This window comes from Haliotis rubra, unplaced genomic scaffold (assembly GCF_003918875.1).
Source record: "Haliotis rubra isolate DU_JTF1 unplaced genomic scaffold, ASM391887v1 Scf369, whole genome shotgun sequence".
NCBI classification, from domain to species: Eukaryota; Metazoa; Mollusca; class Gastropoda; order Lepetellida; family Haliotidae; genus Haliotis; species Haliotis rubra.
The window spans coordinates 113,797-185,885 of NW_025767045.1; the positions used below are offsets into that span (position 1 = coordinate 113,797).

General features: G+C 38.8%; 3 protein-coding genes and 1 long non-coding RNA gene across 4 annotated transcripts; all 4 read left to right on the forward strand.

Moving 5' to 3' along the window:
* Positions 1–9,743: 9,743 nt before the first annotated feature.
* On the forward strand, positions 9,744–13,603 carry LOC124285779. The gene is made up of 2 exons (XM_046722048.1): positions 9,744–9,991; positions 13,071–13,603. The coding sequence occupies exons 1-2, from the start codon at positions 9,781–9,783 to the stop codon at positions 13,508–13,510; spliced, it is 651 nt and encodes a 216-aa protein (XP_046578004.1). The 5' UTR covers positions 9,744–9,780; the 3' UTR covers positions 13,511–13,603.
* Positions 13,604–35,397: 21,794 nt separating this feature from the next.
* On the forward strand, positions 35,398–46,775 carry LOC124285756 (sushi, von Willebrand factor type A, EGF and pentraxin domain-containing protein 1-like). Its single transcript, XM_046722029.1, has 7 exons — positions 35,398–35,461; positions 35,900–36,088; positions 36,723–36,839; positions 38,466–38,654; positions 39,208–39,333; positions 39,693–39,881; positions 46,567–46,775. Exons 1-7 carry the CDS (start codon positions 35,398–35,400, stop codon positions 46,773–46,775), a joined length of 1,083 nt encoding a protein of 360 aa, XP_046577985.1.
* Positions 46,776–50,728: 3,953 nt separating this feature from the next.
* Positions 50,729–51,271, forward strand: LOC124285757 (putative nuclease HARBI1). Its single transcript, XM_046722030.1, has one exon. The coding sequence runs from the start codon at positions 50,729–50,731 to the stop codon at positions 51,269–51,271; it is 543 nt and encodes a 180-aa protein (XP_046577986.1).
* A 166-nt stretch (positions 51,272–51,437) lies between these two features.
* Positions 51,438–52,507, forward strand: LOC124285792. Its single transcript, XR_006900889.1, has 3 exons — positions 51,438–51,574; positions 51,965–52,073; positions 52,358–52,507. It is a non-coding gene; the product is annotated as an uncharacterized LOC124285792 (long non-coding RNA).
* The last annotated feature ends 19,582 nt before the right edge of the window (positions 52,508–72,089 follow it).

A 72,089-nucleotide genomic window follows, 5' to 3' on the forward strand; every position in this document is an offset into this window, starting at 1 on the left:
CACGTGTGCGACTCCTACAGTATTCACACTATCTGTTAACTATGAGACTCCTACAGTATTCACACTATCTGTTAACTCTGAGACTCCTACAGTATTCACACTATCTGTTAGCTCTGAGACTCCTACAGTATTCACACTATCTGTTAACTCTGAGACTCCTACAGTATTCACACTATCTGTTAACTCTGAGACTCCTACAGTATTCACACCATCTGTTAACTCTGAGACTCCTACAGTATTCACACTATCTGTTAACTCTGAGACTCCTACAGTATTCACACTATCTGTTAACTCTGAGACTCCTACAGTATTCACACCATCTGTTAACTCTGAGACTCCTACAGTATTCACACTATCTGTTAACTCTGAGACTCCTACAGTATCCACACTTTCTGTTAACTCTATTTGTGTCCTCATTTTGCACTGATATGATTTTCGACCCACTTTTCCACATGTAAACACCTTATTTTTAGAACACTGTGACCTCTGTTTGCTGTCTGAACCTTTTCAGTTTCTTCATAAATTCGCAGAACAGTCTTAAAATTAAGGAATGGCATTGCTGTTTCTCTTTGTGGTTGTGAATGTCTTGTAATTTTTTTATAATCCTTTCAGAACCATGGCAATCAATACATTATCACTGATTACATCATCTGCCCTCTTCAATGCATTTGCTGCTGTCTCAGCCCTTATCACATAATCAGTAACACTTTCTTTTGGTTCCATTTTCAACATAGTCAGTTCTGTATACAGTGATATTATCCTGGGCTTTCTTCGACCCAAATAATGTTCTAGCAAGACTTTAAACGCTTTTCTACCATCATATTAGCATTTTTTATGATCAGACTCAAACCTCTATCATCTAATATTGCAGAAGCTCTGCAAACACATTGGCATTCTTGCCAACATCTGGGGGATTTGCATTATCCTCAGGTTCAATCACATTCAACAACTTTCTCAATCTCAAATATACAAGAAATCCCAAAGTTCAAAAGACAAGCGTTACCTGTGCCCATAACCTGTTGACATAATAACTATTTTTGAAACAAATACATGCGTTATTTGTAAAGGGGCGCAACTCTTCTGTAACCAAGTGACGCAGAAACTCAAAGAAGAGGAAATAAAATATTCATAAACATAAATTTAAGTTTACATCCTAGCACATTGCGTGTCTATTGTATGGATATTCAATTTATTGTGCTTTATTAACCAGGAGTGATATATGAAATAATGACCTACTTCACTATGTGGACTTAAAAATGCTTAACATTCATTCTGTCAATCCTCAGTCTGTTCGAAAGTGCCAAAACCTATTTAGACAGTAACAATTACATGTGTCTAACGTCCGATGGCCATTGTTCCTGTTCAAGCGGAACGTTGTCCTAGCAAGCTTCCAACTGTTCAAAATGCCGACGTCAGTAGAGGAAGCAGGAATGTTGGGAGTTCCAGGAAGTACACGTGTCACCGCGGTTACCGTGACAAATCTACTGGTCTAAACATCACCCAAACCAGATGCCTTCAGAGCCTCCGTTGGAGTCTGCCAAATCTCTCCTGTTCAGGTGGGTATTTTGAGAAGTAGAAGCAAGCAGTTGTGTCAAAACCACATTATTGCCGTGTTCCTTTATCTATCTTCAGATCTTCGTCCACGGTGCGATAAAAAGGAATCCGAAATACGAATAGAGGAAGACTTTCCCCTTTTTTTGTTTTCAGTTGGTATATGTTTTGCAATTTTCATTTTGTCCGATTCTAATGAACTTATTCCAGCGGAACGCTGTCCTAGCATTCTCCCAACTATTGTACATGCCGACGTCAGTAGGGGAAGCAGGAATGTTGGGAGTTCCAGGAAGTACACGTGTCACCGTGGTTACCGTGACAAATCTACTGGTAGGAAAATCGGTAAAGCCAGATGCCTCCAGAGCCTCCGTTGGACTCGGCCAAATCTCTCCTGTTCGGGTGAGTATAATGAGAAGTAGCAGCAATTGTGTATAAACCACTTTATTGCAGTGTTCCTATATTTGTCCTCAGATCTTTATCCATGACGTAATATTAAGAAATCCGAAATACGAGTAGAGGAAGACTTTCCCTTTTTTGTTTTCAGTCAGTATATATTTTGCAGTTTTTCACATTGTGTGTAGCAGTATATTGAAACTGATGACCTGGATTACAAAATGATACATGTTGATAAGATATAATTACACATATTTGGCTACCTACTGAAATATAGAAATGATTCTTGAAAGGGGTTTCAACTAAAGAATGGTATGACAGCTACGTATGGACTGATACAGAGCCAAAATAATAACCTCTGAGACCAAGTTTGAAAATCAAGGAAAATTTGGATATTCAAACTCATTGGCAGCAATTGCATGGATACTAAGGTAAACAACCTTACAGTGAATAGGTGTGATTTGAATCAAAAGGCAATCCGTTCCCCTACATTATGAGGGTGAATTACTTGTAGCCATCTTTGCAACAAAGATTTAAATTGTTTTGTTCTTCTTAAAACTGTATCATTATGGAACCTCTTTCGGAATAGATATATATTACATTTACTGTCCTGTGTCTATCTTGTTAAAATCAACTTTTAATATTATTTGTAGCTTAAGACAAACTTAATTCATAATGTCTTAAAAGGAAGATGAATGCACAAATATTTGTTTTAATTACACTACAAACGAAAATCTGTCGACAGAATAATTAACACAGATATTAGATAAGTTAAGCAACAAATGTCAGGTCATGAATGGAGAATGATGGTAGAAATATATAGCTCCGAACAAAAAGAAATGAGACAAATTTGAAAAGTAAATTTTGGGTCGCTACGCGGTGAATTCAAACATGGTTTGGTAATATTTTGCACTTTTGACATCAGTATGACGTTCTCGGCATTATCTCCGCTGTCGGTGTGTCGGGTCATGTGATGACGCTAGTTACTGACGTTTTGTCGAAAACCGAAGCGAAACATCGACTTCTCACTTTATATGAAGCAGGGTGCGAATCTGTTCAGTATCCGGGTTAACGCGGTTACCGTGACACATCTGGTGGTAGGAAAATCGCTTAAACCAGATGCCTTCGGAGCCTCCATTGGAGTCGGCCAAATATCTCCTGTTCGGGTGACTATAATGAGAAGTAGAAGCAATTGTGTATAAACCACTTTATTGCTGTGTTTCATCGATGGCGTGATATAAAGAAATCCAAAATACGAATAGAGGAAGACATTACCTTTTTGGTTTGAGTCGGAATATGTTATATGTATATTGAAACTGATGACCTGGATTACATAATGAGATATGTTGATAGGTGTTACGGGTAATAATTTGCCGTAACAAAAGGTTTAAGAGTCCCCATTGAACCAACAAAATAGAACACAAACAAGTCTAAGATATTCAAAAATATATTGAATAAACAATGAGCAATCTACAATGAATGACAATACAGACTTATAGTAGAATGCAATTGAGTCCCAAATCTAAAATATTGGGTCACGATATAAAATATCAACTCACCAGAGTCTTGACATTCACAGTGAGAACAGATATAATGATTGAAGGTTGTTTACAATGACAGTAGTTGAGTAGACAAGCACGGTCTTGAAATGTGGACAGACTGGACGGTGGCAGGGAGATGTGTATCAGCTTGATGACGGCAGACAGATGTGTATAGCTCCAGTCATGTGATAAGTCTGTGTCGCACAACACAACAACCGGCCTTAATATAGCTCTTACACAGTTCTCAAGCATTGTAGCAAAGCTGAGCTCCATCATTATTCTCTCAGAACATTCACGAAAACCATCGTAAACACAAAACAGGAATTCAAAACAAATACAAAAGATTGCCCCAAGGGAGGCAACCCTAGAGCGCTATCAAAAAGGCCTGCCGCTACAAATAATACTGCCATTTAACACATATGATGCGAGAAGTGAGCCAAAACCCACACTCAAAACTTAAACTATCACTTAATCAATGTGTTATTACAAATTACAAAAAACTCTCTCTCATAACACTCTCCCCGTTAAGGAAAAGAAATGTTCACAGAAACTTTCTGTTACAATCATAGCAAGATAACTAACACAATAAGATGACATGTAATAATATGAATGACATGAGAAAAATCTGGCAGAATTACTATGATATAATGCAGATGCCAACATACAGCAGCGTCAAGTCATAATACATTTACAACCTGGAAAGTGCATCCGCACAAACATTGTCTTTGCCTTTAATATGTCTAATCACAAGATTGACCCCTTGCAAGGTCAAACTCCACCTCATAAGTCTTTGATTCTTGTTCTTCATTTTGTGAAAAAAAATGTCAAGGGATTGGGATCAGTAAACACTTCAATTGGAAAAGTAGTGGCACCTAGGTACACTTCAAAATGCTGCAAAGCTAGCAAAGACCTAATGTCTCCTTCTCAATAGTAGAATATATTCGTTGATGCTTATCGAACTTCATGGAAAAATAACAGACTAGGTGATCAATTCCTGAATTATCCTCTTGAATCAGGACAGCACCTGCACCTACATCACATGCATCAATTTGTAACTTAAATCCTTTCTCAAAATTTGGTGCCTGCAATACTGGAGAATTCATGAGTATGGCTTTGACTTTTTCAAATCCAGTCCAACAACTGCTATCCCACTGGAATTTACGGTTGGCAAGTGGGGATGCAATATCTGGAAAATTTGACAAAACCTTTTATAATAGCCTGCCATACCCAAGAATCGCATGAGTTCTCTCTTAGACTGAGGTACTGGAAAATGTACAATCGCTTCAACCTTAGCATGAACTGGATGTACCTGGCCGTGCCCTACCAACATGCCCAAAAAATTCAACCTCGGCCTTTCCAAATTCACACTTTGCAAGCTTCACAGTCAACTTTGCTTAAGACAGTCTATCAAGGAAAGCACAAGTTCTCTTCAGATGTTCTTCCCACTCCATATTGTAATTGATGACATCATCCATGTAAGTTTCGACACTATCAAGACCAGATGTGACATTGCTGACGAGTCTCTGGAACGTCGCTGGTGTGTTATTCAGACCAAACGGCATCACTTTGTATTGAAACATTCCATCTGGTTTAGCGAAAGCCGATATTTTCTTTGCATGGTCTATGAGTGGAATCTGCCAGAAGCCCTTCAATAAGTCAAACTTACATATATATCTAGCTTGACCAATGCGATCAATGCCATCGTCCACCCTAGGAATTGGATATGAATCAGTTCGTGAGAGTGCATTGACAGCTTTCATGTCAGCACAGCAGCGCCAACCACCTCCACCACTCTTTGGCACAAGAACACATGGTGAATTCCACAGACTGTCACTGGGTTCAATAATGTCATTGTCCAGCATGTATTTCACTTCTTTTCGCAGAATCTCACGTTTCACAGGATTCATATCATATGGATGTTGTTTTACAGGCACAAAATCACCTACATCTATATCATGGCTAACAACATTAGTTCAGCCAGGCACATCAGGAAATAAGTGAGAGAACTCATGAATCAAATCTGACATTTGAACTTTCTGCTCAGCAGATAAATGTGATAGTTTCTCATCAAGGTGAGCTAACACATCAGAAGTTAACTTTGGTGAAGCATTATCATTAAGGTCATCAAACTTCACATTTCTAACACCATCATCAATATTGTAAACATGTTCACCATTTTCTTTAGTACAATCAGTAACTGGGGAGAGTGTGGCAATACTATTGACCTGTTTGCTTTCTAACCTGTCATGGTATTTCTTAATCATTTTTACATGACACAACCTCTTTTGCTTACGACAGCCAGGCATCAGGACAACATAGTCTGTGTTGCTAACCTATCTGTCAACAACATATGGACCTTGATATCTAACTCTCAGCGGTTGACCAGAAATGGGAAGTAAGACTAACGCTTTCTCAACACGAATGAAATTTCTCTCTTTTGACTTTCTGTTATAACTTAACTCAACATCCTCAACCTGCGCACTAATAAGCTGCTCTCTGTGATCACCACCTGACAACTATCAGACTTATCAAGAAGACCTGAGGAGTTACTACTTAGCCTCTGCCTCATGAAAGGAATGATCCATGAAAGTATCTGACAATCATAAATGGTATCATTCGGCAAAGAAGTCTTGGAAGAAATGCCTTGCGACATTGAACGAGTCACTGCCCAAGAAGAAAAAATACCCGGAAAGTCATCCTCCAACCTTTCTCTACTAACTGAACTCTCTGGAGAAACAGTGACAATTGGATCAGCACCAACTTTGGCCGATAATTACCGATCAACAAATCGACACCTGGAACTGGGAGAGAGTCAAGAACACCAACTTTCACCCTACCAGAAATCAGATCTGAAGGCAAATTCACAAAATGGAGAGGGGCAGAAGAATTGCCACCTATACCCTGAAGCAAAACTTCCGAGTTCGCGAAAGATTCATCAGAAAAAGGCAAATTATCCTTCAAAATCAGAGATTGAAGAGCTCCAGTATCCCTCAAGATAACAAAGGGCGAATACTCCTCCGAACTACAGAATCTGGGGACATACTCTCACAAATAAAACGCTCCTCAGAACCACATGGAAAGAAAGGCTTAGGTGCAATAAACACAAGAGCATTTGGGGAACCTGCAGCCTGATCTTTCAACTGGAGTTTGTAGCATGCAGAAATCAAATGACCTGGCTTCTTACAATATGAACAAACAGGATCAGAACCACTGGAAGTCTTAGGCTTAGACTGAAAAAAATATGACTGCTTGTCACAAGAATTTGAACCTGTTCTCACACACCTGAAACCTGCATGTCCTGAAGTCTTACCCGGGGAAAAGCCCTTTTGGCCAGAAAACTTGATACTACCCGGAGACATAAAACAACTCTTGTGAGGCAAACCATAATCATCTGCCAACATCGCTGCTTCGTGTAAGTCATCAACCTTATGTTCATCTAAATAAGCCTTGAGATCAGAATGAACACTCTGCTTGAAATCCTCCATTAAAACTAACTGTCTCAAACCATCAAAATCTGTGACTTCCTCAAACCCACACCACCTGTCAAACAGTTTCATTTCTCTAGCAAATTCTACAAAATTCTCATTTTCCCTTTTACGAGCATTTCTGAATTCTGATTCAGGCACTAACTCATAAGCTTTTAAAAGTGTCCTTTTGACAAGCTCATAGTCTGAGCTTTGCTGTATCGACAAGGCTGAATAAGCATCCTGAACATTACCCTTCAAAACAGTTTGCAGTAGCATAGTCCATGACTCCCTAGGCCACTTGAGGTTTTGAGCAACTTTTTAACAATTTTCTCAATTTTATTTCTTGCCTTTTTAATTCTTTTTCTTTTCTCTTTTCTTCTTTTTGAATTTGTAACTGAATTTCAAGTTTTTTAGTTTCCATTTGGCCAGAACATTCCTCTTCAACCATTTCCAAAACGTCATGTCCAAAAACTCCCTCATCAATGTAGTGTTATGAGAGTGTGTTTTTGTAATTTGTAATTGTAATATCACATTGATTAAGTAATAGTTATTACGGATCACAATGTCTATAGTTTTGAGTGTGGGTTTTGGCTCTCTCATAAAAAGCCCTCTCTGCAATGCTAAAGCCCTAAATGAAGCAAGTCTAGATTTGTTTTTCTTATCCCTTGTTAAATTGCCACCATTGTTACCTCATCAATCATGCCTGGATTAACAATCCCTGACATCCACTTGTCCATCTACCATTCAGTGCCAATTAACTACTGGTTTCCCTTGTTATTTCATAAGTGTTGTTGCTTTCACATGTACATATATAGCTGTATGTTACCTAACTGTTTCATTCCATCTGATGAAGGAGTAATAATCTACTTCGAAACGTCGTGTCCATCATGAGAAAGAGTGAGTTAGTGAGTTTAGTTTTACGCCGCACTCAGCAATATTCCAGCTCTATGATGGCGGTCTGTAAATAATCGAGTGATCAACAGCATGAGCATCGATCTGGGCAATTGGGATCCGATGACATGTGCCAACCAAGTCAGCAAGCCTGACCTCCCGATCCTGTTAGTCGCCTCTTACAACAAGCATGGGTTAGTGAAGATCAATATTCTAACCCGGACCTTCACGGGTATCATGAGAAAGAAGTTGAAGTTATTTCAAAGATAGTCAAGCGGATCTTAATAATTTCTTTGTAAATTTCCATGTGTTCATTCAACTTATGATACTTTAAGGATGTCTTAAACTTTTAGGATCAATTATTGACCTTTAATATTAATACTTGTATATCATTTGTGTCAAGTAATATCCAATGTCTATCAGTTTCAAAATGTGACCAGTTTTTCAAAAGCGGCAAACCACATCTGTTCATATCAATTATTGTAGTACCTTTCCACACACATGGATTTACGACATATTCAATTCATACATTAACAACGTTCTTTGGGAACACAGCTTATTAGAAATCAGGTTTTTCTGGTAATCTTTATGACTACACATCTTCAAAAGATTACATTTTAAGCAGCCCGATTTAACTGGGGAAGTCATAGTTTTTTTTAATAGAATCACCCCCCTTACTTTTGGGGGTATATACTATATAAATAATATGTATACTATTCAAAAAGAAACGCATAATCCAGAAATCTGTTGCGAAAATGTTGTATTTTCAAACATGTATAACTCGTCCACAGACAGAATTTAGTTCATGGATTTGTACATCTGTTTAGAAGAAGGAAATGTCTATACAACCTAGTGGATAACTTTAGATAACGGAGACGTTGAGTGCAATGGTGACGACGTAGCACAGTCCCAACGTCGAGTATCCTAGCTCTCAGTCCAATCTTTCTCAACCTGTTCTGTCCAGTTTGACCAGATATCCTCCGAAGTACAGGCACCCTGGCTGCTGTGCTCTCACCCGTGGCAGTACGATCACGCAAATGTAGAACCCGGATGTACCGATCTTGGGCTGCAGTGATGACTCGAGGTGTACCTGTACGAGAAGGTCATTTGTTATACCTGTTTGGTTGTTACGAGCTGCAAGCCTAAAAGTATAATCGTGCTCAAACTAACATTCAGACGCCTGGCAATAGAAGATTGATAATCTCCAGCGTGCATTCTTGCAATGGTGATGTTCTTTCTCGCAGCATTAAGACGTGGCGTTGTGATTTGACCTTGAAACTCCTTCAAAACGAATGACGATTTCCGAAAGTAATCTGGATTTTTATAACCAGACAGTGCATGCTCTTTGCTGCACAATTTCAACCGGAAGGTGATTTCTATTGCATTGTGGTGATTCCTTTTTAATCTGTGTCAGAAATCTCATCCAAATCAAGATTTTCAGGTAAAGTCGATTTTTTACTTGTGCAATTGTGTGAAATCATGTTATCAACACTTTCGTTACATATTTTGAGGATTGTTTGATAATTTATATATTTATATATGTACAAAACGCCAATACGTTTCTTTTTTGGGACAGTATATTATTCTTCTTTATTTTCTGATCATGTGAACTGTTCACCTGATTTTAAACATGAAACTTCAAACGTGAAACAGGTGGCTACCTCTTTGGAATTGTGATCAACCCACAATACTGACGTCAGCCACTCACCACTAACAGTTTCCAGTGCTTTGTGGAGTTACGATCATTATTTTTACTGGTCGTTGATTTCATAGGCGGTGGATGTGATAGACCTGAGTCCCCCCTCAAGATCCACCACCGATGATAATTTTTATCATATTCTGTTTCTAAATTCACGAATAATTGATATTTATTCGATTTTACACGGCATTATTTAAAAAAGCACAGCCTATAAGAAATCAGGTTTCCTGGTTTCCTAATGACTAAATTTACTATTTCAGCTCAAAGTTGTCCCAGTACACCTCCACATATTGAGAATGCTCATGTCAGTGGCAGAGGAAACGTTGTTGGGAGTGTTAGGAAGTACACTTGTCGCAAAGGCTTCATGGACACGTCTTATCCAAAGGGGACCAACAAAGCCAGATGCCGTGAAAACTTCAGATGGAGTCAACCCGGGCTCCGCTGCACGGGTCAGTGTAATGTGTTGTGTGTATGGGTCCCGAAAGTAGGTCACGGCAATTTGAGAGACCTTAGTACTTCCGGTGACAAACGTACCTTTTCGAATGGTTGTCATTTGACAGTAAGGAATAACACATTTCCGATCTGACCATACCCTAATTAGCCAACAATTACGACTGTCAACAGGTGTGACAGCCAAGTATGGGTGTACTCCTCCTCCGGTCTAGTTAAGTTTTACCTGGCGTTCGCGAAGTTTGGGTCCAGAACTGGTTCTTATATAAACGCTTATCACCGGAAATCTGGTACCAGAAGTAAGCTGGGTCCCGTCTGGCATATCGCAAGTTGGCGCGGAACCAGCCGGGGACCAGCTTATATTAGTACCGAAAGTAGCGCCCCGCGTGACTTACAGGCCCTATTCTGTGTAATCAGTATGACTTCTAAATACTACCTATACTTCTACAGATTACATTCCAAACAGCCTAATGTAATTGGGAATGTCTTACGTTTTTGACTGTTTACAATTATTTTATTCATTTTCTGATTATGTCAACTGTTCACCTGAATTTAAAACACGAATCCAATCGAGATGATATTGGGTATTCTAAAAAGTGACGTTGCAAGATCAAATGCCTTGGTGACCGCCTCGCTGGGTAAAATCACTGTTGACATGTGGCAACACTGTGTAACTAAGGTTGTCAATGAAATTGATGCAGGTTGCTGGTCTCGTGATGGTCTCCAACAGGCAACTGTCGCACCGCCCAAGGTGATTTTAACCAAGACTAGCAAAGGGTGTGTTGTAACATAAATGCCAGCCACTGATATCTGCCTGTTGATCAGTGTATATAATTACAACTGTTTAAACGGCAGTACGAGTGTCGATCAAAAGGTAGTCGGCCTCACCTAGAAAATGATACAAATTCAGCTGTGTTTATGTTTTATTTTTCTACATATATATATCATCTGTCAACCTCTTGTTTTCTCTATTCATTAATGAATTATCAGATGAATTATCAATATATGGTAAATATGGTATACAGTTATTTCCTGACTTGTTAGAAATGTTATTACTTGTGTTTGCAGACGACGTCGTTCTTGTGTCTGATACAATTCCTGGGTTACAGAATCAACTTAATATTTTGTATAATTTCTCTACTTTTAAAATGAGAAATTGTGTTAATGATCTGCACTAAGTGGTGAAAGGGCTTTAATGGAAGTAATTACTAAACTCAGTAAAATTGGAATTATAGATCCGAGTGTGTTCTTTAAAATATTCCATACGCAGATACATCCAATATTACTTTATGGGGCTGAAATATGGAGAATGCATAAGTTTGATCAAATAGAACAGTTCCATTTGATAGCCTGTAAAAAAAAAAAAATGTCGCTCCACAAACTCCTATCGCTATTGTCTACGGTGAGTGTGGAAGGTACCCTCTTTATATAAATGCATTGTGTAAACCCTGAAATATTGGTTACAAAATCACTCGTATGAATGAAGACAGAATTCCTTTAAAATTTTATAAAATGCAAATGTACTATGATAATTGGGGATATAATACAGATGCTTCATATATACTGAACAACATTAGAAACGCACCACACTAAATGCATTGACGATGAACAGATACCATAGGAACATCTCAGTCTGACGGGGATATTTCGTATTATATGAATGGTGCGTTTCTAATAGTGTTCAGTATATGTAATAAATGTTCTGTTTTCACAGGGTTTTGGTTATGTCTGCATTTCTCAGACGGTCGGTGATAAAGCTTCATTTATAAATGAATTCAAATCAGTTGCAATTAATATGTTTTTCCAGTCATGGACGTGTAAAATAAATAATAGCTCACTATGTTGTTTGTATAGAGAATTTAAAAGTCTTTCAGTCCCCGAAATATATTTATCATGTATTCTCGATAGAAAATTAAATTTTGATGTGGATTCCTAAGATTGAAGTATAATGAAGGTATATGGCAAAATATTTATGTAACGGAACGCAACTGTCGATTGTGCAATTTAGGAGTAGAAGATAAGTACAACTTTTTATTTGTTTGTAATGTCTATAATGCTCTTAGATCAAAATATTTACCGTCTGTATACTGTCAAAAACGTAATTATCATAAGTTGAAATCCCTATTAACTACTTATAACGAAACACTTCTAAGAAAATTATGTACATATTCATACCATGCATATGAACCAAGAGAAACAACATACTTGCAAATTCACTCAGATATATATTTTTGTACGATTTCTCCATGTACTGTATCATTATAACTATGTGTTTTAAACTCAACCTTTGCTATTGTATACATGTGTAAATGTATGTAAAGTTTGTATATATTTTGGCTACGGGCCTGTGGCCTATAGACAATAGAAAGACTTGACTTGACCACGAGCAAATGGGGATTTGCTATGTTCCAGCCTCACGATCCCCGCTTTGTTTGACTATTATCTGAGGGCATACCATTATCCAAGAGGTACTAATTGACAGATCGATTTTCATTTTCGGCAATTAAAGAAATATCATACCCCAATATGTTGTGAAGACTAATATCTCGTTAACCACATTACCCATATTTGTGGAATTTTGGATATGGCTTTGCTAATTATTCCTTCAAAATACAATGGAAGATTTTCAAGCATTGGACATAGAGAATATAGTTATATACTGAGCTAACCCAAACAAGAGAGTACAAATAAGACATAACATTCATTCTTCGTCTTTATCTTTAGCTCTATTTTAATATTTATAATACAGACAGCAAATGAATAATGACATTCATGTAACACTGACACGCAAACCTCAAATATGGCAGGAATTAGATTAATTGTTACCAATCTGGGAAAGCTTCGATTTGTCATGAATTAATAATTATAAAAATACAACTAAATTGATATAATTTTAAATTGTGTGACTTTGACCTTAGCCGAAGATGGTCCGCTCAAGACCCTTTGTGCTGGACATGTCTACAGTTCTTTTACAATTCACAGGGTAAATATTAACACTAAAGTATGAACACAGTAATAACAATTGTCGTCCTCTGTACCCCTTTGAACTATTGACAATAACTTTCAGCAATATTTCAGGTCCTTGGATCCGGAAGGAAACCGAAGCTACGCGCAGAGGAAGGAAATACGTTGAGCTGACAGAAGAGGAACTGAAGCATGTATTTGCCGATAGAACACTCATCTTTCAAGTCAAAACCTGCCACGATGCCAATTTCAACTACGACAAATACGAGACTCTTACAAATTTCACGGACAAAATAACCATTGGGGGTGGGGGTAATACTTACTGGAAGATTTACCGTTGTAATCAAATAAAAGAAAATAATATCGTTTCCTGTAAGGAGTTTAGAAGCTTCTGGATCAAGTTTCATGGCAATAGAGTACAGATGGGTAAAGGGAATACAGTAGGGGAGAGAGAAGTTATATCGTGTGAACATAAGTTCAAGGTCATCCATTTGAGAATTTCAACTTACATTCGAAATGCTGGGACGTGGCTTTTCAAAATACACGGCGGGTAGGATCAGAAATGTTAAAATAAAAATGAAATCATGATGCCAAGGGCCTGGCCTGTTTGATTGTTGTTGTTTATTGATTACATTTACTAGCTTGTAATTACTGGACTGATAAAGCTTAACTTCCGTCGTCTAGAACTGATCGATCGATAGTTGTATAACGCCACATTCAGCAATATTTCAGTTATATGGAGGAGTTCTGTAAATAAACGAGTCTGGAACAGACAATCCAGTGATCAACAGCATGAGCATCGATCTACGCAATTGGGATACAATGTGTTAATCAAGTCAGCGAGCCTGTCCACCCGATCCCGTCAGGCGTCTCTTACGATAAGCATTGGTTGCTGAAGACCAATTCTAAGCCGGATCTTCACGGGTCGATTGGTGAATGGGAATTTTCTGTAAGATGGGCGTGGTTTAATTGTATCTACGCAGAGCACAGCCCCGGCTGATCCGTGGAATGGCTCTCCGGAACACCATGTTAAAGATCGTAGTAGTCACTATATATACAGACAACCATGGCAGCAACCAAATGTAGAACCTCATTCTAGGGATCGCGGAGATGTATGGTACTTCTACAGTTTGCATGGATATGTATTCAGCTACTAATTAACTACTGTCGTCACAGACGAGAAAAATGTCGTGTGAAAAATGTCATCTTCGCAACAGATTTGTAACTGCAACCTCCACTAGCATATTCATGAGAGCTTGATCGATTTGGAGGGGCAGTGTAATGGTCTGGGGAGTATAACGTGACTGTCATCAAAGGGATACTGCCTTACAGTGTAGGGACCAAGGTTTGGCTATAATTCCTTCAGCTACATGGTTCTGAACTGACATTTTAACAGTGCAACTATACGCCACCTACTGGAGTTCGAACACGCTAAAGTTTACGTAAATAAAAAAACAATATGTGAAATGCTTGACTTCCTCACTGATTACATCTCTGTCAAATTAAGAGGCTAATGGACATTTGGACAAGACGTAGGCATCCCCAAGGGCTCCCATCCTTGCGGATCTGTTTCTCTCTTCATATTAATCTGAATTTTTGCTCGGGATGTCAGAATTTAACTAAGCTAATTTGGCAATGAATTTTAACATACATGAAAGATCTAATATCGTCCAATAACCATCGAATAACTGATTCCCTTCCAGTTGAGTTGAGTTGAGTTGGGCTTTACGTCACATCGGCATTATTCCAGCCATATAGTGACGAGAACAAGTTTGCATTAATATACATTGTAAGTACAGAGTCAGAATGAGTTTTATTTCAAAAAAATATATTCATTACATTGTCATTTAAAACACAGAGAAAGTCATAGCACCAAATTTAAAAGCAGGCAGTTCGTTAGTCACATTACACAGTTACAATTTATGATACAGATCAACTTCCCTCAGGTAGTTCACTATCAGATGAGCGCTCACGCGGGAGAATAGATCTTTCAGATTTGTTGCATCATAATGTGAGTCCCTTGCAGACGACAAGTCCACACAGTCAAGCAGAATATGCTTGATGGGGAAAACCTCATCGCAAGTGACACACATGGGGGTCCATCCCCATCCGTCTTCAGCAGATAGTCATGTGTAAACCGACTGTGGCCAATACGACATCGTCGTAAAATTACCTCATCACGTCTTGACTGACAACCCAAGTAGGTATAACCAATTGTTGGCTTTAATTCATACAGCTTATTTCTTCCTACTTGAGTGTCCCACCTTTTTTGCATGAGGTCCTGAGTATAGCTTTTGATAGTGGGTTTGGAATCACTGTAGGGATCAGCAGTGGAGATAAGGGCTTGTCAAGAGCTGCTTTAGCTGAAGCATCGGCTTTTGTGTTACCTGCTATGCCGACGTGATCCGGCAACCAGCAGAGGACGATGTCACATTGGCCAGTAGAAATGTCGTGATGAGGAGACGGTGTTTTTCAGTGGTGAATGCGCGGGGCGGCCATACACGATATTGAACTGAGAAATTTCGCATTTTTATTCTTGTGACTTGACATTCTGTATACCCATGTTTTGGAACGGCGGTGTAGCCTAGTGGAACTGATTATGGCACTGTCAGTGTATCGAGTACATCACACAGATCTCAGCAATGAAATAATAACAATTTAACCATCTTATCATCTCTTGTTCTTTTCTAGTGCCCTGAAGAAAGAATGTGAAGTTTCTTTTTTGACTCAGTATACATACTCATGCTGTCTTGTTGATGTAATACGCATCTTATCTCCTACAGTGGAGGAAATAAAGATGATGATGATATATCCTACGATTTAATATGGTGGTAGGTTTACATTTTCCTTGAATGTTTTGGGACTTACGTATCCTCTCAGGAGGACCATAATTTTACAGTACTTTAACACCCTTTGAGGATACAGCCGCTAGCAATCTCACTTACTAATCTAAACTACCAATCATAAAAGTACACCTATTTACAAGACATATTACTCAAACTTTGTCTATCAATTCGAACTCTTTTAAATTTCGATAATAAAATTATGAATGACCCTTAACATTTTAACACTGAAATATTTATCCCTTGTGATGGAAAAATCAATACAGTCAAGCCGGGCATGCTTGACCGTGATTCTTTCATCACAAGGGATGCAAAATGGAAAAACATCATCTTTCAATAAGTATTTGTGTGTATACCGCGTATGGCCAATGCGACATCGTCGCATAATGACCTCTTCAAATCTGGACTGACAACCCAAGCAGGTGTAACCAATATAGAGATTTATTTCATGTAAATTTATTAATACCTACTTGGGTGTCCCACTTCTTCTGCATCTGATCATGGATGTACGATCTAATGGTTGCTTTGTAATCGGAGTATGGAATGAGAAGTGATGTCACAGATTTGTTGAGTGCTGCCTTAGCAGCAAGATTGGCCATTGTGTTCCCAGAAATGCCAACGTGGCTGGGTAACCAACAAAACGACGATGTCGTATTGGCCAGTAGCAAGATCATTATATAATTCAATAATTTCTATTAAAAGTGGACGATTGCAAGATACTTTTTTGTAGCCTGAAGGCAAGAAAGAGAGTCTGAAATTATGATATATTGTTTATATTTGGGGTGTCTATTATTATATTTAAGAGTTGATAGTATTGCATATGCTTCTGCTGTGAAAATAGAGCTATAATCGAGAAGATATTGGTATCAATCCAACGACAGTAGCACAAGCCACTGCGCTACCATCCTTGGACCCATCTGTAAATAATGATTTGTATGTATGATATTTACTTTTGAATTGGTTGTATTTTTGTTTATATTGTAATTCATTAGTTTCGGATTTTTAAACGTTGTCAGTGTTAGGTCAACTGGTGTCCTTACTAATTGCGAGGGAGGAGAAGAAAGAAGGCGGAAAGGAGCTATATTTTGTAGATCAATGCCAGCATCAGAAAGGAAAGGTTTTATTCTTCTTCCTAGAGGCGGAATAAGAGATGACTTCTTGCTGAATAGATCCCCATTATGAGTATTAAAAACACAGTTAAATACAGGGTTAGACTCGTTAGAATATAGTTTTGTAATATACTGTAAGGATAATTGATACGCCGTTGGTTAAGAGAAAGCTCATCGGCCTCGATATAGAGACTGTCAACAGGAAATGTTCTGAAGGATCCAAGACAAAGTCTTAGGCCTTGGTGGTGGATGGAACCAAGTAGTTTCAGGCTGCTTTTACAGGCCCCAGCATATACGATGGAGCCGTAATCAAGTTTTGATGAGTGATCTGTACAAGTGACGGAGGGATGCTAGATCCCTTCCCCACTTTGAATTGGAGACAACTTTTAATAGAAGGCCTTCAGACATTTTGTCTTCAGATATTTTATGTGTGGTGAAATGATCAAATGATGGTTGAAAATTAGTCCCAAACATCTGGCTTCCTTTACAACGTTAATTGGAGAGCCACCTAGAAACAGTTCGGGATCTTTATGAGGTTTTTATGTTCGACAGAAATGTATACATTTGATCTTTATCTGTGAAAATGTAAAGCCATTCTCAAGAGACCATTTGTGAATTTTGTTTAAACACATCTGTAATTGTCTCTTGATGGTATGCATGTTTTTACCACGACATGAGACGTTAAAATCATCCCCAAACAATGACCCATCTATTGAGTCATCTAATACTGTTGGGAGATTATTGATTTTTATGATGAGCAAAGTGAAAGACAAACTACTGCCTTATGGAAATCCCTGATCCTGATTATAATGGTCAGACAGGGTTGATCCAACACGAACTTGAAATTGTCTGCCTGCTACAAACTGTGATATAAGATGAGGCAAACGGCCTCTCAAACCAAAGTCATGTAAATCTCTTAAAATACCATGTTTTCATTTTGTATCATAAGTTTTTGCTAGATCGCAAAACATTGATACAGCATGCTGGTTATTTACAATGGAATTTTTAATGAATGATTCCAATCGTACCAAATGATCAATGGTGCTTCTATTTTTTCGAAAACTAAACTGAATGTTTGTTATACGATTTTTGGTTTCTAGAGACCATACTCATCTATTATTGACCATGCTTTCCATGGTTTTACAAGATCACCAATGATACTACAAGGTTTGAGAAGCTGGGCGAATAGATCCTGAAGATCGGACTGCTGAAGAGCTGAAGAAGGAGAAATATACAAAGAGCAAAGCGTAAAGGTTATCTATAAAGTACAGCAACAGCCTGAAGATTGCCTTTAAGATGAACTGGGCTATGGATAACACCCGGCCTCACGAGAATAGAAGCACCGCCAGTGGCTTTATCACCTGGAGGTGAGAATGAATGAAATGATTTGCACTGATGCAATTCAAATCTGTCTGTACTTTTCAGCTATGTCTCTTCTGTATTTGTGAGTTTGTCTATTCTGTATCTGTGAGTTTAACAACGCTCTGGGTATCTGGAGTTAAATCAATATCTGATATTTGTTCTGCTTGGGTCTCCTCAGTCTGGCAGGCTGATGAGCGCTGACAAACTTGTGATGATTGAGTCGTGTCATCTAAGGTTATCTGAGCGTCATTTATCCAAGATATTACAGTCAGACAAGATGTTGAAATGGATGAAGCCTTTTTGACAGAAGAGGGAGCGAGAGAAGAAACTGTAGCAGAATATGCAAGACCTGTAGATGTCTTGATTGGGCCAGAACCAATTTCTTTGCTTCAAAGCATGAGGTATTATTATTGCACTTCAGTTTCAAGATTTTGCACTCATTCTCAAATTTTGGACAGGTTTTCGATGATGCCAGATACCCATCACTGCAGTTGGCACACTTTATGTCATCAGTACATTCAGTGCTTTCATGAGCTCCTCTGCAGCTTGAGCACACTGACTTACCTGTACAAGACCTCGCACTATGTCAAAACGTTTGGCATTTGTAACACCAGAGTGGATTTGGTACATATACCTCCACTCCGATATTACAGTATCCAGTTTCTATGAATTTGGGAAGAGTTGTCAGACCAAAAGTAAAAAGATAAGTATTTGTTTTTATAAAAGTTGACTCTTGTTTCCTGATAAAACGTTTAACAGAAGTGACTCCCTAGTCTTTCAGTTCTGCTACAATCTCTTCTTCTGCCATATCGGACAGACAGCGGGCTCTGTCTCTAATAATACCTCTGCATGAGTTGAGAGTTGTATGAACTGAAACAACAACCTGGTTGTTTACAAACTGCTGTAGTCCCAGCAGATTGATAGACTGTTGCCTGTGTAAGCATTCAATTAAAAGAGAACCATTTCGGAGACGAGTGACATTTTTAACCTCTCCGCAGATACCTTGGATACCCTTGGATACGGCATAAGGATTGAATTTTAAAGGATTTCCATCAGAACTTTCAATGACCAGAAACCTTGGCCAGGAATCTTTAATGAAAGTAGATGTCTCTTCATCGGATGAAGAAGACATGTGACGTCATTTACTCGCTTTCAATGAACCAGACTGAGCCACGATATTAAAACATTGTTATAAGCAGGGTTGGATTCATTAGAATATAGTTTTGTGACATACTGCAAAGATAATTTAATGCGGCGATGTTTTAAAGATGGATCATTGGCCTCAACAGAAGAAGTTTCGAAAGATTCAAGACATGGTCTCAGACCTTGATGGTGGACAGAATCAAGATGTTTAAGGTTACTTTTGCCGGCTCAACCATAGACGATGGAACCGTAGGGGAATTATGTTTTTTATGTGTTTCACGTAGCCACCAAATTCTGAACATGGGTCGGTCAGTCGGGGAAGAAAATGAAAGAATAAAATAATTACTAACGACAAAGTTTTCTGATTAGTGCTCTTAATTCTCATTTGTTGTACTTGTTATTACAATTTCTCGCGTTCTCTGAACTTCAAACTTGTGGCAGCGACTGAGATAAAGGTAAACATTTTTAATGATAAACTAACCTTAAATATCTTAGATAACACCTATTAATCTATTAATAAAATGTTAAATAATGAAATCTTTGTAGATCAACGATATTAAGAGAGAGAGAGAGAAAGTGACAGAGAGAGAGAGAGAGAGATTGTTATACTACGGTGACCACCGGCTCATTATACAAGTAGTTAAACTTGTATGCACCATGTATAGACGGTGCCATGCATATTCTTCTTTACAATTGCAACTGATTATTTCATTTTTTCATGGCAAGAAATACATCCTTTGCTAGACAATTAATAACATCTGGGTTTTCTTTATGATAATAGCTGGTAAAATGTAGGATATGTTGGATTTACAATATAATATTCAGGTAACAATTTTATCAATTCTGACAAAAAGGGACATATTCAGCTGAAATGGTACTCTGTTTTAATACAGGGAACAATGCATAGATGACAAAATCGTTGATCTTCAGCAATATGAAGTTTTCTATCTTCCATTATCATAAATCTGTGATTTGAACACCTAAATTTAGAAAGGGCTATTCTATATGAAGTAACATTCACAACTGGCAAATATTCTTCACAACATTATTCCTTCTTTAGAGATTGATAAACAATACGTTTGGAGAACGAACATATTCATTCAAACGATGTTGATCTATTGATATATACCTTTGTTAAAAATCAAATAAGATCTTAGTTATACAACTTACATCCTGATTGTGCCACACATAACTAAAACCATATATATTTAACAATTGTTTTACATTATTGGCTCAACATTGTCTACCAGCTTCTGCTCATTTATATTGATATCGGTATGTGCGGTATTATATTCCATTACCCTTATGGAATAATAACCGCGTCCAATAATTTACAATTGTTATATATTGTCTAGTTTTGAAAGATAAACATCCATACAGTTCTGTGCATTTCTACCAAGAAAAAGAATTTGCCTTAAGAAATTATTGTATACTCTGTCTGCATCCAGTTAGGAATGAAATCCCCAAATACTTTGTGGTCAAAGATGTTGAAACGAACAGATAATGTTAATTTTCTGACATTTGATAGCATGAAACGTAAAATATTTAACACTCTCTGGATATGACAAAGGTTTTCTTCTGTTATATGCCATGACCCACTGCATGAGAAATGAACACTCTAATATGTGTAAGAAGACACAATTTCTAGTTGGGTATCATTAATATTTTCGTATTTCTCAAATCTACCAGCTTTCCTGAAAACCATTCATTTAGTTTTACTAATATTGACCGTTAAATAAGACCACTTTCACAATATATTGCAAGATTATTCAGTCTTTTTGGTAAACCTCGGACGGTGTTAGCAAACAGTAACATATCATCGGCGAAGAGTAACATGAAAAGTCGACAGACACCAAGGTCAATGCATCTATCTTCATCAACACCAAGAAATTCAGTAATATCGTTAACATACAATGAAAATAGCAGTAGTGATAGTTGGCAACCCTGTTTTATTCCGCTCACACAGTCAAACAGTTGTCTGTAGCCACCTTGCAATGATATTCATGATTGAAAATTTGTGTACATATTTCTAAACAATCTTAAAACATTTCCTTTCACATTGCCAGTCCAAAGTTTAAACATCAAACTTGTTCTATTGATGGAATCCAATGTAGCGTTAAGATCAACGAAACAACAGTGTAGTCTGCCCTTATATAAAGACAAATATCCAATATAAGAGACCAGAGTATCTAACACAAATATATTGTGCTTGAATGAGTTTATAGAGTTCATAAATTTTAAAAGGTTATCACATTAAGATGACACTACTCCCACTTTAAAAGGGAAATGAAGGTAATTCTTCAAAATAGACCAGATGTTTGTTTTCGTTTTCGCAGACATCATGGTCGGTCTGTTGTCAAGGGTCATAACACTGATTTATTTTTTATTTATTTTTTAATTATTTATTTTTTGCAACATTTAATATGACGAGTCGGTACGTTCTAGGTTAGAGTCGGCGGTGTTGGAATGAAAAAATTGGGGTTTGTTATATTATTTTTGGTTAGCAATAAAATATGGGTCGGTCGGACGATAAGAAACACAAACAAATTCTGCCCTAATACAGTTTTGAACGTATAAGTGCTCGGTACAGTTGGAGTAGAGTTTTCTGATCCCCTCCCTACTTTGTGTTAGAGGCAGTTTTCATCAAATCAAGGGCCTTCAGGCATTATTTTTTAGATATTTAATATGAGGTCGAAAGCACAAGTGCTCATCACAAATTAAACCTGAGCATGTCGTTTCAAGTGCAAACAAATATCGAAATCTATGTTAACAGCAGGCAGTGTAAACATGAAACGACTTCAGTTCACTGACATTGAGGCAAAATTATGTCAATGTGATTTTAACAACACTCAAAGAGACATGTAGCCGGAAATGTACAGACGTCAGAACGTTAAAAAAGATTGATATCATTTCTGTAAAAAAGGCCAGCAACCTGATGCAATATTTTCAAAGAATTTGTATTTCCGGTTCCCATGTTATGTGAGGCTTCAACAAAATGCCGGACTTTGGAACATTAAACCAGGTTTGACATTGTTCTAATCTGATGCAATATCGTGCACTGTCTATATAAAGATAGAATAATTGCTCAAAGTCATAGAAAAACTTCGCTAATTTTCAAGATAATCTGATACAATTAAATATTTTATATCACACTCTCTTTTAAAATCAATATTTGAGGAGCAAAAATGTAAGAAATTAAGGCTTTACAGATTTGTTTTTAGTCTCTGAAAACGAACAGTCAGTGTTAACTACTTTTGGAATATTTAAGAAAATCTTATTTGACTATACTCTTTTAAATATATAGGCTAAATGTTAGTCAATAAATTAGACTGTGTGTAATGTGTGCGTGTGTGCTCGTGTTTTCTCTCAACATCAGACTGTAACTCATTGTGCTTAACGTCTTAAAAACATCTTCGGATTTTAATGTAGGTGTAATCATTTTTACCGAGGTATTGAATTACTGAAAGAAATTGATGAGGCTGTCGATACAAGTATCTCTTTATAGTTATGTCTCTATAAAATTGTCAGTGATTATAAAACCATCAAACTTAAATCAACTACACCATGTGGATGTTTCATTACACGTGTAAGGCAACTGTGAAGTCATCGGTAATACTGTGTTTTGCTTCTACAGGCCTATCTAGAGCTGCAACAGCAGCAAAATCCACTAACACCGCCCCCGCAATGGCCCTTCAACCGTCGCCGCCACAGCAAACACCACAGTAGCCTCCACAGCAGCAAGACCTATTGTAAGTAAGACTTGGTTGATGTGCTAAATAATACTTATGTTTTAATGAAATATAATTTTCACTGTTTGTCTTAATTAGCTGAAGTGAGATTGGTTTGTAACAAACATATTGATTCTAAGGTTTAAATATGTGTAACCCATGATATATTTTGTACAGTGTTTCAGGAATTTCAATATGAATGGTGTGTCCAAATCCGGAGTGCTGTACTCATTTCCTGTGTGGTGAAGTGATTTTCCCTACACATTGAGTATGGAAAATATTAACATTGTATGTTTTTACAGATGCAAAAATATACAGTAGCATATAAACATACTGTTCACGAACCATTTCGTTTCTTGAATTTGTTGAAACAAAATACTTTCCTCTTGCTCAAAGTGAAGCCAGCAAGTGATACCCTTATCTCAGTATCAAGGTGTTTTATGGTTAAAATTCAAACCGGATTAAACAAGTTGATATATCAATATTCCATAATGCTATTTTTTTCCGGAGCTATGCTCCTGATTTAAAAATACCCTTGAGAAAGTTCCTTAACATTCATAACATTTTTTTTCCCACTGTCACACAGTCCAGGTCATTGGCCCCCAGACCAACAGCGGACATCCATGACTGCGATTTCATGTCTTAGGTCAGCTCAGTACAAGATTAATGAATTCTAGAACTTGGTGTGACCATGTTCTCCAAGGTCAGTCACCTGTGAAATGAGGTCAGCCAGGTGTTGATGACGTCATAAACAAAGTGGCCCACTTTTCTTCCCTCTGCAACAACCATTCACACGAATGTCAACACTTTTATACCCTTTAGGATCTCTCGATTCTGATTCACTCCACGGCCATCATCCCTCGTCCGTCCGTCCAGCTCCACCTAAACCCCATCTCATTATGAACATGTGGCTATCAATACACACAAGGACCTTTGTGTCCCAGGAAACAACAAATTAGATTTGTATTCTTCAAAATGGCCAGTGCAGCATCATGTTTCGGTGAAAGAAATAGCCTCTACCGTGCCCGTGGGTAAGTATGGCTTTACGCTGCCTTTAGCAATGTCCCAACAATATCACGGCGGGGACACCAAAAATGAGTTTCGCACGTTGTAGGCATGTGGAGAATCGAATCTGCGTCTTTGGCGTACGAGCGAACGCTTTAACCACTAGGCTACTCCACCGCCCCCAAATTGTGGGTAAACCATGGATAGTTCTTAATGTTCTTATGATTACGACCTAATATCACAATAGTCACATACGTTATTCTGTAATAATTACCAAAAACGTTATGTATTTGGTATCAAGTCAGACACAACATTATTTGCGTCTCACTATGACAGTAAGTAAAAAAATGGCACTCGTCAATATAGTTTGCGAAATGGTCGGAATGGTCTAAATTAAAATTAATGGTTTCAATATTTTACTTCATACTGTTAATACTTCAGGGTAGCATCATTTGTGCGTTACTGCAATTGCTCTATATTTATTTTTCATATTTATTGAATTAGTATGCTTGAAATATCTTATTGGTCATCAACCATTAAGAGAACAAATTGGACAAATATGGAATGAAAAAAAAAGTGAGCAGACTTGGAATCCTCCGCAGACCATTTGCTGGGCAATCATGATCCTTCTGTTGAAATCATCTATTAAATATGTGTGTTGTAACTGTGTGGTAATATTCATACAGAAAGTTTACAGTTCAGCTATGTAATTAAATGTGCATGTTTCATTAAATTTCTGTGAAAAGAAACTTATCATGATCACATAACATGTACCCATGGAGATCCGTGTTAGAATTGGTCTTCAGCAACCAATGCTTATCGTAAGAAGAGACTAACGGGATTGGGTGATCAGGCTCGCTGACTTTGTTGACACATGTCATCGTTTCCCAGTTGCGTAGATAGATGCTCATACTAGATAAATGCTTATGCTGTTGATCACTGGATTGTCTGGTCCAGACTTGTTACAGATCACCGCCATGTAGCTGAATGTTTCTGAGTTAAACAACAAACTGACAAAAGCAGCGCCAACAATCTCTCCAACACCGTCAAGAACCACAAGGAATGGCCCGACGTTCATACACTTTGATGCTCAAAGTGAAGGTTCACAGTCCATTGTGTGCATTCATAGTCCATTGTGTCCATTCACAGTCCATTGTCCATTGTGAACTCAGACAAAGTGTTGAAAGTAATTCGTATACTCATGGCACAATGCAAAAATGTATTCTGTGTTTTAGTATACTTCGACCTGATGAAGGAGCAAGGATATACTCCGAAACGTTGTGTTCCTCATAATAAAGACCTTGACATGCATAAAACTCTCTTCCTTGTACTTTGAATAGTTCCGACACTACACTTACCGCAACTACGCCTAACTATGTCGGACATTACCGTAAAAAAATCATTCAAGTAATATGTTATGCTCTGTAATGGGGATTAAATGTTTTGATTCAAGGTTCCGTTTGTTTTGAAAATTATCAAATGCTACTTTTCTCCCATTAATGCATCATAGGAGACATAAAACATAATTAATATGGGCAATGAAATATGCTTAAAATAGGATACTCCTTTACAAAAACGATTTAATGTTGCAAAATCAATAACTACACCAGCGCCTTATTAATTGTTTATTAAACGCCATTGATTTGAAGTATATTCCCATGGCTATAATACACCCAACTAGAATGTTTATGGGTGCACCGCACAGAAGAAAATGCACGATTATAAGTCCAAAAATGACTGAGAATGAATACCAGTCATGTTTAACTATTAAGAAAGATGGCTTCGAAAATGTTATTGAAATACAATGTGATCAATTTAGTAAGTCTAAAATGAGTATTGAAATGCCCAAATATGTTAGTTGTTCTTTGTCAAACTGTTGGTAAAACATACAAGCAGTAAGTTTCCTTTTGCGAGCTCATACAATTCCGTTGCCATACGAATACGATTGCAATGACTATTGTAGAAATGACACTTTGTCAAAACGTTCAACCGGAGTTTCACATACATATCACCTCATTTCTGTCAACAATACTATGGCAGCCAAAGCGTTTGAAAGCCAGGAAAGAACAGAGAAACTGGATTTGTGCTACACAATTCCTAATACCGACAAGCTCTTTCCAACTTTAAGGATGTATGACCAGAGGAATGAGTCTGAATGTGCCATGCTAAACTTCCCCTGGCTTCTAAGAGCACAATACCGTCAGCTCCAACATGTGGCGATCATTTTTCTCCATTTCTGTCAACAACACTATGGCAACCAAAGAGTTTGAAAGCCAGGAAAGAACAGAGAAACTGGAATTGTGCTAAATAATTTGGATGTATGGCGTAATGAATGAATCCGAATTCTCCCTTGTAATAATACCATCAGCTCCAAATTGTGGCGAAACCTAACCTAACCTAACCTAACCGAACCGAACCGGTCATCATCATCCATCGTCCGTCCGTCTGTCCGTTCGTCCAGCTCCACCCAAGCTCCATCTCATTATGAACAGGGGGCTATCAATACACACAAGGACCTATGTGTCCTAGGAAAAAAACAAATTAGATTTATATTCTTCAAAATGGACACTGCTGCATTATCCCAACAATATAAGGGCGGAGGACATCAAAAACAGGTTCACACGCTGTACCCATGTAGGGAATCGAACCCGTGTCTTTGGCGTGGCGAGCGAACGCTTTAACCACTAGGCTACTCCACTGCCCCCAAATTGTGGGAAACCATGGATAGCTTTTTAATGTTCTCATGACACATTTCCACATAAACATTTGTTCTATACTTATGAAATCAGCAAGTTACGACCTAAAAACACTATAGCCTCAAACGTTATTCTGTAATAATTACCAAACACTTTAACTATTATGTATCAAGTTGGACACACCATTATTTGCGCCTCACTATGACATTTTTAGAATTCAATATGGCACTCATCAATTAAGTTTGCGAAATGGTCGGGTCTAAATTAGAATTAATGGTTTTAATATTTTACTTTAAACTGTTAATGCTTCAGGGTAGCATCATTTGTGCGTTACTGCAATTGCTCTATATTAATTTCTCATATTATTGAATAAGCATGCTTGAAATATCTTATTGGTCATCAACCATTAAGAGGAAAATGTGGACAAATATGGAATTAGAAAAAAGAGAAGAAAGTTTAGCTGAGCAGACTTGGAATCCTCCGCAGACCATTTGCTGGGCAATCATGATCCTTCTGTTGTAATCATCTATTTAATATGTGTGTTGTAAATGTGTGGTATATATTCACACAGAACACAATGTTACGCAGAGGCTAACTTTGACAGTTCAGCAATGTAATTAAATGTGCATATTTCATTAAATTTCTGTGAAAATTTTTTTATGAAACTTAGCATGGTCACATAACATGTACCCGTGAAGATCCGTGTTAGAATTGATGTTCAGCAACCAACGCTTGTCGTAAGAGACGACTGCCGGGATTGGGTGATCAGGGTCGCTGACTTGGTTAACACATGTCATGGTATCCCAATTGCGTAGAACGATCATCATGCTGTTGATCGCTGGATTGTCTGGTCCAGACTCGATTATTTACAGACCGCTGCCATATAGCTGGAATATTGCTGAGCGCGGCGTTAAACAACAAACCAAAATCCAAATGACAGTGCTTCTCAATCGAGGTAACATCATTTTGAAGAGTAGCGTAGATCATCTCGCACAATATATTATATAAACGTAACAGTCAGGTAATAGACAGATTGTTCAGCTCACCCCCTGACGATGTGGATGTCAATACTGACAACTGTCCTAAATATTTCGTTGATGATTCCTGTCATAGGATTATTAGAAGGAAGGCATGTAAAGGAGTGGAAATTCAAGGCAAATGACAAACTGGCTTATTTGGCGGTTACAGTTTTAAATCAGCAGCGGGTGATATCTCTCTTGAGGTGCGATGTAGCGTGCAGCCAACACCCAGACTGTACAATAACTGTGTACAACCACTCCTCATCTTTGTGTACCAAGTTCCGTCTCTTCAGAGAACAGGATATCACTCCAACCATTTTGACTGGTAACGTGGATGTCAGGCATTTTGGTGTGAACGGTAAGAAATACTTTTTAATTGATATGATTTACATACCAAAGGAGCCCTACTAATCTATCTATAAAAAAAAAATCTTCAAGCAGGTGATGGTCACCTTCAACTGATAGATGTGATTACCATCACTTAAATTAGAGCAATATTAGCTCAAATATTACCCAGAGGGCAGAATATGTCCAGAGATGGGCATGCTGTATTCAGAGAGCGAATAGTGTTAAGAACATTACAACAATGTGTCTACTGCTAGAAGGGTTCAACGTGTTGTACCTATTTATTATCTGCATAAACTTGAAGCACTTTATACGCCCATATACACTCAACAATCAGCTGGACCTACTCCCTGTAAATGAGACGAACATGTGAGAATCTGACATTGTGTTATTCTTGGCAAAATTGTCATTTCAAGTTATTCAACAGTGATTTCCTTAATAATGACTGGATACGTCAGCTGAATAATTTCATGGGTTGGGTAGCTTTGTGTCAACACGGGCGGTGGGGGTAGCCTAGTGGTTAAAGCGTTCGTTCGTCAAGCCGAAGACCCGGTTTCGATTCCCCACATGGGTACAATGTGTGAAGCCCATTTCTTGTGTCCCCCACCATGCTATTGCCGAAAATTTGCTAAAAGATGCATGTCACTCACTCACTCGTTCGCTCAATAGATTACATTTACTCACTTGAAATTATTGGACTGGTAAAGCACAACTTCCGTCGTCTACAACTGATTGATCGATTGTTGTATAACGCCGCACTCAGCAATATTCCAGCTATATGGCGACAGTCTGTAAATAATCGAGTCTGGACTAGACAATCCGGTGATCAACAGCATGAGCATCGATCTATGCAATTGGGATACGATGACATGTGTCAGCGAGCTTGACCATCCGATCCTGTTAGTCGCCTCTTACGACAAGTATGGGTTACTGTAGTTTAATACCAACCCGGATCTTCACGAGTCAGTGAAAATACTGTATATGTATTATTAATATGTACTGCTAGTGTTTGATGCTTACACTATGGAAACACCCCATAATGAGAACACGAGATCCAGTCCGTTCATTATTTTTAAATAAATAATTCAATCAAATACAATGTTTGTACCATTTTGCTGTTGCTAAGCTCGGCTAACCTGTCTTAGTTATGCTAAGGTTACACTATGTTCCCGGCGGCCACGGCAGCCCCGATAGCCCGTGATAGCCCGTAACAAAATTGTAGACGGCCCGTAGTGGGTCCGTACTGTCGAGTCGTGTGGAACTTGTATCACAACTTAACCATTGTCTTTAGCATGACGAGTCAAAACGTAAACTCTCACAGAATAACTTTAAATCAAACATATAACAAGTTAAAGTTAAGAGTGAGAGCTTTTTATGCCGCGTGACAGGAAATGGAAAGAAATTGACATTGATAACTTCAAGCAAGATCTTTCTACAAAACTGTCAGGCTACCAGGATCTGTCTGTATCTCAGTGTCTGAAGTTGTACAACACGGCTTCAAGATCAGCCATTGATGAGCATGCACTGGAACAATTCATACAAATGCTCCCTGGTATGATATGGACATCAGGCAAGAAAAGAGGAAACGTCACAAACTGGAAAAGCAGTTCAGAACAACCCAGCTCACCGTTCATCGGGAGCTTCATGATGCTCAGAGGAACTGTGTCAACGCGTTGATGGAAGCTACGAAATCCAAGTTCTTCAATCAGGCACTACATGAAGCAAAGGGGCAAAAGGATGTCTTCAACATATCAAACAGACTCTTACACAAACAGAAGCAAGTATCTCTTCCCACTTGTCAGGCTCCAAAAGAACTTTCAGATCGCTTCTCAGAGTTCTTCTCAGAGAAGATCACCAAAACCAGATCTGGACTTTGCACAGTGCGATTATGTTTATGCTGATGAAACCCAGAGCTGCGATGCCTCTCTGCCAATGTTTCAGCCCACCACTCAGGCTGAGATCCCTGATCTTTAAACGTCCGGATAAGTCAAGTCTGCTCGACCCCATGCCAACATGGTTGCTGAAGAAGTCACTAGATTCAGCCCTCCCACTTATCACTCACACAATCAATCTGTCTCTCTCAAAACCAGAAGTTCCTCCTGAAATGAAGGAAGCAATGATAAAACCGCTTCTGAAGAAACCAAATCTCGACAGCGAAGTGTTGAAAAACTATCGCCCAGTTTCCAATCTTTCCTACTTATCAAAACCAACCGAGCGGGTGGTTGCATCACGTTTGAAACACCACATGACATCTAACAACTTGCACGAAACCCTACAATCAGCATACCGCACAGGTCACAACACTGAGACTGCACTCCTCAAGGTCCAGAATGATCTACTGAGAGCGGTGGACACGGAGGGAGCAGCATTTATTGTGTTGTTGGATCTCTCCGCTGCCTTCGACACAATAGACCACTGCATTCTGTTGAAGACACTACAAGACAGGCAAGGAGTAACTGGCAAGGCTTTGGAATGGATTGCGTCTTACATGTCAGAAAGATACCAATCAGTCTGCATTGATGGGCACATGTCGGACAAGAAGGAGCTAGTTTATGGCGTCCCACAAGGATCAGTCCTGGGCCCTATATTGTTCACAGTATACACCTCCCCACTCGGTGACATAGCGGGACAGTACAAGCTTAGTTTCCACCTATACGCGGACGACACGCAACTCTATCTCACCTTCAAGCCTATGGAACAGCCTTCAGTAATAAATGCTTTTCAACAACTCCAAGACTGTGTTGAACACATCAAGGCATGGATGACATCGCATTTCCTCAAACTAAATGATGATAAGACTGAACGGATGATCATCACCCCAAAACATCTACATCTACGGTACCATCTTCCATCTTTTCACATTGGAGACTGGGAAATTCCTATCAGCAAAGAAGCTCGCAACTTGGGCATGACATTTGACAGCAGCCTCAGTCTTGAGTCTCATGTTTATACCATCTGCAGGCGAGCCTATTTCCACATCAGAAATATTGGGCTAATAAGGCGGTACCTCGACCAGCATTCAACCATCCCACTTGTCCAGGCTCACGTAACATCCCGCCTGGACTACTGCAACTCCCTCCTCTTCGGGCTTCCCAACCACCTGATCAAGAAACTGCAACAAGTGCTGAACACTGCAGCAAGAGTTGTCCGCAGGAAGAGGAAATTCGACCACATACAACGAGTCCTGCAGGACCTACACTGGCTGCCACTGCGCTACCGGATACAGTACAAGATACTTGTACTGGTTTTCCTGTCCCTCCATAACAAAGCACCAGATTACCTCAGCAGTCTGCTGACCAGATAACACCCACCTAAGACACTGCGCTCATGTGACAAGTCTCTCCTAACTGTACCCTCCTCCCGTACAAAAACGTTTGGCGACCGCTCTTTTGAACATGAAGGACCCCTTCTCTGGAACAGTCTCCCACTTGACATAAGAACCGAGCAAACATTGTCCACGTTCAAATCTAAGCTCAACACTTTTTTCTTCCATATGGCATTTCATTGACCCTTTTCAATTATCTCAGACACTAGCACTTTTGAGCAGCTTACGCTGGATACTAGCGCTTTACAAATGTATGTAAGTATGTATGTATGTATGTATGTATGTATGTATGTATGTATGTATGTATGTATGTATGTATGTATGTATGTATGTGTATGTATGTATGTATGTGTATGTATGTATGTATGTATGTATGTATGTATGTATGTATGTATGTATGTATGTATGTATGTATGTATGTATGTATGTATGTATGTATGTATGTATGACACGCCAACGCTTTAACCACTAGGCTACCTCCATCTGAAGATGACAACGCAAGAGCACACATGGCTCATACTGTTACTGAGTACCTCTAACCATGAGAACATGGGCACCTTACTGTGGCCAGAACTCAGTTTAACATTGTCTCCTGTCGCACATACCTGGGATATCCTTGGACGACGCGTATTTTATCAACAACAACCAGTGACCACTCTCAACAAACTTGGAGCTGCCCTACAGGATGGAATGAACCAAGTTGACATCGGACGTTTGACTCGGAATACGCCTATTCGAATACAGGAATGTCTTGAGAATAGAGCGAGTGAGTGAATTTAGTTTGACGCCGCACTCAGCAATATTCCAGCAATATTCCATTCCTATAAGGTGGTAGTCTGTAAATAATGGAGTCTGGACCAGACAATCCAATGATCAACAACATGTGCATCGATTATCTGTTGACGTGTCAGTTAGTTCGCTGATAAAATCAGATGCTGCACTTTGACCTTAGTCCAAAGCGTTCTACAGTCATGGCTAACGATTAAGGCACCGATAATGTAACCGGCTTCGTGTCATCCTGCAATGGCTAGCTGCAATACACTGATGTAGGTGAAGACGATGGTACAGGTACCAACAAACCCAGAATGTTGACTATCGATAACCCAGGTCAACGACCAGATTACAAAATCGATCAACGCCAGTTTATCAAATGGCTTCAAACTTTCCTCAGCATAACGACGGATCAGACTAAGACGGGTCAACACTCAGGTCATCTCCTTGTCTGACGCTAGCGTCTTGTGCCATCTCTTAGAAATTATCTTACTGATATCGTGGAAACTTACGTACTCCTCTGACGTGACATGTTTTCAGATACGTCCCGTTTCTTCATAGGCGTCGTATAGATGGGTATGTTATGGTATTGGATGGTATGACCTAGCCTAAGGCTATGTGTGCTTGCATTCCAATGCACGTGCGATCGCTAAAGCCTAAGTTGCACCAAGGTAGTTCTTAGTACGTCCTGCACCGTCCAAAAGATAGTTGTTAAACGGGCTCAAACGGGATAGAAGGTGTAACTTTTGTAAAAATGACGATGCTAGTTTGATCATAAACAGTTCTCAGTACGTCTATCTCGTCTTTACCCCGTCCCCAGACAGTTGGTATTACGTTTAGACTGGGTAGAATTGCCCGTTCACCCCGTGTTGACAAGGTTTTCAAGCAGTTCAATCCCGTCCTTAGTCAGTTTATATCCATTCTGAACTATCTCGTTCTTAATACGCACAACCCCGTTCTAACTCGTTCTTAACTCGACCAACTCGTTTTCAGACAGTTCTTTCCGTTCGCACTACGTTCTCACTCCGTTCCTAGTGCGTGCAGTCGTAATAACAATCCCATTCCTGGCCAGTACCCACCTTCTTGCCTCGTTCCTCAATTTCAAGGTGGAACACTCCTCCAAGGAAGGAGAAGGGTGGTCCAAAAAAGACAGGTCCTGGGAAATCCAGTTCAAGATCCACAAGGGGTGATTCTCAAGACATTGCAGAACTCATGATCATCAATGTGGAGCTCCTCCATCAGTTGATGATAATGTCCCAGGGCTGTTCGCCTGGTTTAAGCCAACTCCTCACCCAACAAGTTTTTGCTCTTTTCCTCTTTTCTTGCTCTACCAACTCATTGTACTCTGATTCCAATAACAATTGCAGGAAACCAGCATTCAACATGTTGACACCTGCAAACTTGTTCATGTTTAGCAGGTAGAAACCTCTATCCCAAATGACGAACGTGTTAATAACGCATGTAGTTATACCCAGCCTTGTCATATCGTACTGCACACGGTGTTGACGTAGTAAGAACTGTGTGAGAACTACATAAACGTACTATCAACGAGCAGAACGTAATTGGAACCCATTACGAAGTTTTGGAACTGTCTAGAAACGTACTAAGAACTTCTGTAGAACAATTTATTTTGTTTCGAACATATTTGCATGGAACAGCAACTAACTAAGGACGAACTGCGGTCGAGTTAGGTCTGTCTGCGAACGGGATGGACGTGGTGGAAACTGTGTACAAACGTATTGCAATCGATGCCCGACTGCACTACGTCAGCACACGTCCCCAGTAAGATTGAAGTACGGCAATTCCGTTTGTAGTACGGCAATCTCGTTTTAAGTACGTTGTCACTCCGTCCCATTTTAGAACGGGTAGAACTATTTCCTATTCCGACCAAGCCTCTCCATAAAGTTCTTACACAGACTGTAAACAGGTGCCACTACGTCCAATCCGTTTTCAAGAACGTAGCTGAGGACGAGTTTGGTGTGATGGGGGGTATAAGGTAGACATTTGACACGCTGCACGTGATTATTGTATTTTAAGCAGTTTTCACCCTTTATGACTTGTTTTTACATCGTCGCCAATACCATGTTAAAACAGCCTGTATGTCATCGCCGTATCTATGACTCAATGAGAAACTGAACAGAATTAGACTATCACAATTTAAACCAATAATGCGGTGTCGTGTTTCTAATTGTGTTGAGTGTACACTATTATAATGAAATATTTATGGCCCACATTATGGGGGTATCTTAACAATCTCCTTTGTGCACCCAGAACTGGTCTTTTCCCTAAGAATAACCAAGTATTCAAGGACAAACATGATAATAATTGATGGAGTGAGTGAGTGTGGTTTAACGCCACTTTAACTAATATTTCAGCAAAAGCGGGCTTCACACATTATGCCCCTACAATCGAACCCCTTTCTTCGGTGTGACGAGCGAGCGCTGTTCAACTTGGCTACACCACATCATAATAAAGGTACATTTAGGGATTGTTATCGATGCCCGAAAAGCGTCCGTTTGTACCAGTTGGATAGTCTAACTAATACCACATCTATGATAGCTCAGACTGTTGATTTCAAGGATGTGTCTTGTGGTTCATAAAACACCTGTAACAAGAGTGAGTTAATTTACTTAAGCAATATTCCCGGCGGCGGACACATGGAATGGGTTTCACACAATGTACACACGTGGGTAATCGGCATGACGTGCGAACGCTTTAACCAATGGGCTACACTCCATCCCCAACCCCCTGCTCCAACGAGCGAACGCTTTAACCAGAGGGCTACCCCACCGTCCCGCAAATTCATATTTTAACAGTCTTCTTTGAATCAATTTATTTTTACATATTATTATATAAATGAACTAGCTGCGGATTACTTTCTACAAACTGTTACAGTGTGTGATGTAAATTACTATTACCGATACACTTGGCTAATGATCACCGTTACAATTCCAGCCAAAACGCCAATTGTCCCCAGTTGTTTCAAGCAGCCCCCGTCTCTCAATAATGCCTTCATCGGTCCCGGAAGTAAGGTCGTTGGATGTGTGCGCAGGTACACTTGTTACCATGGCTACCGTGACACATCTACAAACACGATGACCGCCAACACCACATGCCTTGAGAACCTCTCTTGGAGTCTCGTTTCTCTCAACTGTTCAAGTAAGTAATGAAAAAGATGAAGGAAATGTTCAGGATTTATTGCATTGGTGAATATTGTTTGTGTAGTTCGAGTGAGTGGGTGAGTTTAGTTTTACGCCACACTCAGCAATATTCCAGCTATATGGCGGCGGACTGTAAATAACCGAGTCTGGACCAGACAATCCAATTATCAACAGCATGAGCACCGAACTATGCAATTGGGAACCGATGACATGTGTCAACCAAGTCAGCGAGCCTCACCACCCGATCCCGTTAATCGCCTCTTATGACAATCATGGATACATTCTAACCCAAATCTTCACGGTTTTTTCATATATTTGGAATGTCCGTGTATAGTGTAGGTCTACATATCCTAAATAGTTCTCATATTTGGTATATTCATTTACTATTATGTATACCAGTGCACTTTCTGTAATATTACGTGTGTTCCTGACCCAGTTCCAAGTTGTCTTAGCCAACCTCCCCCTCTCAAAAACGCCAACGTCAGTGACGGGAGTCAGCTTGTTGGTAGTATCCGGACATACACGTGTCACCATGGTTACCGCGATACCTCTGGTAATGAGACGACCGCCAACACCACGTGCCTTGGAAATATAACCTGGAGTCGTGTAGCTCTCAAATGCTTAGGTCAGTACAATCAAAAATAAAACAGCTTTGCATATTTGGCATTGTAATATGGATTTCGTAAAGTTATATATATTTGACATCATGACCAGTGTTCATTTTGAAAAAGTGATCAAAGTCCATCTACAAAATTCAGTATGAATAACAATTCAGTCTGCTCTATCCTTAGAAACAAAATCCGTTTGGCATAAAGGGAAAATTTTAGGAATGAATCGCTGAAATTCAGTGATGATCCATTTGCGAAAAGCATAAGCGTGTACTGTCCTACAAATGCCTTTCACCTTTTACAAAACACCAATTTCTCGATCACGAAAGATAATTTTAACATATAAATCAGTATCAGTATTGCAAGCCGATCTTCTTAACTACAGGATACATCTGGTTGTTTCTCTACAATATCTGTTAGTTTGGGTGTATTTTATATTTCCATCTCCATTCTGTACAGCTGCCTATATTCGGTGTAGCAGTATATTCTCGCCACAACTTTACGAATTTTCGCTCAACTTTATCTATTTTGCATGGTTGTGTATATTGTATTTAGCTTTGTATATTTTGTATAGCTCTATATTTGGTATATTCATTTACTATTATCTATACCAGTGCACTTTCTGTAATGTTACGTGTGTTCCTGACCCAGTTCCAAGTTGTCTTAGCGAGCCTCCACGTGTCAAAAACGCCAACGTCAGTGACGGGAGTCAGCTTGTTGGTAGTATCCGGACATACACGTGTCACCATGGTTACCGCGATACATCAAGTAATGAGACGACCGCCAACACAACGTGCCTTGGAAATATAACCTGGAGTCGTGTAGCTCTCAAATGTTTAGGTCAGTACAATCAAAAATAAAACAGCTGTGCATATTTGGCATTGCAATATGGATTTCGTATAGTTATATATATTTGACATCAAGACCAGTGTTCATTTTGAAAAAGTGATCAAAGTCCATCTACAAAATTCAGTATGAATAACAATTCAGTCTGCTCTATCCTTAGAAACAAAATTCGTTTGGCATAAAGGGAATTTTTGAAGAATGGATTGCTGAAAATCATTGATGATCCATTTGCGAAAAGTATAAGCGTGTACTGTTCTACAAATGCATCTAACCATTTTCAAAACACCAATTTAATCTACTCGATCATGAAAGATAATTTTAACATATAAAGCAGTATCATTATTCCAAGCCGATCTCCTTCACTGCTGAATACAACTGCCCTTTTGACTATAGTATCTGTATGTTTGGAAGTATTTTATGTTTAATCTCCATTCTCTACAGCTGGCTATATTCGGCGTAGCACTATAATTCTCGTTCAACTTCATCTTTCATCATATTTTCTGTAGCTTTGTATGGTTTGTTTTGCTCTATATTTGGTATTTTCATTTCCTATTATTTATGCCAGCGCATTTTCTGTAATGTAACGTGTGTTCTTGTCCCAGTTCCAAATTGTCTTAGCCAACCTCCACATCTCAAAAACGCCGACGTCAGTGACGGAAGTCAGCTTGTTGGTAGTATCCGGACATACACGTGTCACATAGGTTATCGTGATATGTCAACAAAGAAGGGGACTGCAAATAGCGTTTGCCTTGGAAATCTCACTTGGAGTCGTGCAACTCTCAAATGTTTAGGTCAGTACAATCAGAAATGCAAAATTACAGTAGAAATGCAAAAGGTGGCATATTCGGCATTGCTATATGAATTTCGTAAAGTTTGTTATGTTTTGTTTGTAGAACACATTTGCGCATATTTTGTAGAACTTTAGAATAATGAGCATATTATTTGCAGTTAATATTAACAAAGCCTCCCCGATAGCTGATATCCAGACTCTTGTCATTTTACAGTATAATCATAAATGGAAGGATATATATATATTTCTGCTTCATTTCATATGCATTGTATGGATATAACATGTGATGTAATTGGAATTACACTTCCTTAGGAAAGTAAAGATTCTAGTTCTTTCGTATTGTTCAGTCCAAAACTGGTTTCACACCCACACATAAAAAGTCATATGACTATAACCTTCTAGCGCCTAAGAGGCAGCTTGGGTTATCCGGGGTAATAATGGCCTTGATTGTTAGCGCTATGAGCATACCTAGTGTGGAGTTTGGCGCTATATAAATGGACACATTATTATTATTATTATTACATAACATATGCTATATTTGAGTACGTTCAAAATGGCACTGTGCATTCATTGTAAGGAGATTGATTTTCTTGTGCTTGATTAACTAACAGTGATATATGAAATAATGACCTATTTCACTATGTGGACTTAAAACTGCTTAACTTTTATTTGATCAACCCTCACTCCGTTGGAAAGTGTCAGCACCAATTTAGACTGTACCATTTACATGTGTCCGATGGCCAATGTTCCTATTCCAGCGGAACGTTGTCCAAGCAAGCTTCCAACTGTTCAAAATGCCGACGTCAGTAGAGGAAGCCGGACTGTTGGGAGTTCCAGGAAGTACACGTGTCACCGTGGTTACCGTGACAAATCTAATGGTCTAAACATCACCCAAACCAGATGCCTTCAGAGCCTCCGTTGGAGTCCGCCAAATCGCTCCTGTTCAGGTGGGTATTTTAAGAAGTAGAAGCAGTTGTGTCAAAACCACTTTATTTCAGTGTTCCTTTATCTATCCTCAGATCTTCGTCCACGGCGCGATAAAAAGAAATCCGAAATACGAGTAGAGGAAGACATTCCCTTTTTCTGTTTTCAGTTGGTATATGTTTTGCAATTTAATTACAATGCACACGAAAATCTGTCAACAGAATAATTGACACAGCTATGTAATAAGTTAAGCAACAAATGTCATGAATGGAGAATGATTGATAGAGGTTCAGAACTTTTAGTAAAAACTAAAAGAAAATGCAATCGGAAGTTGACTGAGGAGCCAGTCAGTGAAATGGATTACTTCCTTATTGATAATATCTTTGACATATCATGACAGGAAGTAGGCATCTCCATGGGCACCAGAGGTGCTCTCCTTCTTGCTTCTGTTTCATAATGCACATGAATCACAATATCATTGTGTCAACCCACAGTCAGTTGGAGAGCCTATTTAGAATGTACGGATTTCATGTGTCTGACTCATCATTACGTCCGATTCTAATGAATTTATTCCAGCGGAAAGCTGTCCTAGCAAGCTCCCAACTGTTATAAATGCCTACGTCAATAGCAGTAGGGGAAGCAGGACTGTTGGGAGTTCCAGGACGTACATGTGTTACCGCAGTTATGGTGACAAATCTACTGGTAAGAAAAGCGCTAAAGTCAGATGCCTCCAGAGCCTCCGTTGGAGTTGGCCAAATCTTTCCTGTTCAGGTGAGTATGATGAGAAGAAGCAGCAATTGTGTATAAACAACTTTATTAAAGCAAATGCAATCGGAAGTTGACTGAGAAGCCAGTCAGTGAAATGGATTACTTCCTTATTGATAATATCTTTGACATATCATGGGCACCAGAGGTGCTCTCCTTCTTGCTTCTGTTTCATAATGCACATGAATCAGAATATCATTGTGTCAATCCTCAGTCAGTTGGAGAGCCTAATTAGACTGTACGGATTTCATGTGTCTGACTCATCATTTCGTCCGATTCTAATGAATTTATTCCAGCGCTTCGCTGTCCTAGCAAGCTTCCAACTGTTCAAAATGCCGACGTCAGTAGGGGAAACAGGAATGTTGGGTGTTCCAGGAAGTACACGTGTCACCGTGGTTACCGTGACAAATCTACTGGTAGGAAAATCGGTAAAGCCAGATGCCTCAAGAGCCTCCGTTGGAGTCCGCCAAATCTCTCGTGTTCAGGTGAGTATGATGAGAAGAAGCAGCAATTGTGTATAAACAACTTTATTGCAGTGTTCCCATATTTATCCTCAGATCTTCGTAAACGGCGGGATATGCGTGTGTGCGTGCGTGCGTGAAACTGATGACCAGGATTACATAATGAGATATGTTGAAAGCATATAATTACAAATGTTTGGCTACCTATAGTCTGTCTCACAGTCCCTGAACCACATTATTTTCCCTGCTGCCAAGCCCTCTCTCCAACGCTAAAGCCCCTAAATGAAGCAAGTCTTGCGCCATTGTTACCTCATCAATCATGCCTGGATTAACAATCCTTGGCTTCCACTTGTCCATCTACCATTTAGTGCCAATTATCTTCTGGTTTCCCTTGTTATCTGTTAACTGTTGGTGTTTTCACATATATACTCTCCCAAAAAAGAAACGCATATAGGAATTTCAACTGTATTTTTATGTTTATTTTGAAACATCTTGTAAACTTTATGAGTGAATGAAATATAGCGAAATTGCACACTGGGAATGCAGACTTATCCGTCTTTGGCACCAACTCGAGGAAAGTCAGTTTGAGTGTCACATGGAGATGTGTGGTGGCGCTGAAGTCAATACCTCAAGTGACCACCGTGGGCATCCACAACTGCACGGCATCGCCTCGGCATCGAACGAATAAGTCTCAGAATCTCGTGTTGCCCAATCGCAGCCCACTCTGCCTGTAGTGCCTGTGCGAGTTGCTGAAGTGTCGGGGGCTGAGGGTTGCAGCGTCGCACCTGTCTGTCCAGGGTATCCCACAGATGTTCGATTGGGTTTAAGTCCGGTGATCATTAGGGCCAGGGGAGCACATTGAGTGTGACGTGCTGTGTGGGGCCTGGCATTGTCCTGTTGAAACAACTCCCTCTGGCGATCAATGATTGGAAGGAGGTGTGGGCGTAGGATTTCGTCACAGTACCGTTGAGCTGTCAGGTTGCCCTGGATCATCACCAAATCACTTCTCCTACGGCAGGTGATCGCTCCCCACATCATAACACTGTCCCGACCGAATCTGTCCACCTGAGGAACGCAAGCGTCGGCGAAACGTTTACGTCGACGTTTGTACACCCGCATTCTTCCATCGCGTCGTTCCAGTAGAAATCGGGATTCATCACTGAACAAGATTCTACGCCAATTCGGTAGGTTCCAGGCCTGAACGTTGGTGCACCATTGACCTCGATGTCGATGATGTTGTTGTCGAAGCACAGGGCCAAAATAAGGTCTTCTGGCACGTAAACCTGCCTCTCTCAACGTGTTTCTGACGGTCTGTATAGAAAGCCTCTTCAATCCGGGTATTTGTCGAGCAGTACTGGTCGCCATAGCTGTTCGATGACGCAGGTGATGTACCCGGATGCAGCGATCCTGCGCCGCAGTGGTCGCTCGAGGTCGCCCACTACGAGGGGCATCTGCTACCGCATTCTGCCGGCGATATCTCTCCCAGAGCCGTGAAATGGTGCTTTGGTGAACATTTATGCGTCGGGCAACTGCACGTTAAGACTGGCCAGCTTCAAGCAAACCAATGGCGATATGACGGTTGGCTTCACATAGACGTGGCATTTGGCGTTCGTCATCAATATTCCAAATACAGTGAATAATCGACAGACAGCGATCAACTTTTTATACCCATCATTGAGACTATCTGATCCCCAACTTTCACGTGTATTGCATGTGAATTGTGTATTCCGTGACACTACACGCCGAAATTGAAAATCATGCTGTTAAATACGGGTATTTTACGGATGGTGCGTTTTGTTGTGATGTTTCAAAACATAAACACCATAGAACTCATAAACAGAGCAAAACCTTTTGTAAAATGAATCACGTTTTAATTCATTGCTACATGAAATTGCTATTTTCATAATGCGTTTCTTTTTTGGGAGAGTCTACATATATAGCTGTCTTTTACCCTCTTGTTTTATTCACCTGATGGAGTAATAATATAATTTCAAACGCCGTGTCCATCACAATAAAGGTTGACATCCATAAAATCCTTGCCTTTATTTCAAAGATAGTCAAACGACTCTTAATAATTTCTTTGTAAATTTACACATGTTCATTTAACTTATGATAAGTTTAGAATGTGTTCAACTTTTAGGATTAAATATTGACCTTTAATATCAATACTTGTATATCATTTATGTCAAGTAATATACAATTTCTATCAGTTTCAAAATGTGACCAGTATTTCAAAAGCGGCAAACCACATCTGTTCATATCAATTATTGTAGTATCTTTTCATACACATTGAATTTTTAGTTCATAGATGCACCACTTACTTTCAGGAACACAGCTTATTAGAAATCAGGTTTTCTGGTAATCTTTATGACTACACATATTCTAAATATTACATTCAAAGCAGCCCAATGGAACTGGGGAAGTCTTAATTATTTGACTGAAATCACCACATCACCACACGTTTTTATATTGTATTGTTGTTTAAAGTCACATATGTTTATGGTTACGTGCTAGTTTTAAAAGAAATTCTGTGATATCTAGTTATTTTACTATCTTTCATTGACAGGTATGTATTTTATTTGAGGGGGCCTTTATTGATAGATATCTTTCGTAGTCCCTATATGGCTGAAATATATGCCGATGTGACTTTAAATTTTAACTCACTCACTCTTACTTCGTGTGTGTACGTGTGTACTATAAGGACGTCCGTGTTATAAATATGGGTGATGTTAGTGAGTGAGTTGGGTTTTACACCGCCTTTAGCAATATTCCAGCAATATATGCAAGAAACAAAATATGCAAGAAACATTTTGTGTGTTAGGTCGAAGTCCTCTAAAATCAAGCTTAGATATTAAAGTGCATAAAATAGCAATTTGAAACTACAATCGCGTGTTAAAGTCACTCCCCCTTCACTTATACATACATGATGCCAACGGTACAAACTAAATACTGAATGGTCACACAAGTGTCAGCTCTTAATATATTGTCTGCAAGGCCAGCTTGAATATCTGGACACAATGTTTTTAAAAGACTAAAATCTGTTGATTATGACGGGAAGTCATCCAATACAGAACATATTTTTGTGAAATTTTGGATATGGCTTTGCTAATGATTCCTTCAAAATACAATGGAAGTTTTTCAAACACTGGACATCGAGAATATAGTGAGGCCAACTACTTTTTGACCGACACGCGTATATACTGAACTAACCCAAGCAAGACCGTTACAAATAAGACATTAATTCTTCCTCTTTATCTTTACCCTATTCTAATAGTTTATAATAAAGACAACATATAAATTATGACCTTTATGTAACATTGACATTCGACACAAACCTCTACTATGGCAGGAATTTGATTAATTGTTACCCAACTGGGAAAAGCTTCGATTTGTCATGAACTGATAAAGAATATAACGAAATCAAAATATTTTTAAATTGTGTGGCATTGACCTAAGACATTGTTCTGGATCATGTCTATAGTTTTGTACAATTCATGTGGTAAGTAATTACGCCTAAAATATGAACACAGTACTAACAATTGTCGTCGTCTGTACCCCTTTAAACTGTTGAGTATAACTTTCAGCAATATTTCAGGGGTCCAAAGATAATGGCGGAGGTTGGAAATACACTGAGTTTACAGAAGAGGAGCTGAAGCAAATATTTGCAGATTCAACACTCATCTTCCAAGTCAAAACCTGCTATAATGCCATTTTCAACTACGACAAATACACGAGTCGTAAGAATTTAAAGGACAAAATAATCATTGGGGGTGGGGATAATACTTACTGGAAGATTTACCCTTGTTATCAAATAAAAGAAAAAAATATCGTTTCCTGTAAGGAGTTTAGAAGCTTCTGGATCAAGTTTCACGGCAATATAGTACAGGTGGGTAAAGGGAATACAGTAGGGGAGAGAGAAGTCATATCGTGTGAACATAAGTACACGGTCATCCATTTGAGAATTTCAACTTACGTTCGAAATCATGGGACGTGGCTTTTCAAAATACACGGCGGGTAGGATCAGAAATGTTTAAATAAAAATGAAATGATGATCCAAAGGGTTTGGCCTGTTTGATTGTCGTTGTTTATTGATTGCATTTACTAGCTTGTAATTACTGGACTGATAAAGCTCAACTTCCGTCGTCTACAACTGATTGATCGATAGTTGCCGCATTCAGCAATATTCCAGCTATATGGCGAAGGTCTGTAAATAAACGAGTCTGGGCCAGACAATCCAGTGATCAACACCATGAGCATCGATCTAGGAACAATTCTGTCTATTACCCGACTCTCACATTAATAACATATTGTGCGAGATGATCTACGCTCTTCAAAATGATGTTACCTCGATTGAGAAGCACTGTCATTTTGTTTTTAGTTTGTTGTTTAATGTCGAACTCAACAATATTCCAGCTATATGGCGGCGATCTGTAAATAATCGAGTCCACCAATCCAGTCCAGACAATCCAGTGATCAACAGCATGAGCATCGATCTACGCAATTGGGATACAATGACACGTGTCAACCACGTCAGCGAGCCTGACCACCCGATCACGTTAGTCCAAATCTAACCCGCATCTTCACGGGTCGATTGGTGAATGGGAATTTTCTGTAAGATGGGCGCGCTTTAATTGTACCTACGCAGAGCACAGCCCCGGCTGATCCTTGGAATGGCTCTCTGGAACACCATGTTCAAGATATTATTAGTCGCTATATATACACACAACCAGCAACTAAACGTAGAACCTCATTCTAGGGATCACGGGGATGTATGGTACCTCTACAGTTTGCATGGATATGTATTCAGCTACTAATTAACTATGTCTGAACGACAGACGAGAAAAATGTGGTGTGAAAAATGTCATCTCCGCTACAGATTTGTGACTGTACCTCCACTAGCAGACAGTGATTCAGAGGTAGTGTCAGCAGACACCATCAGGAACCGACTGTGCACCGCAGCTGTCCGACCTGGACGACCATACGCAACACCCATCCTGGCACATTTTCACCGTGCTCAACGTTTAACATTGGTCCGTAGGTACACACGATTCAACCAGAGGCTGGGGAACAGTTTTGTCTTCAGTGACCAGTCACACTGTTACTCTGCGCTTGCCGATAAAAGGGTGTGGTTGTGTCGAAGGGTGTACGTCATGCATATTCATGAGACCTGGTCGATTTGGAGGGGCAGGGCAATGGTCCGGGGAGCATAACGTGACAGTCATCAAAGGGATACTGACTTACAGTGTAGGGACCAAGGTTTGGCCATAGTCTCTTTCAGGAATTCCTGCGGCTATATGGTTCTGATCTGACATTTAAACAAGGCAACTATACGCCACCTACTGCAGTTCAGACACGATAAGGTTTATGTAAAAATGAAAACAGTATGTGAATTGCTTGACTTCCTCACTGATTACATCTCTGTCAAATTAAGGGGGTAATGGACATTTGGACATTGGGCTCCCCTACTTGCGGATCTGTTTCTCTCTTCATACTAATCTGAATTTCTGCTCGGGCTGTCACAATTAAAACAAAATAATTTGGCCTTGAATTTTAACATATATCAATGATCTAATATCGTCCAATAACCACCAAATAACCGATTCCCTTCCAGTAACATGCCCACCTCAACTTCAACGTGTGTTTCATATCTGTGCATAAAGCTTCAGATTGATAAAACTCTCTTCGCAAGGCTGTATGAAAAGGGGGTGACTTCAACTTTGCAATAGTCAACTTTTTCTTCATTTCGAGCAATAGTCGATACCTACTTCCTTTTCAGTTACGTTTATGACGAACAGGAACTGTTTTCTATTCCCTGCCGCTTGCAGTATACATTTTGATAGTATGTAAAACCCTGTTTACAATGAACTAAAATCTTGAACATAAAACCAGTAGTCATGGGGCTCCTTTCACGAAGCAACCATTTCTGAGGTTAACCTTAACTCCCTTTCTTTAACATTGCACTAAGGTTTACTCAGTCTTACAATCACCTTAGTGCTTTGTGAAAGGAGGCCCTAGGCCATCAGATTCATTACGCTGCCTGTTACCACAAGCAATACTGGGCTTCTTTTTTCATAACCCATCGAGGTCTCCAGATGTCTTGCAGCCAGCAACGGACACACCAGTTACAAAACATCAAAGACAGTATACGATGTAACAAATATACATCTAACAAAGATAACGTTGAAAGGTCATAAAACATATAGAATTCTAGAAAACATCATTTTTCTGCATATGTCAACCAGGATGGAAATTATAAGAACGTCTATTCTTTAAGTGATTATGTTGATAGTCATTATGCTTAATATACAGATGTTTAGGAAACATTGTTCTGACAAAAAATACCTCCAACTTATTTCAATGATATCTGAGGTGAAGAGCTGTTAATGCATTAACCATGCACTAATTCAAACCCCATCAACAATTGGATAATATATTTTACGTGTTTCCATAAAAAACGCACATAGTGGTATTTACATATATTACAACAAACAACCAAACATTCCCTACATAGCAACAGCTTCTGGGTCTCTACTTGTTTGAGTTGCACACAACGACTTAATAGGCGGAAGGTTTATTAAAGGACACCCGCACACCTCCAACTTCTCAACAAGCTGTATCCGCCCCTGGACTTTCACACAGGTATATAACATCTCACTGTTATGATATAAGAAACTACAGGATTTCTCCTTGTATGTTATGGTCCAAACAGTCATACAAGGCAGCCTCCAGGTCGAGGTACCGAGGGTCGTCCCACAGTCCGTGTGGGGAGGCGTGGTTAGTGATGTACACCACGGAGAGCTGGTTGACAGGGTCACAATAACCGACCTGACCACCATAGCCTGCGTTGCCGATAACCTTCTGGCCCTGGAAAATGCTGACACTCATCATCATCATCATCAGAAGCAGCAGCAGGAGTAGCAAGAGCAATAGCAGCATCGTCATAACCATCAACATCATTGTCGTCGTCATCATCTGTATCACATTCATCATCATAATCACCATCAACATCAACACCGTCGTCGTCATCAGCATCAGCATCACTTTTAATCATCCGCACATTATCCCATGCACAATGCATGCTCGAAGCGCACATTCACAATGATATCAAGTGAATCTTAACAGATGAGGTTCATTAGTTTTCAGGCCAGATTGGAAGAACGAGGAGATGCGAATATTAGACTTAAGAATTTATTTCACACCTCAGATATATGCTAGTTTATCTGTCATGCATGGGGAGCGTACATAACGATCTAAAACGTGATGCGGATTCAGTAAAATCAGGCGAATATTGCTGAAAACATACATTGCACATTTCGAAATATAAGTGGGTGAATGAATTCGGATTTTCATGAACAAACACGTTGATTTGTATCGAAATTTGACGGAATATGACGTGTGTTTATGATATGAAATGTTCGCATGCTTACACCTGATTACCCTTTTACACCAGTTGTCATCGCATATTTTCAGTAATCCATTAATATACTTGTAACTTCCACTACCCTTTTGCCTTGAATCTGTTTCGGCAGGTAATGGAGACTGGTTATTCCTTGGTCTCCACGGTTTATGTTTGCTGCTCAAATACATTACGGTTCTTTTGAGAGTTTAAGTGGGTGAAGGAAGAAAAAGTTTTGAGGTGAAGTTATGGACAACATCAAGCAGGTTTCCTATTGCACCTGTAAGCATCAACTTGGTGTGTGAGGAGAGACTTAATGAATCAGTTCTTGGACGTTCCCTTCTTTGGCAAAACCAACGAGCATAGGTTCGGCGCTAACAAACCCTTGAATATTTATATGCTTAGGGCGCATCTGGGAATCGAACACAAGACCATATTTTTCGGGCGCACAACGAATACCGACGAAAAACCAGTATAATACGTGACAGGGTGTGTCAGCTAGGTTTCTTTTCTGTAGGAATGAAGTTCAAAAGGATGCCTGTTGTAAGGTATACCCCATCGTCTTATTAAATCATATATTCTGCACCCACCTTAAACTTGAAGTGAGGGAGTTCACAGAATCCTACACCTCTGCCCCACTCCGCAACGACTGTGGAAAGTACTAGATCCTGAGCGGTTTATAAAAAATGAGGGCCATTAGTTTCCGCGTTTCCGGTTTTAGAAGTTGTCTCCCTTTGAAATTTCCGCCTATTGCCATGTAACTGAAGAGCTTGTCCACACTGCGAGCAGTCCCAATACCAAGGAACGCTTACTGGCCTATACTCCTCTCCTCAGGGTCATGAAGAACAGTGGCAAACAAAAACATTATAACGAACGTTAGCATTAAGAACCTGGTTGCTGAGTCATATTTTGTCATACATCCCCTCAGCGCTGGTCATACCATGACGAGGACATACCCATTGTACCCCATTCTCTTCCCACAGAGGTTACTTGTCATATCTTCCTACGAACCTCTGTTCTAATACGACCCTTTCATGGTGCGAATGATCAGGATTCGTGATTGGTTGCAATGAGATTTAGTTGTGCAATCAGCGACGTTGTTTCACAAGTGACCATTTGCAAGACCTCGGTAATTTCCGTATGCTTCGGGAAAACTGGAACCTCTTCCCCTGCGCGATGCGCAAACGTTTCGCCTAGACGGAACTCACTCATGTAATGGCGGGTCAATGGAGTCTCCACTGACAACGGACAAGCTAGCCATTAAATCTTTTGTGTGTCACAACAACACAAGTCCCCGGCAGAAGAGGGATATTTGTGGCCCCACATTTGCTTGGATTAGTCAAGTTGGATCTAAGTCGATGTAACACGTTTTCTGATTGGATAGAAAGAAGGGAGATAATTCGTATTGCGACTTTTTTGCCGCTAGGGGATTTTACGAGAACCGGGAAATATGGCCGTATTAGAACAGAGGTTCGTAGGAAGATATGACAAGCAATCTCTGTGGGAAGAGAATGATTGTACCCATATTGTAACACAATGTGCTTGGCACAAATGTACCTGGTTGTGAGGTATTGACGATAAGAGTTATTTTGATATCAATCGTACATGCATCAATTTTGATTGACTTAATTATTAACACTGCTTTGGTCGAAATAAGTTGCAATCGTTGCTACAAACATCCTCTGATCGGTTCGTTGACAACGTTCATATTTAGTGAAAGTAAATATCAATTGCATTTCGTAAATTCGACTTCAGCTTTTGTTAACTAACTTTTTCATGCAGCTCGCATATAATTGTGTGAAAACGAAAAAGGTGCTCGTGTTGTGTCCAACGTTCCCCAAACCTGATATCTTCACTCTTAGTTATTCATGGTGCTTGTGTTGTGTCCAACGTTCCCCAAACCTGATATCTTCACTCTTAGTTATTCATGGTGCTTGTGTTGTGTCCAACGTTCCACGAACCTGATATCCTCACTATTACTTATTCATCGTGCTTGTGTTGTGTCCAATGTTCGCCAAACCTGATATCCTCACTATTAGTTATTCATGGTGCTTGTGTTGTGTCCAATGTTCCCCAAACCTGATATCTTCACTATTACTTATTCATCGTGCTTGTGTTGTGTCCAGCGTTCCCCAAACCTGATATCCTCACTATTAGTTATTCATGTTGCTTGCGTAGTGTCCAACGTTCCCCAAACCTGATATCCTCACTATTAGTTAATCATGGTGCTTGTGTTGTGTCCAACGTTCCCCAAACCTGATATCCTCACTATTAGTTATTCATCGTGCTTGCGTAGTGTCCAACGTTCCGCTAACCTGGAGCCGTATTAATAAAGATTCTAAGAGTGAAAAATAATTCTTAACTCTGGTTAATTCTAAGAATAAATCAATTTTGATCCCCCGCAACGCGTTTTGCGGGGGATATTAAAATAGACTCCGTACGTGAGTGCGTGTGTGCGTGCGTGCGTCCGTCCGTCCGTCCGTCCGTGAACATTTGTCTTTTCCGGAGCAGAACTCTAAAACCGTTCAATGTTTCTTCACCAAACTTGGCACATAGATAGATCTGGTGGTGTACTGGTGCCTTTTGGTAGTTTTGGAATTCTGAATAGAATATTTTTGGCATTTCCATGGCAACAAGTTTGACTTAGCCTGAAATTGGTGGTTGTGCTCTTTTCCGGAGCTGAACTCTAAAACCGTTCACTATTTCTTCACCAAACTTGGCACATAGATAGGTCTGGTGGTGTACTGGTGCCTTTTGGTAGTTTTGGAGTTCTGAATAAAATATTTTTGGCGTTTCCATGGCAACTAGTTTGACTTAGCCTGAAATTGGTGGTAGTGCTCTTTTCGGAGCAGAACTCTAAAACCGTTTACTATTTCTTCACCAAACTTGGCACATAGATAGATCTGGTGGTGTACTGGTGCCTTTTGGTACTTTTGGAATTCTGAATAAAATATTTTTGGCTTTTCCGTGGCAACAAGTTTGACTTAGCCTGAAATTGGTGGTAGTGCTCTTTTCCGGAGCTAAACTCTAAAACCGTTCACTATTTCTTCACCAAACTTGACACATATATTGGTCTGGTGGTGTACTGGTTCCTTTTTGGTAGTTTGGGAATTCTGAATAAATTTCTTTTTGCATTTCCATGGCAACAAGTTTGACATAGACTGATCGAAATTGGTGATAGTGCTCCTTTCTGGAGCTGAACTTTAAAAACATTTCAATACTCTCCTTCCACTTTTCTATATACACACCTAAATATTTGACATAATCATAACTCGTAGACATAATCATGAAGAGTATTTTGCCATTGCGGGTCATATTGATGACTTTGTCTTCTTGTTAATCTTAAATGTAAGATTTTTCTTAAGTCATATTAATAAAGTGATTTTACTCTTAGAATTACTCTTAACTTTACAAAAAGTTAGGAGTCCTCAGCATGTACTCCTAGCAAGTTAAGAATTTTCTTACCTGAGAAAAGATGGCTGCTCAGCGTCACCACCTGAGAGTTTTTCGACCACGAAAAGATGTATTTAATGAGTATAATGATACTGAATTGATATCTCGGTACCGCCTGGACAGTGGTGGCATGAGGTTTGTGACCGATTTGGTGAGAAATAAGCTAACGTCTCCAACCAAGCGGAATATGGCCATAGACGCTGACAGCAAAGTTGCAATTACCCTTCGGTACCTTGCCACAGGAAAAATGCAACTTTGCAACGGAGAAGACTTTGGAATAAGTCAACCCTCAGTTAGCAATGTCATCACAGAGACTTTAAATGCCTTTTGTAAACCACAACTTATTGGCCGTTTCATGAGAATGCCTATAAATTGTCGCCATCAACGCCATCAACGCCAGTTTCATGCCATTGGTGGATTCCCGGGTGTCGTAGGGGTTATAGACGGCACCCATGTGAAGATAATTGCACCAACCGAGCATGAGAATGAATATGTTAACAGGAAGAACTTCCATTCGTTGAATGTTCAGGTGGTTTTGATTACGACGACAGAATCTCCGACATAGTTGCGAAATGGCCGGGTGCTACACATGACGCACGTATCCTGAACGAAAGTGGTGTGAGATTATCGTTTGAACATGGAATCATAACTTATGGTTGCCATTTGCTTGGAGACAGTGGTTACCCGTGTCGCAGATGGCTTTGACACCATTTATTCACCCACAAGCTGGACAACAGACAAGATACAACAGGTAAATATTATGAAAACTTGTAACATGAAGAATGAGTGTGACTTCCCTTGGCAAACGGGATACCTAAAAACATTGTATTATACTGGAACGTAACAAATCCTTATAAAAATAATGCAAGTATATATATAATTAATTATCATGTATATAGTATATAATATTATAATAATATTGTTAAACAATTTTAAGTCTGAGACTCCTAGACCTCTACATTACTTTGATGTTTATTTGTGTGTAAAATAAATCAAAACCCTTGAAAATATTTACTTTGTGAATGATTATCATTCATTAATTTTACTTTGATAAATTAACGTAGGTATGTTTCTTATTTTGTTTATACCTTTGATATTTGACCTATTTGAATAATGATAATATTATAAAAAATATACACAAAAAAATTGTTTGACATCAAATATAGCCTCCCTGCAAATTAAATTTTTTTACTATATTAAAAATCAAATGATATCACAGATTTTTCTACATTTCTAAAAGTAATATGAAATATTTCAGTGCACACAAGGCAACTAGATGTGTAGTGGAACGAGGCATAGGACAGATGAAAAGAAGATTTCACGTTCTTCATGGTGAAATTCGTCTCAAACCCCAAAAGGCGGCAAAGGTTTGTAAATTCAATGTCTTACCTCCATTGTTATTGAAGAAATTGTGATATTGTTAATCATATGAAATATCATATTTGAATCATCATTTATAATGGAAATGCTTTCATGTATTGTTACACAAAGGTAACTGTGAAATGTATGTAATGAGATTGAGTTATTTCCAAAACTACAGAATTTATTCTAATGTTAAATAAAAATAAAAATATAGAGGCAATTTCTATTCCTTACAATGTACCTCAGAATGTAAGATCCTATATCAAATGTAATATAACACATTAAACAGGTTATAACAGTTTGTGCTATGCTGCACAACATCTGCAAAGGCAGAAACATTGGCCTGCCTCCAGGGAATCCTCCACTACCAGGCAACAATGGCTTCAACTTGCCAATCGTCCAACCAGCTGGGAATGGTCTCCGATACCGACAGCAGTTTGTCAACGCTCACTTCTAAATTGAAAGGGATAATCTTAGATGCAATGAGAAAGAAAGTATTTTATTTGAACAACCAATTTTATTGTGTTCAATTCAACAGACAACAGATAAATAAATACAAGTTAATGACAAAAGAAATTTTCAAAAAAGCATCAACAGTATAATTTACTTTTAACAATTTATGAAAATCAAAAAGTAACAGTTCATTAGTTGCTCCATATGTATTCAAAATTTCATTAAGATAGTGTAAATCAATATAAAAAGGAGAAAATTCACTTTTAAACATGTGGAAAACATAATTGCCTGCCCTATTTTACCTTGTAATACAGTGAAACCAGCCAACATCAGCACCTGTCTAATCCGGCACACTGTCAAAACGGGCATACAAATTTGGTCCTACCATTTTACAACGATATTATGATCATTAAAACATTTTCTAATCCGGCACCTATCCCAACAAGCAATTTTAACTGTAATTAACATTTTCTAAACTGGCATAGGTATGAGCAATGCAATCAAGGACCCATAATCCAAGTATCTCCAAAATAACTTGTAGTAAACAGTTTCACAAAACACTATGTTAAATATGTTTTATAAAACAAATGGCCAATAAAAATGGGAAGAAATATTTGTTTGAGACTTCCAACAGAATAAATTGGAAAATATAATTTGATGGCTAATCGATGTACTCAAAATGTTAATCTAAACTGGTTTCAATACAAGATAATTCAGAATATTTTGACAACTTATAATCACGTGCATAAGACTGGATACATTGATTCACCTGTGTGTTCAATTTGTAAATAGGTGCCTGAGATTGTTATACATTTATTACGTAATTGTACGCAATCAATCAAAGCATGGAAAGAGTTGGCTAAATGGTTAGGAAAGTTGGGTAAAGGATACATTGATTTAACACCTGAAAATAGCCGTTTTTCATGTACAACGTGAACAATATTATGTATCTACACATAGCTATGTACTTGTAAACACCTGCTGGAAAATAATGGGTAATGTGAGTAAGGACTTATTTCTTGCATGCTACCAGATGCAGTCAAACGTGCACAAGCCATGTTTCATATGCACTATGAAACAATACTGTATATCTACGCATACCTATGTACATGTAAACATCTGGTGAGAAATAATGGGTACTTTGAAAATACCTTAGGCCCTATGAAAAAATGTCATCCACACTTAATAATTGGTAATACTCTTTTTGTGAAAAGTCATGAACACATATCATAATTGATAGAATTGATAAAAATGTTAATGAGATAAGCATGTAGGTAAGTACTCTTTTCATTATCGTTAGTCAGAATGTATTTTTTGTAACCTTTTCTTACCATACTAAAAGCCAAAGGAAGTTTTCTTAAGCAATAATTTATATGTTTGAGTTGATTTATGATCTGATGAAAAGTTCTACATATCATGCTTAAAGTTCATTTTTAAATTTTTTTTATCTTCAGTGTCTAATACTGCAGCTGAGCTTCTAGGACATCAAGTTCCAGCTGGCGTTACCTGGCCTGATGGTTCCTATCTTGATCCGGGCAAGGCAGTGATGGATTTTGTACAGGCTGGAAGTCCTGCGTCTGCATACTGTATGTGGGCTGCGCCGTCTGCACTGTCTGCACTGGAGGCATTGCTGCAAACAGGCTCTCCTTATCCAGTGAAATGTATATATAAAGAGTAGAAATAATGTGCACATGTTATTATACTGTAAGATACAATGCTGTTGTATATCTTTTTATGTTATTGTGATGTATTTGTTTGTATGTATCCATGTTGATTATGTAAACTGATTACGATATAAAAAAGTTCAGGGTGTCAAATACTAGATATACTAAATATTGACTAGTCATCAATAACTGTCCTCCAAACACCAGCAAGTGTTTATCCTGTGTGTGATACGTTCATCCCTGCTACATCTATTTTCTAACAAGATACATGTAGATATTTCTTATAAAAATACAAAAGGAGAACAACTTCACACATTTAGCATAAATAGGACTCATTATTTTAATAAAGTTTGGTTATATAATTATGTATTTGCAATTTCAATTGCAATTTTACCTTGTCATATCAATGACTTGGAGAAAGGAGGTGTCAACGCCTTCCTCCAGTCCAGAAATGGAAACATTTGTTTCACCCAGGATTTCTTGGACTGTCTGAGCTACAGCTGAAAGTTTGGCAGTATTTGGACCACCCCCTGTAAATGTATGATGTAAAAATAACATATAATAATTCAAACATTATAAACTAAACATTTGCCATCATGTTATCACTGACCAAATATTTCTAATTCCGTATCTGTACATCACACTTTTAAACTAATGATAGAGAAATGTTGTCATTCAGATAATATTATTAACTTATTATCCCTTTGCATTTTTATTGATTAGATATTATGTTATACTTATATATTCTGCTAATTGTACAGATTCAGTGTAAATTTTTTGTTGTTAGTGAATTTTTGTTTGTTTTGAAAAGTTGCTTCATCGAATGGCATGTACATGTAAATGGCACAAAATTAAATGATGCGATGAAAATCAATGAACATATTTCTGAGCGTTGCATTTTCCAATATGTATTCTGCATTTTATATATATATATGTTTACTGGAAACAATTAATTCCTGCAGAAGCAATCAAAGGCCTTGGATCAAATAAAAATTTCATGCGTGTTATCCTCATCATCAACCCTGATAATACTGCTAGATCAAATTATGAAATAGAAACATTTTTCATTTCATTTTCATCTATAAAACATTGTCACATTGATATCATCATTGTTTGTTAGGGTACAACCTAGTTTCAATACTGGAATTTTACCCGTACCTGTTCCAGTGATTTGTTGATTGTATGAAGCAATTTGCTGACGAGATATTGATAGAATGTTGTACCACTTCTTTTAACATTCGTCAGGCGTTCTGACGACATGAGGAAAGGCCACTGACAGTTGGGTGGCAATCGCCTGCCATGCAGATTTCTTTGTACTCACTGATACCTTTTGAGAGAATTTCCCTCTCAAAACACTCTTATTTTCTTCTATCAACTGTACAAGTAATACATTTTCATCAGCTGACAAAGTTGGTTTTCTTTTATCTGAGGTCCCTTTCTTGCATGACATAACTTCTGTTTCAGTGACAGTACTCGTAGACACCTGTTTACAATCTTGCCAAACAATATCGTCTGATTCAATCAGCGCGTGCAACCACTTACCACATAAAACAAACTAATTAGTATATAGTTCGTAAATCAATTCCAATATGTATAGCCTATACAGTACACTCACCTCAAATATATTGACTTCCTTATTCGTAGATACAGTGGAATCAGCATCTTGTATCCAGGGTAAACAAACACGCCACATAAACGGAAGCGGAATTCCTACATTTCACTCCACTCCAACTGGGCCGTTTGTCGCTTTACGATGACGCCATTGGTTGGCTATAAATAATGCTAGGGGTTTCCCCAGGTCTGTGGGGATTCCGCGTTCTCTCACGGTATTACGGTTATCTGTTTGTTAGAAACATATATGAAAGTACGATGGAAATTGAAAGTGATAATACCATTGAAAAAGTATATTCCATGTACTTTATATGTTCAGTTGTGTTTTTTCTATTTCCATATCAATTTTTATATTTATGATATATGAAAGATTCGGACACATAATGTGACTGTACACTGAGAAAAAAATGTAAAGTTACCTTAATTCACCCGACAGGTGCTTGTGAGATCACATGACTATCACGTGATAAAACATACGATCTGAGAAAAAGAAGAGTTCTATTGTTACTATAAATAGTTATTCAGTCCTTGGTTACAACACTTAAGAATTTTCTAAGAGTTGTCTGTCATACTTAGCTAAAAGTTACTTTAAGATTTTTTTTGATACACTCCTAAGAATAACTTTTATCTAAGTGTGACTTTTAGGATTCTTAGATTGTTTCCAAGAAAATTCGTAGAATCTTTATTAATACGGCTCCTGATATCCTTACTATTAGTTATTCATGTTGCTTGTGTTGTGTCCAACGTTCCACAAACCTGATATACTCACTATTAATTATTCATGGTGCTTGTGTTGTGTCCAACGTTCCACAAACCTGATATCCTCACTATTAGTTATTCATAAATATGTTGTAATCAGTATAGCGCAATGCACTGTGCTTTTGGTAGAAGTCGACTTACGTTTCAAGTATGGGATTACACTTTCTTAGTAACCAACCAAATATTTCTGTCCTGTGATAATAGTGATCCAACCAAAACCCTCCAGCAAAAACCTCCACATGAAGCTTTGAACTACCGCTGTGGTATGGGCGTTACATAGTTGTTTTCACCTTCAGATGGACACCATGCAGGCCAACCTGAGGATTCTTGTTTGATTTTCAAGAAGGGGTTGATGTACCTGGCAAACGAACAACCTTATTTGGTCATTTTGTCATACTGGGTCGATCTGCCCAGTGATAGACTTCATACACTTTCATTAATGCATAGCCTTTCTCAAGTGCTTTGAGTAACTCCGGAATGCACCATGTCCCATTGAAGCTACGTTCTTCCTCTGTGTGTTGACATGGTGTTTGTTGGTCCGTTTCAGCACAGGTTTGACACAATGCGAATTTGAGTTTCTTCGATCTCTTGAGCAAGACTGGATGATAGAGTCCTCGAGGGGATAAGATCTTGACTTTGGCAATGCCAAAGTACTGATCTAGAGATTTGAAATCTCTGGTAATGATTTGAAGGGTGACCTACATGATATTTCCCATATTTGTTGTCCCAAGGGTACAATGATGTAAAATCCATGTACCAAATGTGTTCCTTCTCTTTAGTTTCATAATACAGCTTGGAAGCAGTAGTGTGTCCACCAAAACAGAATATCTGCGATCTAAACGTTCCTGAAGATCTAAGGTGGACACATATGTTTTCAGTTCAGGTTTGGTTTTCAGTTCTTGCATGAAATCATGTTCCCAAATGGTCACTAACTTGGAACCCTTCTCTTTGATGGTTGCATTTGTCTTCATGGTTAAGGCATACAACTCACTGACAGACTGCTTGGTGTGAGGCAGTACTGTTTTATCTCGGTCATGAGGATAGCATGTGGGACAACCGTGATAGAGGCAACCGTCGAACTGGTAGACAGTGTTGGTAGACTTGGCCCCTGGGATATGATATTCCCCTTCATCCAACGCATGCTGAATACGATTGACTTGGGAGTAGATGAACCAAACCAGCCATGGTATGGAGATCAGGTAGTATTGATCTTTGGTGTATCTGTAAGAGGACAGAATAATGTCAATTCCCGCGAGCCGCATATGGAACAACATTGAAGGTACGGTAAAAGGGAAGCAACTCTGTCGGGACTGTCGTTCATGGTTTACAGACCAATCAGATTGCGTGACACACTTGTGTCTGATGCCAGCCATAAACATAGGTTGACGGACAATTTCATCTCTGTTTTTCAGGCATTTATGCATTTACCTGGGTCGGAACAAAAACGTTATGTAGATAAGATAATTTGTAACATTTCTAGGGACTTGAAAATAGCCAGTTATGGACTTCTAGCATTTTCTGCATGATGTTTTGGCGATTTATCAAAGTCAGGTTGAGACCTTCATGACTTGTGATGTCAAGTGGTCAGGAGGTAACGTAGACGCTAGGGGTGATAGTGTTTCATCTTACATATATGATAGGTATTTTATCTGTGACAAAATAATAATTGTGTATGCTGGAAGTATATCAGTTAAGGTAAACTAATTTTAGTGAATATCCGCCAACACCGTTTAACCGTTGAGCGTCCCCTACTTTCGTGGGTCACGTAACTCTAATCTGCTTACGTGGCGGAGTTGATTTTATTCGATGAGAAATGAGTTACTAGTAATGTGGTGACTCAAGGATTATTTTAATGCATTTTGATTTGTAAATTGTAAAGTAATTGTTTTTTGTGAAAGCAATATATGGAAAGGGTTGCGGAATTATTAATGCAGTAACAAAATATTTTAAATTTTCTGTGAATATGTTTCAAGTAAAATTGTATATGTTCATTGAGTATGTATCAAACACAACTATTGTAACTTGATGAGGTTGTTATCACAATAGTTATTTTGGAAAACAAATAACTAAGTTTATTTCCAAATGTCAAAATAGCATCTTGTGTTTACATGTTGTATTATCACTAGATAACTAGACTTGATGACAGATTCGTTAAAATATTATCCTTGTCAAAGGAAGATGCAATTATCATCGTTGTGAGTAATTTACTTGACGGTTGGAAGTTAATGTTTCAAGTTTCATACGTCATGAAAAGTGAGTGATAATAGTTTATACTAGTAATGGTGGAGTAAATCTGATGTGTTCAAGTAAAATCTATATCCGTGGCACATTGTGGACGATTGTGTGACACACACTTGTGTCTGATGCCCGCCATAAATGAAGGTTGACTGACAATTTCATCCGTCTGTTTTTTTAGCTGCTGGCGCTATCCATCTCCAGGTACCTTGACAATGGGATTGGAAAGGGTCTCTTTTTCATGAACAACAGCCCCTGCATTCTGTAGACTCGTCCATGTCAACCACTCACCAGGTTTGACTTCGACCCAGTCTTGATTTTCAGGCTCTTTGACAGGGAGTATGGAATGACAATTCCTTGCCAGAGTAGTTTGACACGAGTGTATTCTGTCGAGAACTTCTGCTTAAACAAACCATGACACACACTGGCAAACTGAAAAAGTCTGTCGAGTTGATCCCTGGTTCAACTGTCATTTGATTTGTTTGAGGATCTAAATGATTTGTCGCTGTGACTGTCAATAAAAATTGTCAGGAGGTCATGAGAGCTTGCCTCAAGATTTGAACATCAACCGACAATAGTCTTCCATTTCATGAGCAAAGTCAAGGATTTTGTCCTCTTGTTCTGCTTGCCATTGCAGAAAGTCACGCCTGCCTTGTGTAGACATGCTGTTCATCCCATAGAAAGAGGCCTAAGGATAAGGTCCTACATACTGTTGATTGACAGAGGTGTAAAAATAATGAGGAAAATAGCCTTTCTTCAACTCTTCCAGAGGAAACATCTTGGGAAGATTGGTTAGTTTGGTATTGAAGAAAGACAGCTGTCCAACAGTCAAACCACGGAGGATATGCATGTACATGAGTTTAGAGCCATTGTACACAATGTTGTCGGGAAGAATACTATTTTGAATCAGATAATCAAAAAGGAAATAGCCGTCATAACCCTTGAAATTGTGGGCAAAGGCCGAAAAGTGTTTGTTAGTAGGGCTGGATATTACTTTGATTTTCATATTGCGATATATTGCAATAATTTAAGAGATATTGCAATACATATGGTGATATATTGACTAGAAGGTTTCTGCCCAAGTGCTTACATCATAAATTCATAATAGCTCTCTGTGTGCGACATCATCTTTTTAGTTGCTGTTACACCATACATTCAGGCTCCCCGTCTCCATTGCGTATGGCTGTGTGCCAATGGTTTACAGATAAATACAATGATATAGAGGCTCAACGTGGAATGTTTGATTGAAGCATTACAACAAAGTTTTGCGAATTTAATGATAAACGAAATAGTATAACATGATTTTCAGTGTTGTTTGCTTCAACAGAATGCATTTCAATACAGCGTGTAACTATTGTTTCTGTATGTCAGTGATTCATTGAGATACAACGCCAATATAAACATGATTTTCAGTCTTGTTTGCTTCAACAGAATGCACTTCAATGCAGCATGTAATTATGGTTCCTGTATATCAGTGATTCATTGAGATACAACGCCAATATAAACATGATTTTCAGTGTTGTTTGCTTTAACAGAATGCACTTCAATGCAGCATGTAATTATTGTTTCTGTATGTCAGTGATTTATTGAGATACAACGCCAATATAAACATGTGTTAACATGGACTATTGCAAAATGAAACAAAAACATGATTTAGTTTAAATTCATATCATATGTACCATTATGAAACAATCAAAAATAAGAAAATATTGTGAGTTGTGAAATGGTCACTCAGAGCCAGAGACTCTACTGTAAGTCCAAATAAAAAACTGGTCTATTTGAGGCAACTTAATTCCTCCAAATGAAACCATTCAAAATCACAAAACTTAAAGCATTTGGTGGAATATTTGGTACTTTTGGAGATACTTGTGATGACACTTCCACTTGTAAAATTATACATGAAACCAACAGAAATACAAGTGTATTTGGCACTTTTAGAGCACATTGTTTTTGCCATGGAAATCAAGGGCAGATAGTTCAAGGGAAGCTAACAGTGGATGACCCAATATATTGCAGAATCTGAACCATATCGCAATAATCGTATCGCCAGATACTATACCGGTATAAACCAGTGTACCGGTAATATTGCACAGCCCTATTTGTTAGCTTTCGTGAAAAGCCAAGTACAAAAGTGTGAGGCGGTGTTTGGACCTTTGAACTTGACCTCCCGATGACCACAAGTGTCTGGACAAGGAGGCCTCCTGAAACAATGGTGACAATGTGAACCACAGCTATTGCAAAAACAATTCATCTTTTATAAGGACAAAAGTTTATGGATGAACAACTTCTTTATTCAGGTTCATCTTTACACACATCATGGACAGACTGGGCTATGACAAAGTTAGGTACATGTTCCTGACGTCCACACCAAGATTGGCGACAGTTGGCACACATGGTATGATGTGTACATTGGTCCACCTCTTATCCACACTCGGAAAAAAGGTAAGGTAGATAACCTTCAACACAAGTAGACACCTCATCTTGACTCCATTCAAAGTCAAACATGATGAACTTCTTGACAGCAGGTTTGTCATCCAATGACAATGGCATATGATAACAGTAATGATCTCAGCGCACCCTTTTACCTCAAGGTTGACACATGCAGGTGTCACAATCATGTTTACCATCTTTGTTTTGCCAAATATTCAGGACCTTGAAATATTGAGGGCAGCGCCAGTACGTTTCGCACTCTGGGGAGAGGTCACCTTACTTGGACTTTTGGGCTGCTTATGGGCCACGAAACACACTTCAGATCGGCACTGCGTGTGACAGTCACGGTGGATTCTAGCAGTGTCATTGATCTCACAGTAAATCTCTTACATGCCCTACAATTATTTTCACATTCATGTTTTTCTTTACTTTGGAATGGGGTGAGACAGTGGTCACAAAAATAACTTTGGCTAAAAAAGCCAGAAATGTTTTGCCAAAGTAGATAAACAATTGCTTTCTGTCACCTTTGACCCCTTTGGTGATGAATATATTTCTCAATTCTACACTGACCACTAATATCTGACAATCCATACTAATGCATACCATTCAGATTTTGAGACAATGCAGATATAGCAACACAAGCTGACAAAGATCGGGCCAGACATAGGAGACATGCATGTTTTTATTTCTACAATAGAATGTTCAGTCAGACACTTTCTTGAACATTAGTGATTTTCTGAGATTTCATTCCTCCTTTGGACATATCAATCATACCAATGTCTACATCAAATGAATTGTCTAAATCCAACTTGAGGAGACGTTTTAATACATTTTCAACATGACTTGGAATGACATCTGCATTGAGTTCTTCCAAAGGTCTTAAAGGCACTACAATAGGGGGTTTTCTACAGGGAGGGGTCAGTGACTATATCTGTGACATCTGTATCACACAAACTGGCACAATCATCCTCCAGTTCTAAATTTCGACACAATTCTTCAAACTATAAAGTGAATAAAGTTGCTGAACAATGGGAAATTATTTCAAATTATAGTAATTTGCAAATTGTAACAATTTATCCACAGTTTGGATATTGGGGTGGCACTGGTTAAGGATATGTTGTTCCATCCTGTGAAAAAAGCAAAACAGAACAACTTCACAATATAGGTCTATTATGAGAATTGAAAGTTTACTCATAAAAATTTATGTACAAAGGCTATTTTATTTTTAATATTAATTCGGTATTAGTGATCTTGGGCTATTTATCTCAGTGTTGGACAATTAGATTTAGTATATTTATGTGTAATGCAGGGATTCGGAATGTTTTGTCAACAAGGCATGATAATGTGTGTACATCAAAGGTACGTGGTTATCCACAAATTACTGTTACAGTTCTGTACATATCGCTTTGCATCATGAAAACACATAAGATGAAACTACATGTTGTGTTTTCGAAATATCTGTTGAAACGAGATGCATGGTGTTTCAAGTGCAAACATGAAACGACTTCAGTTCACTGACATTGAGACAAAAATGATGTCAATCTGTACTTAACCACACTCAAAGACACATGTAGCCGGGAATGTATGTTTTAAAGTGCACTATTAAATTGGAATCTACAGATGTCAGAACGTTAAACAGATTGATATCATGTGTGTAAAAAAAGTCAGCAACCTGATACGATATTATCAAAGAATTTGTATTTCTGGTTCCCATGTTCTGTGAGACTTCAACAAAATTAAAACATATTTTACATGGTTTTGGTCTGATGCAATATCGTGCACTGTCTATATAAAAATAGAATAATTGCTCAAAGTTATAGACTCAAAGATGGCGACATTTAGAAACGAAGGTGTAGTTGTATGGGGAGAGGAAGGAGATGTGTAAATTACTATTTTCATATGTTTTCTCAAATTTATATGATGAACCTATATAAAGACTAAACTTGTAAGTGGTAATCTTTACATGTGACAAAACATACTTGCAAGGCGAACCGTATTCTTGTCCATGAAATGTAATTAAATCTTTGATATTTTTCAAGATAATCTGATTCAACTAAATATTTTATATCACACTCTCATTTTGTAGTATGATATACCAATTCCGACAGATAAAATCAATATTTGGGAAGCAAAAATGTAAGAAATTAAGGCTTTACAGATTTGTTTTTAGTCTCTGAAAACGAACAGTCAGTGTAAACTGCTTTGGGAATATTTAAGAAAATCTTATTTGACTCTACTCTTATAAATATTTAGACTAAATGTTAGTTAATAATTTAGACTGTGTGTATGTATGCGTGTGCGTTCGTGTTTTGTCTCAACATGAGATTGTAGCTCATTATGCTTTACCTCTTAAAAACATCTTCAGATCTTAATGTAGGTGTAATCATTTCTACCGAGATGTTGAACTACTGAAAGAAATTGATGAGGCTGCCGATATAAGGATCTGTATATATACTCTCCCAAAAAAAGAAACGCATATAGGAATTTCAACTGTATTTCACTACAAAAATAAGTTGGTTTCCGGAACACTGAAACTGAGAGGAAACGACATGGAAACCACCATTTCCAGTTGGTTTCCATGTAGTTTCCTATAGTTTCATTGTGGTTTCCATGAAAACTGAAACTGAATTTTTATGTTTATTTTGAAACATCTTGTAGGCGTTATGAGTGAATGAAATATAGCGAAATTGCACACTGGGAATGCAGACTTATCCGTCTTTGGCACCAACTCGAGGAAGGTCAGTTTGAGTATCACACGTGTGGTGGCGCTGAAGTCAATACCTCGTGTGACCACCGTGGGCATCCACAACTGCACGGCATCGCCTCGGCATCGAACGAATAAATCTCAGAATCTCGTGTTGCCCAATCGCAACCCACTCTGCCTGTAGTGCCTGTGCGAGTTGCTGAAGTGTCTGGGGCTGAGGGTTACGGCATCGCACCCGTCTGTCCAGGGCATCCCACAGATGTTCGATTGGGTTTAAGTCCGGTGATCTTGAGGACCAGGGGAGCACATTGATGTTGTGGTTCTGGAGGAAGTCTCTAGTGTGACGTGCTGTGTGGGGCCTGGCATTGTCCGGTTGAAACACTCCCTTTTTTGCGTTCGTCAACAATATTCCAAATACAGTGAATAATCTGATCCCCAACTTTCACGTGCATTGCATGTGAATTGTGTATTCTGTGACACTACACGCCGAAATTGAAAATCATGCTGTTAAATACGGGTATTTTACGGATGGTGCGTTTTGTTGTGATGTTTCAAAACATAAACACCATAGGACTCATACACAGAGCAGAACCTTTTGTAAAATGAATCACGTTTTAATTCATTGCTACATGAAATTGCTATTTTCATGATGCGTTTCTTTTTGGGAGAGTATATTTATTAATTGTCAACGATTACAATGTCACTAGTGACTGTAAATATTATATTGTTTCAGACCTATCCCACTAAAATCAACTACACCATGTGGATATTTCATTATTCGTTTAAGGAAATTGTGAAGTCATCGGTAATACTGTCTTTTGTTTCTACAGGCCTATCTAGAGCTGCAACAACAGCAAATTCCACTAACTAGGCCCTGCAATGACCCTGCAACCGTCGCCGCCACAGCAGCCTCCACAGCAGAAAGACCTATTGTAAGTGTGACTTAGTTGATGTTCAAAATGATATTTATGTTTAAAAGAAATATAATTCACATTGTTTGTGTTAATTTTCTTAAGTGAGATTGGTTTGTAATAAACATATTGATTCTAAGGTTAATATATGTGTTAACCCATGATATATTTTGTAAAGTTTTTCAGGAATTTCATAATTCCATAAACGTTGTGTCCATGAATGAAAGGTGTGACCTGAGTGCTGTGCACATTTCCTGTGTGGTGAAGACATTTTCCCCTACACGCGACATAATGATTGTTGAGTATGGAAAATATTAGCATTGTATTTTTTAAAGATGCAAAAATATAGCATATAAACATACTGTTCACTAACCTTTTCGTTTGTTGAACTTGTTGAAACAAAATACTGTCCTCTTGCTCAACTCATTATCAAGGTGTTTTATAGTTAAAATTCAAACCGGATTAAACTAGCTGATCTATTAAAATTACATGATGTTTTTGTTCTTTCTGTTAGAAATACCCTTGAGAAAGTTCCCTCAACATTCATAACATTATTTTTCCCACGGTCACACAATTCAGATTACTGAATTCTAGAACTCGGTGTGACCATGTTCTCCAAACTCAGTCACTTGTGCAGTGAGGTCAGCCAGGTGTTGATGACATCATAAACAAAATGGCCGACTTTTCTCCCTTCTACAACCACCATTCGCACGAATGTCAACTCTTTCATACTCTTCAGGCTCTCTCGATTCTGGTTCACTCCACGGCCATCATTCCTCGTCCGTCCGTTCGTCCAGCTCCATCCAAACCCCATCTCATTATGAACAGGGGGCTATCAATACCCACAAGGACCTATGTGTCCCAGGAAACGACAAATTAGATTTGTATTTATCAAAACGGCCACTGTAGCATCATGTTTTGGTGAAAGAAATAGCCTCTACATTACCTGTGGGTGAGTAAGTATGGCTTTACACTGCCTTTAGCAATATACCAACAATATCACGGCGGGGACACCAGAAATGAAGTTTCGTTGTACCCAATGTGGAGAATCGAACTTGCGTCTTTGGCGTGACGAGCGAACGCTTTAACCTCTAGGCTTCTCCACCGCCCCAAATTGTGGGAAACCATGGATAGTTCTTAATGTTTTGTTTCAGACTCATTTCCTCATAAACAGATAGTTCTATACTTATAAAATCAGCAAATTACGACCTAATAACACAATAGTCACATACGTTATTCTGTAATAATTACCAAAAACTTCAAAGTATCAAGTCGGACAGACCATTGTTTGCTTGTCACTTTCGGAATTCAAAATGGCACTCGTCAATAAAGTTTGCGAAATGGTCTGGTCTAAATTAGAATTAATGGTTTCAATATTTTATCATACTGTTAATACTTCAGGTTAGTATCATTTGTGCGTTACTGCAATTGCTCTATATTATGTTTTCATATTTATTGAATTAGTACGCTTGAAATATCTTATTGGTCACCAACCATTAAGAGAAATAATTGCGCAAAACTTGAATTTAAAAAAAGACAAGAAAGTCTGCCTTAGCACACTTGGGATCCATCACAGACCATTTGCTGGGCAATCATGATCCTCCTGTTGCAATCATTAATCAAATATGTGTGTTCTAAATGTGTGGTATATATTCATGTACGAACACAGTCTTCGCCTAAATGTAACGCAGAGGCTAACTTTAACTCTGTGAAAAAACAAAGATGCAACTTTGCATGATCACCTTACACGTACCCGTGAGGATCCGGGTTAGAATTGATCTTCAGCAACCAATGCTTATCGCAAGAGGCGACTAACAGTATCGGGTGGTCAGACTCGCTGACTTGGTTGACACATGTAATAGTATCCCAACTCCGTAGGTAGATGCTCACTCTTGATAAATGAGTATGCTGTTGAGCACTGGATTGTCCGGTCCAGACTTGATTATTTACTGATCACCGCCATGAAACTGAATATTGCTGAGTTAAACAAAAACAAACTGACATAATCAGTGCCAACAATCTCTCCAACACCGTCAAGAACCACAAGGAAGGGCCCGACGTTCATACATTTGATGCTCAATGCTCAATGTGTCCATTCACAGTCCATTGTCCATTGTGAACTCAGACAAAGTGTTGAAAGTAATTCGTATACTCATGGCACAATGCAAAAATGTATTCTGTGATTTAGTATACTTCGACCTGATGAAGGACTGTTAGGCTGTATACTCATTTGGCTCAAACGTTGTGTTCTCTCATAATAAAGACCTTGACTAAAGACTCATCATCCATAAAATCCGTACCTGCCAACTGTATCTTCCTTATACTTTCAATAGTTCCGACACTCCACTTAGAATAGTTCCGCAACTACACTTAACTATGTCGGACATTACGTCCCAAAATCATTCAAGTAATATGTTATGCTCTGTAATGGGGATTAAAAATTTTGATTCCAGGTTCTGTTTTGTTTTGAATATTCATTATCAAATGCTACATTTCTCTCAATAATGCATCATAGGAGACATAAAATATAATTAATATGGGCAATGAAATATGCTTTAAATATGATATTGCTTTACAAAAACGATTTAATGTTGCAAAATCAATAACTAGACCAGCGCCTTATTAATTGTTTATTAAACGCCATTGATTTGAAGAATATTTCCTAGGCTATAATATTCCCAACTACAATGTTTATGGATGCACCGCACAGAAGAAAATGCACAATTATAAGTCCAAAAATGACTGAGAATGAATACCAGTCATGTTTAACTATTAAGAAAGATGGCTTCGAAAATTTTATTTAAATACAATGTGATAAATTTATTAAGTCTAAAATGAATGTTGAAATGCCCAAATATGTTAGTTGTTCTTTGTTAAACTGTGGGTAAAACATTAAGACAAGCAGTAAGTTTCCTTTTGCGAGCTCATACAATTCCGTTGCCATACGAATACGATTGCAATGACTATTGTAGAAATGACACTTTGTCAAAACGTTCAACCTCAGTTTCACATACATATCACCTCATTTCTGTCAACAATACTATGGCAGCCAAAGAGTTTGAAAGCCAGGAAAGAACAGAGAAACTGGAATTGTGCTAAATAATTGGGATGTATGACGTAAAGAATGAATCAGAATTTTCCCTTGTAATAATACCATCAGCTCCAGATTGTGGCGATCATATTTCTCCATGACTTAGAATACTTATGGTATGTAAAATTCTTTCACATTTTGCGTCTGTGTGCTGGGTAAACATACGGAAGAATTCACTGATTATAACCTAACCTAACCCAACCCAACACAGCCCAACACAACCCAACCTAATCGATAGTAAGCTACATTAATGCAGATATACGAACCCTTTTCGTGAGCATTTGCTTTCATGACTGATCATCAGAGAACCATTCACACGACTGTCAACACTTTTATACCCTTTACGCTCTCTCTCCAGAGGCACAGGGGACGGATTCACTCCACGGTCATCATCATCCATCGTCCGTCCGTCTGTCCGTTCGTCCAGCTCCACCCAAACCCATCTCATTATGAACAGGAGGCTATCAATACACGCAAGGACCTATGTGTCCTAGGAAAAAAACAAATTAGATTTATATTCTTCAAAATGGACACTGCTGCATTATCCCAACAATATCAGGGCGGAGGACATCAAAAACAGGCTCACACGCTGTACCCATGTAGGGAATCGAATCCGTGTCTTTGGCGTGGCGAGCGAACGCTTTAACCACTAGGCTACTACACTGCCCGAAAATTGTGGGAAACCATGGATAGCTTTTTTAATGATCTCATGACTCATTTCCACATAAACATTAGTTCTATACTTATGAAATCAGAAAATTACGACCTAATAACACTGTAGCCTCAAACGTTATTCTGTAATAATTACCAAACACTTTAAGTATTATGTATCAAGTAGGACACACCATTGTTTGCTGGTCACTACGACATTTTTGGAATTCAATATGGCACTCATCAATTAAGTTTGCGAAATGGTCGGGTCTAAATTAGAATTAATGGTTTTAATATGTTACTTAGCATCATTTGTGCGTTACTGCAATTGCTCTGTATTAATTTCTCATATTTATTGAATTAGTATGCTTGAAATATCTTATTGGTCATCAACCATTCAGAGAAAAAATTGGACAAATATGGAATTAGAAAAAAGACAAGAAAGTTTAGCTGAGCAGACTTGGAATCTTCCGCAGACCATTTGCTGGGCAATCATGATCCTTCTGTTGTAATCATCTATTAAATATGTGTGTTGTAAATGTGTGGTATATATTCACACAGAACACAATGTAACGCAGAGGCTAATTTTGACAGTTCAGCAATGTAATTAAATGTGCATATTTCATTACATTTCTGTGAAAAAACAACGATGAAACTTAGCATGGTCACATAACATGTGAAGATCCGTGTTAGAATTGATGTTCAGCAACCAACGCTTGTTGTAAGAGACGACTGACGGGATTGAGTGGTCAGGCTCGCTGACTTGGTTAACACATGTCATGGTAGTATCCTAATTCCGTAGAACGATCATCATGCTGTTGATCGCTGGATTGTCTGGTCCAGACTCGATTATTTACAGACGGCCGCCATATAGCTGGAATATTGCTGAGCGCGGCGTTAAACAACAAACCAAAATCCAAATGACAGTGCTTCTCAATCGAGGTAACATCATTTTGAAGAGTAGCGTAGATCATCTCGCACAATATATTATTAACGTGACAGTCAATTAATAGACAGATTGTTCAGCTCACCCCCTGACGATGTGGATGTCAATACTGACAACTGTCCTAAATATTTCGTTGGTGATTCCTGTCATAGGATTATTAGAAGGAAAGAATGTACAGGAGTGGAAATTCAAGGCAAATGACAAACTGGCTTATTTGGCGGTTACGGCTTTAAATCAACAGCGGGTGATATCTCTCTTGAGGTGCGATGTAGCGTGCAGCCAACACCCAGACTGTACAATAACTGTGTACAACCGCTCCAGTGCTTTGTGTACCAAGTTCCGTCTCTTCAGAGAACAGGATATCACTCCAACCATTTTGACTGGTAACGTTGATGTCAGGCATTTTGATGTGAACGGTAAGAAATACTTTTTAATTGATATGATTTACATACCAAAGGAGCCCTACTAATCTATCTATAAAAAAAAAATCTTCAAGCAGGTGATGGTCACCTTCAACTGATAGATGTGATTACCATCACTTAAATTAGAGCAATATTAGCTCAAATATTACCCAGAGGGCAGAATATGTCCAGAGATGGGCATGCTGAATTCAGAGAGCGAATAGTGTTAAGAACATTACAACAATGTGTCTAGTACTAGAAGGGTTCAACGTGTTGTACCTATTTATTATCTGCGTAAACTTGAAGCACTTTATACGCCCATATACACTCAACAATCAGCTGGACCTACTCCCTGTAAATGAGACGAACACGTGAGAATCGGACATTGTGTAATTGTTGTCAAAATTGTCATTTCACGTTATTCAACAGTGAATTGCTTAACAATGACTGGATACGTCAGCTGAATAATTTCATGGGTCGGGTAGCTTTGTGTCAACACGGGCGGTGGGGATAGCCTAGTGGTTAAAGCGTTCGCTCGTCACGTCGATTCCCCACATGGGTACAATGTGTGAAGCCCATTTCTTGTGTCCCCCACCATGCTATTGCCGAAAAATTGCTAAAAGATGCATGTCACTCACTCACTCACTCGCTCACTCACTCACTCACTCACTCACTCACTCACTCACTCACACTCACTCACTCACTCACTCACTCACTCACTCACTCAATTGATTACATTTACTCACTTGAAATTATTGGACTGGTAAAGCTCAACTTCCGTCTTCTACAACTGATTGGTCGATTGTTGTATAACGCCACACTCAGCAATATCCCAGCTATATGACGGCAGTCTGTAAATATTCGTGTCTGGACTAGACAATCCGGTGATTAACAGTATGGGCATCGATCTATGCAATTGGGATACGATGACATGTGTCAGCGAGCCTGACCATCGGATCCTGTTAGTCGCCTCTTACGACAAGTATGGGTTACTGTAGTTTAATTCCAACCCGGATCTTCCCGAGTCAGTGAAAATACTGTCCATGTATTATTAATATGTACTGCTAGTGTTTGATGCTTACAATATGGAAACACCCCATAATTAGAACACGAGATCCAGTCTGTTCATTATTTTTAAATAAATAATTCAATCAAATACAATGTTTGTACCATTTTGCTGTTGCTAAGCTCGGCTAACCTGTCTTGGTTATGCTAAGGTTACACTATGTTCCCGGCGGCCACGGCAGCCCCGAAGTAAAACGGGGGGAACGCAACTAAACGTGACAGCACGTGATAGGCCGTAACAAAACTTGTAAACGGCCCGTAGTGGGTCCGTACTGACGAGCGAACGCTTTAACCACTTGGTTACCCACCGCCCCGCGAGTCGTGTGGAACTTGTATCACAACTGAACCACGGTCTTTAGCATGACGAGTCAAAACGTAAACTCTCACAGAATAACTTTAAATCAAACATAGAACATGTTAAAGTTAAGAGTGAGAGCTTTTACGCCGCGTGACACGCCAACGCTTTAACCACTAGACTACCTTCACCCTGTCTCAAGATGACAACGCAAGAGCACACATGGCTCATACTGTTACTGAGTACCTCTAACCATGAGAACATGGGCACCTTACTGTGGCCAGAACTCAGTTTAACTTTGTCTCCTGCCGCACATACCTGGGATATCCTTGGACGACGCGTATTTTACCAACAACAACCAGTGACCACTCTCAACAAACTTGGAGCTGCCCTACAGGATGGAATGAACCAAGTTGACATTAGACGTTTGTCTTGAGAATAGAGCGAGTGAGTGAGTTTAGTTTTACGCCGCACTCAGCAATATTCCAGCAATATTCCATTCCTATGAGGCGGCAGTCTGTAAATAATGGAGTCTGGACCAGACAATCCAGTGATCAAAATCATGAGCATCGATCTACGCTATTGGGATACGATGACATGTGTCAACCAAGTCAGCGAACCTGACCACCAATCCCATTAGTCGCCCCTTACGACAAGCATGGGTTACTGAAGATCAATTCTAACCCGGATCTTCACGGGTTTCTTGAGAATAGAGGTGGATTCACGCGATATGAATGCGCTTTTATGGTAAATCCCGTAATGGACATCTAATGATCAGCTATGATCATCTGACGTTCAGCGACTA

Coding starts and splice junctions, on each gene's coding strand:
- LOC124285779 (XM_046722048.1), top strand. CDS start 9,781: ATGACTAAATTTACTATTTCAGCTCAAAGTTGTCCCAGTACACCTCCA. Junction 9,992..13,070: donor ACCCGGGCTCCGCTGCACGG/GTCAGTGTAATG, acceptor GCAATATTTCAG/GTCCTTGGATCCGGAAGGAA.
- LOC124285756 (XM_046722029.1), top strand. CDS start 35,398: ATGACCGCCAACACCACATGCCTTGAGAACCTCTCTTGGAGTCTCGTT. Junction 35,462..35,899: donor CGTTTCTCTCAACTGTTCAA/GTAAGTAATGAA, acceptor TTCCTGACCCAG/TTCCAAGTTGTCTTAGCCAA. Junction 36,840..38,465: donor TGGTTACCGCGATACATCAA/GTAATGAGACGA, acceptor TTCCTATTCCAG/CGGAACGTTGTCCAAGCAAG.
- LOC124285757 (XM_046722030.1), top strand. CDS start 50,729: ATGGCTGCTCAGCGTCACCACCTGAGAGTTTTTCGACCACGAAAAGAT.